The sequence below is a fragment of the Marmota flaviventris genome (assembly GCF_047511675.1).
Source record: "Marmota flaviventris isolate mMarFla1 chromosome X unlocalized genomic scaffold, mMarFla1.hap1 SUPER_X_unloc_3, whole genome shotgun sequence".
NCBI lineage: Eukaryota > Metazoa > Chordata > Mammalia > Rodentia > Sciuridae > Marmota > Marmota flaviventris.
Window position 1 is genome coordinate 273956 of NW_027287697.1, and position 72089 is coordinate 346044.

General features: G+C 34.8%; 2 pseudogenes; both read right to left on the reverse strand.

Annotated features, from left to right (window-relative positions):
- Positions 1–8450: 8450 nt before the first annotated feature.
- LOC114080114 (tubulin beta chain pseudogene) lies at positions 8451–9798 on the reverse strand (annotated as a pseudogene).
- Positions 9799–12101: 2303 nt separating this feature from the next.
- Positions 12102–59403, reverse strand: LOC114080115 (fatty-acid amide hydrolase 2-like; annotated as a pseudogene).
- Positions 59404–72089: the final 12686 nt, after the last annotated feature.

Below are 72089 nucleotides of genomic sequence, written 5' to 3' on the forward strand. Positions count from 1 at the left end.
GTGACTATCATGCAAAATGAAGTAAGCCAGACTCAGAAAGCCAAATGTTTTCCTATCTCATCCCCAGTAAGTCTCCAGACACCAGACCCAACGCGTGCAGTGCTAGCTCATGGACAGCTCACAAGCAACTTAACAGAATCACCTATCAGCATCTCTGCAGAACTCCAGACTGCACTCCGATGCCATGCAGGTCACTTGGATGCTACCTATTAACAGCGTAAGGCCATCACCCAGCTCCCCCTACTTCACCAAACCCTCCAGCGCTGGAAGCAAACTCCATCTTGAAAAACCTTCCTCGAGGAAGGGGGGTTGGGGGAAGAAAAAAAAAGAAAAAGAAAAACCTTCCTCGCCATTTTTTGGTGGGCGTGCCTATCAGATGTGATCTCCACTTGAGCAGGTACTTGATTTCCAATCCCCCCTAGTGGTGACAACTTGGCACAATAACCAAAACAGCTCTTAGTTGGACAGGAGTGCAGTGAGAACAGGGTACCGCCCACCTGGTGTGATCCTGGGGGTGAGAGGTCTTGCAGTTGGGACCTGATAAGAAAGATAGGGGAGAGTACTACAGTCTGAAGCATAACAGAGAGACCAGTATCTGAGAAATCTTTCAGGCAGTGGAGGGAGATGATACTGGGGGATCAAGTCAGACAAGTGGTTACAAAAACAGACCCGTGAGGCACAATTCCCCTGTTGGGATTGTTGGGTGGCACTCCCCGAATCCAGATGTCCAACAACAAGTTAAGTCTTCTCAACCTGGTTTAATACACCATCCTGAGGGCCAAGACACCAGCTTAATACAGACAACCCCACCTAGTGGATGAGAAGAGAAGCAGGAAAGAAATGGATCTCAAAGTGTGTTTTATTTTCTTCTTCTTCTTTCTCTTCTACCCTTCTACCTCTGGCCCTCACATCCCCAACATATGTAAAACCAAGAACTTTGCATGAAATAAGACTTTGAGGACTGAGTCAACTGAATAATATAATATAGAGGAGTTGCATAAGCCTGTTTTTAAATTTTTTTCTTTTTCTTTTTCTTCTTTCTTTCTTTTTATTTTTTCTCAGTGTTCTTCTTTCACCCTGCAAATTTTACTATTTTTACATCCTGTGTTTTTTAAATACATAGGTGTGTTTGTAGTAGTCTACTGTCTTCCCACATAATTGTCAACCCTAAATTATTTCCTCTCTAGACCCCTGCCACTAACATTCATCATTAGATTTCTCCTTCACATTTCCTACGATATGTTAACTCTATACTCTCACATCTTTTCCCCTCAGCATATTGTTCTACACCTTACCCCCATTTCATTGTCCACCAACAGAAATTGTAAACCTTTTTATGAAACTACTGATTATATTTTAAGTAATAATTGAATTCAAAATCTCTGCACATTTATAATAAACACTAAAGTTCTTAATAACAACAAGGATAATGTTAGCATTATTCTTCCCATAAAGGAGAGATCTTGGAGCACTACAAGAACACTACAAATCTATAGGGTAAAAACAATAATACAAGAGATCTACAGAGCTGGGAAGGAAGACATATGAGGAACATGAAGAGACAATGGAAGAAAGTACCACAAACAAATCAAGATGACACATCATTAAAAGCGTTTGCAGCTTCAGCAGAAAATATAACAGAGAAAGATTTCATGGTTAAAATGTTTTGGGAATTCAAAGAAGACATAAGAGAACAAATACAGGCAGTGAAAGATCACTTTGACAATGAACTACATAAAGAAATCTAAGAAGCAAAAGATCACCTCAAAAGGGAGATAAAGGTTCTAAAAAAATAAGTGAACAGAAATCCTTGAAATGAAAGAAATAATAAACGAAATTAAAAACTCAAATGAAAGCATCACCAACAAGTTACACCACTTAGAACATAGGACATCAGACAATGAAGATAAAATAAATCATCTTGAAAAAACATAGAACACAGTGATAATGGTAAGAAACCATGAGCAGAATATTGAAAAATATGGGATATCATCAAAAGGCAAAATTTAAGAGTTATTGGGATAGAGGAAGGCATAGAAGTCCAAACCAAAGGAATCAGCAATTTACTTAATGAAATAATATCAGAAAACTTTCCAAATATAAAGAATTATTTGGAAATCCGAATTCAAGAAGCCTACCAGACACTGAATGTACAAAATCACAAGAGATCTATACCAAGGCACATTATAAGGAATATGCCCAACATACAGAATAAAGAGAGATTTTATATATAGGGGAAAACAATTAGGATAATGGCAGATTATTCAACACAGACACTGAAAGCTAGAAGATACTGGAACAACATTTATTAAGCTCTGAAAAATAATGGTGCCAACAAAGAATCTGGTATCCAGCAAAATTAACCATTAGAATTGAAGATGAAATAAATCCTTCCATGATAAACAAAAGTTAAAAGAATTTATAGTTAGAAAACCAGCACTACAAACAATCATTGGCAAAATATTTCATGAAGAGGGAATGAAAAACAGCAATGAAATTCAGCAGAGGATACAGTAAAGGAAAACCTAATGAAAGAGAAAAGCCAATTTAAGTAAAATAACAAAAAAAATAAACAAATATGGCTGGAAATGCAAACCATATCTTAATAGTAACCCTAAAGGTTAGCGGCGAAAACTCACCAATCAAAAAACATAGGCTGGTAGATAGAATTTTATAAAGAACCCAAAATATGCTGCCTCCAGGAGACTCATCTGATAGAAAAAGACATACACAGACTGAAGGTGAAAGGTTGGGAAAAATCATACCACTCACATGAACTGCGGAAGCAAGCAGGGGTTCCCATACTCACATCAAATAAAGTAGACGTCAACCAAAGTTAATCAAAAAGGACAAAGATGGACCTTACATACTGCTCAAGTGAACCATATACCAACAAGACATAACAATCATAAATATATATGCCTCAAACAATGGTACAGCTATGTTCATCAAAATAACTCTGCTCAAGTTCAAGAGTCAAATTGACCACAACAGAATATTCGTGGGTGGCTTTAACACACCTCTCTCACCACTGGATATATTTTCCAAACAAAAGTTGAATAAAGAAAGTATAAAACTCAATAATACAATCAGTAACTTAGACTTTACTGGCATATATGGAATATTTCAACCTGCATCAAGCAGATATACTTTCTTCTCAGTAGCACATGGATCCTTCTCTAAAATAGACCATATATTATGCCTCAAAGCAACTCTTAGCAAATACAAAAATGTAGAAATACTACCCTGCATTTTTTCAGATCATAATGGAATGATATTGGAAATCAAAAACAAAATAAAAAATAAAAATTTCTCCATCACCTTGAGACTAAACAATATGCTACTGAATGAACAATGGGTTACAGAAGACATCAAGGAGGAGATTAAAAAATTCTTAGAGGTAAATGGGAATATAGACACAACATATTGAAATCTCTGGGACACCATGAAAACAGCATTAAGAGGAAAATCCATTGCATGGAGTTCATTCCTTAAGAGAAGAAAAAAGTCAACAAATAAATGACCTCACACTATATCTCAAAGCCCCAGAAAAAGAAGAACAAAGCAGCAGTAAAAGCAGTAGAAAGCAAGAAATAATTAAAATTACAGCTGAAATCAATGGAATTAAAACAAAAGAAATAATTGAAAAAATTGACAAAACTAAAAGTTGGTTCTTTGAAAAAATAAATAAAATTGACAGACTCTTAGACACATTAATGAAGAGAAGGAGAGAGAGAACTCAAATCATCAGCATATGTGATAAAAAAGCTAATATCACAACAGACACTACAGAAATACAGAGGATAGTTAGAAATTACTTTGAAATCTTATACTCCAATAAAATAGAAACCATTGAAGGCATCAACAAATTTCTTAAGTCATATGATTTTCCCAGATTGAGTCAGGATGATATACACAATTTAAACAGAGAATATCAATTGAAGAAATGGAAGAAACCATCAAATCTTACCAACAAAGAAGGACTGGATGAATACACAGCCGATTTCTTCAAGACCTTTAAAGAAAAACTAATACTAATACCCTTCAATTTATTTCAGGAAATAGAAAAAAAGGCAGTAAATTCAAACTCATTCTACGAGGCCACTAACGTCCTGATCTCAAAACCAGGAAAAGACACATAAAAGAAAGAAAACTTCAGACCAATATCTCTAATGATCATGGATGCAAAAATTCTCAATAAAATTCTGGCAAATTGAATACAAAAACATATCAAAAAGATTGCTCCCCATGATCAAGTGGGATTCATCCCAGGGATGCAAGGTTGTTTCAACATATGGAAATCAATAAATGTAATTCATCACATCAATAGACTTAAAGATAAGAATCATATGATCATCCCAATAGATACAAAAAAAAAAAAAAAAACATTTGACAAAATACAGCATGCCTTTATGTTCAAAACACTAGAAAAATTAGGGATAACAGGAACATATCTCAATATCATAAAGGCTATCTACACCAAGCTTCATGCCAACATCATTCTAAATGGAGAAAAATTGAAGGAATTCCCTATAAAAACTGTAACAAGACAGGGATGCCCTCTTTCACCACTTCTACTTAACATTGTTCTTGAAAAACTGCCCAGAGCAACTAGACAGATGAAAGAAATTAAAGGATATGTATAGGAAAAGAAGAACTTAAACTAGCACTATATGCTGATGGTATGATTCTGTACCTAGAAGACCCAAAAATCTCCACCAGAAAACTTCTAGAACTAGTAAATGAATTCAGCAAAGTAGCAGGATATAAAATCAACACCCATAAATCAATGGCATTTCTATATATCAGTGACAAAGCTTCTGAGAAAGAAATGAGGAATACTACCCCATTCACAATAATCTCAAAAAAAAGATACTTGGGAATCAACTTAACAAAAGAGATGAAAGATCTCTGCAATGAAAACTACAGAACCCTAAACAAACAAACAAAAAAAAAAATCAAAGAAGATGTTAGAAGATCTACCTTGCACTTGTATAGGCAGAATTAATATTATCAAAATGACCATACTACCAAAAGCACTATACAGATTTAGTGGAATTCCAATCAAAATCCCAATGGCATTCCTCATAGAAATAGGAATAGTAATCATGAAATTCATCTGGAAAAATAAGAGACCCAGAATAGCTAAAGCAATTTTCAACACAAAGAGTGAAGCAGAAGGCATCTCTATACCAGACCTTAAACTATACTATATTGCAATAGTAACAGAAACATCATGGTATTGACACCAATACAGACTGGTAGACCAATGGTACAGAATAGAGGATCCACAGAAACCCACAAGCCTACAGTCATTTTATATTAGACAAAGGTGCCAAAAACACACACTGGAGAAAAGATAGCATCTTCAATAAAGGGTGCTGGGAAACTGGAAATCCATATGTAACAAAATACAATTAAACCCCTTACTCTCACCATGCACAAAACTTAACTAAAAATGGATCAAAGACCTAGGAATTAAACCAGAGACTCTGTGTTTAATAGATGAAAAAGTAGGTCCTAATCTTCATCATGTGGGATTAGGCCCCAACTTCCTTAATACGACCCCTATAGTACAAGAATTAAAACCAAGAATCAATAAATGGAATGAAATCAAACTAAAAAGTTTCTTCTCAGCAAAAGAAACAATCTGAGGTGAACAGAGAGCCCATATCCTGGAAACAAATTTTTACCCCTCACAATCAGGTAGAGCACTGATCTATAGGGTTCATAAATAACTCAAAAAGCTAAGCACAAAAAAAACCCAAATAACCCAGTCAACAAATGGGCCAAGGACCTGAATAGACACTTCTCAGAAGAGAATATACAATCAGTCAACAAATATATGAAAAAATGCTCATCATCTCTAGCAATCAGATAAATGCAAATCAAAACTACTCTAAGATATCATCTCACTCCAATCAGAATTGCAGGTACTATAAAGACAAACAACAATAAGTTGGAGAGGATGGGCGGGAGGGGGAGACTCATACATTGCTGGTTGGACTGCAATTTGGTACAGCCAATATGGAAAGCAGTATGGAGATTCCTTGAAAATCTGGAAATGCAACCACCATTTGACCCAGCTATCTCTCTCCTCAAACTATACCCAAAGGACTTAAAAACAGCCTACTACAGAGACACAGCCACATTAATGTTTATAGCAGCACAATTCACAATAGCTAAATTGTGGAGCTAACCTAGATGCCCATCAGTGGATAAAGGAATAAAAAAAAATGTGGCATATATACACAATGGAATTTTACTCAGCATTGAAAGAGAATAAAATCATGACATTTGCAGGTAAATGGGTGGCATTGGGGAAGATAATGTTAAGTGAAATTAGCCAATCCCCCAAAACAAATACCAAATGTTTTCTCTGATATGAGGAGGCTGACTCATACTGGGGTAGGGAGGGGGAGCATGGGAGAATTAGATGAATTCTAGATATAGAAGAGGGGTGGGAGCAAAAGGGCGGGGGCAGGGAATCAGCAAGGGCTGTGGAAGGTGATGGACATCATTATCCAAAGTACATATATGAAGAGGCCATTTGGGTGTCAACATACACTCTATATAAACAGAGATATGAAAAATTATGATATATATGTGTAATAAGAATTGTAATGCAAAAAAACAAAAGAAAGTATATGTATAAAGGCATGAATTGACATGGACATACTATATATACAAAGATATGAATAAGTGTACTCTATATATGTAATAAGAATTGTAATGCATTCCACTGTCATGGATTTTTTAAAAAATAAAATCAATGAAACAAAAAAGTAAAATAAATAAATAAATAAATAAATGCTTTCACAAATGTCTTAAAAGTAAATAAAAGAAAAAAACAACTGTAAAAAATAATTAAAAATCCAGTAGAATAGACAGAAGTGAATGAGGGAGGGAGGGAGGAAGGGAATGTAAGGGGATGTACCAGTGACTGAATTAGACCAAATTATTTTCCATTATTTTATAATTATGTCAAAATTAATCTTATTGTTATGTTTAACTCAAAAGAACCAATAAAAAATAACAAAAGTGAATCATGGTATTATGTATAATTAGGATTCAATAAAAAAAGCTCAATATTGTATTAAAAATCTTCACTCACAAACCTCATAGCAATACTTCATAATAGAATTTTATTTGACATAATTGTATCCAATATATGTTCAAGTTTTTAGTTATTTCATAAAATTTCATACAGATACATGCGAATTAAGTACCCTGTAAGTGCATAATAAATGTTAAAATACTTAGCATTCAACATTAAATATTTCTGTTTTAAGATAAAGTTTAATATTTAAAATTTTTTTTCTCCATTATGAAAGGACAAATAAGTCACAGAAAATCAGATAAATTTCATATATAAAAACTCAAACAGAAATATAATTCTCAAGTGAAACATTTATAAGCATATTATTTCACTTCATGTAATAATTGTACTAAGTGCAATTATTAAATCTTTTTTTTTTCCAATTCCCATTTATTTTTGGCTCTTGGGGCAATGTCATCTTTTCAATATGAAAAAAATCAGCAAGTTCAACACAAATTAGAAATTTGAAGGGTAGGATAGGTCAAAATCAACAGTAGGAAGGAAAAAGCAATAGTAAAAGAAATGAGATGTTCTTTAAAAAAAGGGTTCTGTTGCCCCTCCTCTGGAGTGACTCACATTTAGGTGGTACATACCTTTCCACATATCAGACATGTTACTCTTTGGAGGGGGTTGAAAAATAGGGCTTTGTTGGGGAGGGCAATTCTGGAAGCTTCAGGACAAAGGCTGGTCTTCTCTTTTTTGAAATGCACTGTGAGAAAGGTGAAGCAGAAAGAGGAAGGATTCACCTCTCAGAATGGGGCAGATTCCTCCAAAGGGAGAGCACAACACGGGACAGCTGAGAGGGAGGCTGCAAATGGAAATAATTCTGTTAACAACTCTTCTGAAGCTGAGAGATGGAACATGGAAGTGACTAAAAATGACTGTAAAAGCATAGATTCCTCTCTTTAAAAAAACTGTCCTAAAATGAAAAATCCCATCCTCATCACAAGTGATTCCTACCTGCTGCTACCTTCTGCCTCGTACTATTTTTCCTTAGGATGGTGGCCACAAAAAGCACCTGGATAGTTCTAAATGGGATCTGGACAAGAACCAGCTTCTTGGGAGAATCATTTTGGAAATAGATGATATTAAATGGACAGATGGGAAAAATAGGTACCAGAAAGAAATGCAGGGTAATCCAGCATGGAAGAAACTTAAGTTTGCCAGAGTGGAAAGAGGAGACATTCAAGAAACAAATATTTATTGAGCACCTAATATGGGTCAGGCACTGTTCTGCATGCCTCCCAAAAGGAAAGAAAAGGAAAAAAAAAAGGCAGTTAACACAAATTCTGAAGAAAGGGGCAGCAGAAGGCTGGAGTTCTGAGAAGCCTGAGGTGATGGGGGAGCTGCCTTAGGCTTCCTCTTCAGCCTCCTCACCAAAATTCTCTTCCTCTTCTGCAGTGGTATCCTGGTACTGCTGGTACTCGGAGACAAGGTCGTTCATGTTGTTCTCAGCCTTGGTGAACTCCATCTCGTCCACACCCTCACCTGTGTACCAGTGGAGGAAGGTCTTTCAGTGGAACATGGCAGTGAACTGCTCTGAGATGCTCTTGAAGAGCTCCTGGATGGGTGTGCTGTTGCCAGTGAAGGTAACTGCCATCTTGAGGCCAAGAAGTGGGATGTCACAGACAGCTGTCTTGACATTGTGGGGATCCATTCCACGAAGTAGCTGCTATTCTTGTTCTGCACGTTCAGCATCTGCTCGTCTTCCTCCTTCATGGACATCTGTCCACGGAAGACTGCAGCCATGGTGAGGTACCGACCATGGCGGGGGTCACAGGCAGCCATCATATTCTTCACATCAAAGACCTGCTGGGTGAGTTCAGGCACAGTGAGGGCCCAATACTGCTGTCTTCCATGGCTGGTAAGAGGGGCACAGCTAAGCATTAAGAAGTGGAAACATGGGAAGGGCACCATGTTGACTGCCAACTTGCGGAGGTCAGAATTGAGCTGGCCAGGGAAGCAGAGGCAGGTAGTGACACCACTCATGGTGGCTGAGACAAGGTTGTTCAGGTCTCCGTAGGTTGGTGTGGTCAGCTTGAGGGTATGGAAGCAGATGCCATAAAGGGCCTCGTTGACAATGCAGTTGGTCTCATCAGTGTTCTCTACCAAATGATGGATGGAGAGGGTGGCATTTTAGGGCTCAACCACAGTATCGGACACTTTGGGTGAGGGTACTATACTGAAGGTGTTCATGATGCGGTCAGGATACTCTTCATGATGCGATCAGGATCTTGCTAATGAGCAGGGTGCCAGCTCATTCCGGAGCCTGTGCCCCCTCCCAGAGAGTGGGTGAGCTCGAAGCCCTGCAGGCAGTCATAGCTCTCTGCCTCCCTCCGCACCACAGCCAGGACTGAGTCAACCAGCTCAGCCCCTTCTGTATAGTGACCCTTGGCCCAGTTGTTACCTGCCCCATACTGACCAAAAACAAAGTTATCTGTTCTGAAGATCTAGCCAAAAGGACCTGAGCGAACAGAGTCCATAGTCCCAGGTTCTAGCTCCACCAGGATAGCACGAGGAACATATTTGCCACCTGTGGCTTCATTGTAGTACATGGAGATGCAGTCCAGCTGCAGGTCACTGTTCCCATGGTAGGTACCAGTGGGGTCCATGCGGTGTTCATCACTGATCACCTCCCAGAATTTGGCCCTGATCTGGTTGCCACACTGACCGGCCTGGATGTGCACGATTTCCCTCATGGCTAGAATTTATTTTAGTTTATTTTTGCTCGCCTCAATGTATGGTCGGGACAAGGAAATATGTAATTCGTTTTCTGTGCTGGTCGTGAGCTGAAAGAAGGAACATGCCCGGGAGGATAGAGCAGCGAGATTCGAACTCAACGGCAGGAAGATTCTCTATTAAATCTTATAATACAGTTCATACTATATGTGAAAAGTTTTACTTCTTCTACTCACCATTATAACATACAAAATCACCTTTGGTATTTATACACTTTCATAAACTTGGCTTTAAATGATTAAAAACAATTCTATCATATTCATTAAAGATAATTTATTTCCTATTCCTCTGTTATTACACCACTGGGTTGTTTCCAAATAACTTATTATAAATCTTGCTGTATTGTTCATCTTTATGAAAAAAAAATCATATATAGTGTATGATAGTTTTACTGTAGTCCAGCTTCAGTGCAAAATTGGTATGTACGATTTTCAGGCCAAACCATAAACAATTACAAAGGCTTTATCTGGCAAGCTTCACCAGACATGGTGCATAATTAATGCACTGCAGTATGTAAAATGATGTAGCAGTCAGTCTCAGACTCCTTTGGCAAGTTATGGTCTTACACATATTTTTATTACTAAGCAAAGGCACATGAATTTTTTGATCTATTTACATGAGGTCTTTGATATAGTCCTACTTCAGGACTTGCCAGCCCTGGGAAGGAGGGAGAAACCTTGATGACACTTTTACCCATTATGATACAATACTCAGAAGCTTTCTACCTGGAGCCCCCCTCTCTCACCCTATTTTATCATTGGAGTCCACAAACTGTTGAAGACATCTGTTCAGAGACCCCAGAATAGTGAGAAGACCCCCACATCTGAAGGTTTTATCTCTTGTTATAATACTAAAGTAAGTTATGAAAAATTCACTGTCGCTACCATTTTGCTTTGCTTTTATTTTCTTTCATGACAAATAATAGCCTGGATATGTCTCCATTGCAAAGGGCCCTTTATATTATTTACGGAGAGAAAACATGATTTTTTTTTTTGTTTCAATTAAGCTACCATAAGACAATTCAAGATTTATTTAAATACTTGATGTCTGTATACTACTTTCCCTCAAATGAATTGTCATGGCTACATATAAGGAAGAGAATATTAGTGACTACCATGCCATCAAGATTTTTTGGAAAAAACTTAACTCTTTCAAATAATATTTGAATATGTACTTTAAATTATCTTTTTATTAAAATTTCTTCTGTTTCTATCAAAATAACATAGCCATTAAAGGCACAATAGAAAACTTTCTGGTAATAGGGACTTCATAAGTAGAACTATGTGATTATAAAAATAATGAAGAGTTTCTATTTATTCTATATTTACTAGGTTCTCAGATCCATGTTTCCAACTTCCATAATAAATGAGAAAATTCTAGTACCTTCAGAATTGGGTATATCTCAGATTCTTTGTGTACACCATGTTATTTAACTGGGAACACATGAAATGAAAAGCATTTCGCTTAACCCACTCAATTACAAAGATAGCACATAATTTTATTAATCTTATTTTGTAGAGTAAAACAATAAAAAAACTGACAGTATAAATAACTTAATGAGAATAAAGCAAGCTACTCTTTGAAAAAGTTATGATTAAATGTCAGCTTGATGTAATTCAAATAATTTATATTCACTTCAGTTTTCTCAATATAAAGAATGAGCATACCTGCAATATCCAACTCCCTTGAATATTTAAAGGGATTGCATATATATATCATGCCAGAAGTACACATTTGGTACTCAAGGTACAATTTCTTGCAATAACAGCAATCATCAATTGTTCAACAAGTGTGCATTAACCATGCTAATTTGGTGAGCTTTTGAACTGAACTTATTGTACAAGAGCAGTGATTACTATTTTATAAGTTGATTCATCAAAATATCATTGAGTGGGATTATTTCTAGGGTCAAATATATTGTACAAATTTTACATTGAGATATTGAAATCCAAAATACAGAAAATTCTCACCAGATTTAGAAATTATTATACACGTGTTTGAAGAGCACTACTTAACTTGGTAGTGATGTAGGCTTATGCATTATGTATGGTTTCTAATCCAGTAAAATGGTCATCAGAACATCAGAATAAATTTGCAGCAAATGAATGGCATATAATACACAGGACAGTTTTTGGTACATAATGATATATTAGAATATGGTGAGTGTGGATAAAGTTATCCATATGTTGCATCTTTCCTCAAATATTGGGATTGGTTCTCATTAGGTTATTTTTGGTAGAATGAACTTCTCTTCCTTTATCTATCAAACAAGTAAATAAATGAAGATGATTTACATACCAATGGAAGTAACAGTGTATACTGACAAACCCAAGCACCATTTGATCAATTCCCAAAGAGGATTAATTTGTTTTCCATGGTCACCAAGGAGATCCACAAATTTTACAGGTTTCTGAGATTTAGGTAAGAAAGAAAACACAAGAATATTTTCTGAAAAAATAGAGTTAATGAAAAAATAGACTGTTAGAGTCTGTAAACAAGTCAGGATGGTGCCTGGCAAATGTTAGAGTCTGTAAACAAGTCTGGATGGCACCTGGCATTTTGCCAGAGGGAGTGGTTTGTGAAGTAACGCCAGTGAGCCATTAAGTGTGGAGATTCCTTATTGGTTGACTGCTGTATCTAGTTAATTAAGATAAGCTGTATGGAATGTATATATACCTCTCCTGTCCTACAATAAACGGCTCCCACTCCTGCTGTATCAATCTACACAAGTTGCTCGTCACCTCCTGCGGCAGATGGTGGCCCGTACCGGGAGCCCCGGGACACTCAGGGGTAAGTGACGGAAAAAAAAAAAAAGCTGCCTGTCCCTAGATAGGATGGGAACAAATCTGCTCATCCCTAGGCAGATAGGGCGAGAGGAAAAATGGCAAATTCGAGAAAATGGAGAAGATTGATACAGTATGTTTGTGTCTTGTTTTGTCTTAAAATGTTGTATTGTCTTTGTGATGAAAATATAGAAGGGGTGAGAAGTAAATTACTAAGGGAAGGAGGCACCCCAGTGGAACCAAGAATAGTTAGGGCATGTATTGATAAAAGCCCAGGAACTCTAGTCAGAAAGAAAAAGAAAGTTCAGAAGAAGGATTATCAGGAAAAAAGTTGCAGCAAAATGCTATTACTAAATACTTTTCGTTACCGGAGGGTGCATGAATGGGAATCGTCACGGTGGCTGCCATGTGTGTGAGCAGGTCATGACGCAGCAAGGACTTTCCAAGCAGCAACGGCCTGCTCTTCCCTGCTCCCCGCCCGGGGAGCGGGACGCCACTGCGAGAGCCCAAATCGAAACCTGACCCGGAGGCACAGTCTCGCAGGCTCTTGCTCCCTGTGCCCAGTGGCAGTTTGAGTCCAGAACACTCCCCGGACTCTCTCCGGGGCCATCTGGGGCTGCCCGGACGCTGCAGGCGGAAGATGGCCCTCGTCACTGAAGTTTGGTCATTTTCAATGCCAATAACTAAGGTACAATGGTTCTCCCACACCTGGAGGCTAATGAGTAATGAGCACTATTAAGGCTTATTTAAAATGTAAAAAAAAACTTGAGATAATGTATTAAATTGTTCAGAAGGTTGTTTTCTTAGTGGAATGCTACAGAATTTTCTTTAGCCAGCATCCGGAGTTCCTGCCTTCGTCCCAGTGCCGGTGAGGACCAGGGTGGAAGAATTTCCAGTGTTGCTGAGAACCAGAAGAGACTTCGGCTGAGAAACGGACAAAACTTCGGATCAAGCTAGCTGCCTGCAGAACTTACCTGGACTGTGATTTAAGCTAGCTGCCTGCAGAACATACCTGGACTGTGATTTACCTGGACTGTGAGTTAATCTATTGAGACACTTCTTTACCTGGACTGAGACAACAAACTGTAATCTACAACAAATTGTAACTCAGTATCTTTGCTAATGGTGTCATTGCTGGTATAATTTTTCCAAGGGCTCCTTGCATGAAGCCATCAATTGGCTTGGGATTGTGGCATTTTGTATCCTCCCCTTCTGTTTGTAGCAGATTATTTATGGTTTTTGTGTAAAAACCACTATGGTCATTATTTAAATTAAACAAAAGGGGGAAATGTTAGAGTCTGTAAACAAGTTTGGATTGCGCCTGGCATTTTGCCAGAGGGAGTGGTTTGTGAAGTAACGCCAGTGAGCCATTAAGTGTGGAGATTCCTTATTGGTTGACTGCTGTATCGAGTTTATGTTAATTAAGATAAGCTGTGTGGAATGTATAAATACCCCTCCTGTCCTGAATAAACGGCTCCCACTCCTGCTGTATCAGTCTATACAAGTTGCTTGTCACCCCCCGGTTATTTTGCTGCAGCCGGACTGCGGCAATAGACAATATCATTAGCCATCAGAGAAATGTGAATCAAAATTATAATGTGATATCATCTTTCCATAGTTATATTTTTATTACCAAACAACAACAACAACAAAAACAAATGCTAGCAAGTATGTAGGAAAAAAAGAATGCTCATACACTGTTGATGGGAATGTAAATTTATACAAGTATTATGGATGCTACTCAAAAAAAAAAAAAAACTAGCAATAGATGTACCACATTTATCCAGCTATCCCACTTGTGGATACATAATCAAAGTAAATAAAATCATCATATCAAGGGGATCACATGCCCTTGTTTATTTTGACAATATTCACAATAATTAAGATATGGAATCAACCTAGTAATCCATCAATGGATGAATCAATAAGTTTATACATATACATGTATATTCACACATGTATGTACACATAAATAGACTGAAATATTTTTCAGCATTAAAGAAGAAAAAAAATTCTGCTATTTGCAAGAAAAAGAATTGAACTGAAGGAAGTTATGTTATTTGAAGTAAGCAAGAAACAGGAAGACAAGTACTACATATTCTCTTTCCTATGTGGTAGTAATTAAAAAGATTTAATGAATGTATAGTAGTGATTATTAGAGATTGGGATGTATTGTGGGAAGGATGAATGAATGAAGGCTGGATTTTAACAATTCATACTATAAGCATGTATTTAGATATCACACTAAATCCCATTAATATGTATAATATTTACATATTACTCAAAATAGAACATAATTCTAAAATCATGTGATTAAGACAAAAATGTGTGCAGGAGACTAGCCCAGAAATCACAAACCTGATTCTGTGCACAAAGTAAAATATTTTGAAATCCTAGGATTTTGAAAGAAAGAAATGCATAAAAGAGAATAGTACTCCTAGTCACAGCATCATCATCTGATTTCTTTGTCAAGAACTTTATTACATAAAGTTTATACCTGGGATAGATAAACTGGAGAACAGAACCATGATTTTTTTGCATATGGTTAAATAGTATTTGACTTTGTCCTGAAGTGTTTGTGCTAAACAGGGGTCAGTGGCTTCTTGGAAAATGGTGGTGATAATGAGGATAGCAGAGGACACACATTGAGTTAAAGTACCTATACTTAGATATTCACCAAAGATGAGAAAACTGAAGATAAATAAGTACATGAAATACTCCATTTAAAAAGAAGAAGAAGAAGCAATAAGCATCCCAACAGATGGGTAGACATACAAGCAGCATGAAAAAGCAACAAAATGACCCAAATTGAGAAGAACACAGAGACAATTTACTCCAATGACACCGTAGTAGAGGAAATGTCAGATAAAGAATTTAGAAACTTCATAGATAAATTGTGCAATGAGCTAAAAATGATGTAAGGATAAAAATTAGAGAGAAAAGACAGGAAGTGAAACATTATTTCAATAAAGAGAGATGATGAAAAAGAACAAAAGAGAAAAACTTAAATGAAATCTCAATCAAATTGAAAAATCAATAAATAGCATCACCAATATATGAACCACTTTGAAGCTAGATTTTCAGGACTTGAAGAAAAAGAATATAATCCTGAAAATAAAGCTGACAATATAGAAAAGATGTTAAGAGACCATGAACAGAATATTCAAGAAATCTGTGATAATATCAAGAGATAAAATTTAAGAATCATTGATGTAGATATGGCTCTAAAATAGAAACTAAAGAAATGCACAACCTTTTCAATGAAATACTAGAATTTTTTCAAATTGTAGGAATGAGATTTGAATCCAAATATAATATCCATGTGGAACTCAAAATAGGCAAGATCAAAAAACATGGACTCTAAGACACATTTTAATGAAAATGCCTAATATACAGAATCAGGCTAGAATTTTAAAAGCCACAAGAGAAAAAACAGCAAGTCAAATTTAGAGGAAGATCAATTCAGATTTCAATTGATTTCTCAGCCCAGATCATAAAAGCTAGGAGGGTTGCAATAATAATGAAATCAGTAATGAAAGAAAATAGGTGCCAAGCAAGAATACTTCATCCAGAAAACTTGTCCTTCAGAATTAAAGATGAAAGAAAAACCTGTGAGAAACACAAATAAAAAAATTATAAACACTAAGTCTGCACTACAAAACATATACAATAAAATATTTCATGCAGAATAAAAAATAAAAATGAAAACAAGCACAGGGATGAATTGCACCAGAAGAGTTAATTAAAGAAAAATCAATTATGAATTGACCAATAGAAATAAATCAAAATGGAAGGAAATAAAACCTATCTATGTATAATAACACTGACTGTAAATGGTCTAAACTCTTCAATAAAAGGACATAGATTGGCATGTTGGATTAAAAAACAAAATCCAAAAATAGGTTGTTTGCAAGAGACTCACCTCAGAATGACATTGACAGATTAAATGCAAAAGATAACGTTTGCTGAAATTAAGCAGGGTAGCTACTCTCATGTCAGATAAAGTGAACTTCAAATGAAAATTAATCAAAAGAGACAAAGATGGTCACATCATAAAGGTTAAAGGAATCATCCAAAAAAACCAAAATTATTATAAATATTCATGCAACCCCCAAAGATGCATCTATGTACATAAACCCTCCCCAATATAAAGAATTTAATGGACCATATACTATAATACTGGGTAATTTAAATACACCCCTCATAACATGCAATAAGTCATCCAGACATAAACTAAGTAAAGATTCTTCATAACTGAAAATATTGTTAATCAAATGGACTTAACAGACATTTACAGAATATTTCATCCAACTATGACTAAATTCACCTTCTTCTCACCAGCTCATTTAATTTCTAAAATGGATCTTATTTTAGATCACAAATGCAAATCATAGGAAAAAACAAAGTAGAATTTATTCATTCAATGGAACAAAATTAAAAATAAAAAAACATGATAAAAATTAGAAAACATTCTAACATCTGGCAACTTAATAATACACTGTATTGAATGATGAATAAACAGTAGAAGAAATTAGGGGAGAAGTGAAAAATTCTTAGAAATATGTGGGAATAGTGATACAAAATTTTAAAATTTCTGGGACAGTATGAAAGTAATTATAAGAGGACAATTTGTAGAACTGACTTTCTACATCAAAAAATAAAAGATACCAAATAAATAATCTAATTTTAGACTTCAAGGCCATAGAAAAAGAGGAATAAACAAACCACCAGAATGAGCAGAAGACAGGGAATAATTAAAATCAGAGCTTTAATTAAAGAAATTGAGACTAAAAAATAATAAAAAGTATAAATAAAACAAAGAATTGTTTATTTGAAAGAATAAGCAAAATTGATAAACTCCTACCTATACTAACAAAAAGAAACAGAAGATGTACATAAAGGGATAGAAATAGGAAAAAAAGAAATCTATTTCTCTCTTTGCCCATGACATTATCTTATAAATCAGTGACGCAGGACACTTCATCAGAAGAATTCTAGAGTTAGAAGTACATTTGGTAAAGTAGAAGGATACAAGATCAACATGTATAATCAATCACTTTTCTATAAACTGAGAATGAATCTGCTGAAAAACATATTTTTAAAAACTATGCCATTTAAAATAACTCCAATTAAAATAAAATTAACTGGGTTTTGATTTGCATTTCTCTAATTGGGAGAGATGATGAACATTTTTTTAATATGTTTGTTGATCAATTGCATTTCTTCCTCTGTGAATTGTCCAGTTCCTTAGCCCATTTATTGATTGGGCTATTTGATTTCTTTGGTGTTAACTTTTTTGAGTTCTTTTTATATCCTATCTGAGGTGCATGTGGTTAATATTTTCTCCTCCTTTATACCCAAGGAAATTAAAATCATCATACTACAGTGACACAGCCTCATCAATGTTTATAGCAGCTCAATTTATAATAGCTAAACTATGGAACCAAACTAGATGCCCTTCAACAGATGAATGGATAAAGAAAATGTGGTACATATACACAGTGGAATATTACTCAGCCTCCAAGAAGAATGAAATTATGACATTTGCAGGTAAATGGATGAAGCTGGAGAATATCATGTTAAGCAAAATAAGCCAACCCCCTTCCCCAAAACAAAGGCCAAATATTTTCTGTGATAAGCAGATGCTAATCCATGGTTGGGGGCATGGGTTGGTATGATGAAGGAACTTTGGATTGTGCAGAGGGGAGTGAGGGGAGGGGAATGGTTGTGAGGATGGGAAGAATAGTGAAATGAGATGGACATTATTATCCTATATACATGTATGATTACATTACCAGTGTGACTCTGTATCATGTACAGCCAGAAGAATGAGAAGTTGTGCTCCATTTGTCTACATGTGTCAAAATGCATTCTACTGTTATGTAGAATGCATTACAATACATTTAAAAGTAAAAAAGGTAAACAAATGAAATACATGGGAATTAATCTAATTAAGTAGGTGAAAGACATATAGAGTGAAAACTATAGAACACTGAAAAAATTGAATAAGAACCTAGAAGATGGAAAGACCTCCAATGTTATTGGATACACAGAAATAATATTGTCAAAATGGCCATACTACCAAACAACTTATAGAGAATCAATGCAAACACACACACACACACAAAAAAAAAAAAAAAAAAAAAGACACAATGGCTTTTTTCACAGAGCTAGAAGAAATTATAATATTTATTTGGGGGCTGGGTTTGAGGCTCAGTGATACAGCCCTTGCCTCATATTTGTGGGGGCACTGGGTTTGATACTCCACACCACATAAATAAATAAAATAGAGGTATTGTTTTCATTTACGACCAAAATTTTTGAAAGGTTTAAAAATAATTTGGAATAATTAAAGATCCAGAATAATCAAAGCAATACTGAGAAAGAAGAGAAATGCTAGAGGCATCACAATACCATCACTCAGATTACATAACAGAGTTATAATAACAAAAATAGCATGGTACTGACCCCTAAACAAACATAAAGAACAACTGAATAGAAGACAGAGACAAACACACATAGATACAGGTAGATGATACCTTGGAATAAAGACTATGGATCATAAAATGTCCACATCCCTTTTACTTATTAAAAGCTTCATGTACCAACTATACCCTCTTCCTGTTCTGAGGAAATAACTTATTAGTGAGTGATTATGACTACTGGCTCTGTGTCAGGCATCATATTATAGTTAGGAAAATAACAGATTTTTATTCCCTTTAAGTCTTTTGAGGCTTTTAAATTTCAGAACAAATTTTAATAATCATCATGCATGTTAAGGGTCACTCCAAATGTAAAGATTGGAAGTGGACCCTGAATGGGTTTTTTGTTACTAATCTTTTCCTTTATTTATGATGCAACACTCTAATTATTGACCTATATCTCAGGCAAACATCCTCCACTTACAGATTTACATAAACTTTTAGGACATTTCCAAGATTTTTATATGAAGAAAAATGTCTATTTCTTTAAAACAAGTTACTTTTTATTTATATTTTAAAGTAGTAAGGGATGCATGAGTTCTTCTTATTGAGAGGCTGCTACATCTCACACAATTCACAAGTAATACTCTTAATCCATATAATAGTCCTGTAACATAAGTATCTACCTAATTTTATATCTCTATTGAGGAATAGGTAAATAACCTGCCTCCGATACCAAAACTAGGAAGTGGCCTGTGATTCAAATTTGGGCCTGACACAATCTATAAAAACACTCCTATTAGCCTATATAAAGTAAAATTAAAACATAAACCTTAACTGACTTCCATATTAGGGATGGGCCTACTCTTTGATCATACAATCATATATTCTTATACCAGAATAGCACTCAGAATAGCACTCACTAATCAAAGCTTTTCTTTAAATATTTCATTTTTTCTTACTTTTCCTATTATTTTCTCTATGTCTTCAAGTATATGACTTGCAAAAGAATATAAAAAATTACTTATAGAAAGAAAGAAGAAAGAAAAAAGTGAACATACCTTTCCATCATGTCCCTTTGTTGACCTCATTATAATCCACCATTGAAAATAATACTTCATTTCCTTCAGTTTAACATGTTGAACTGAGGCACCTAGAATATTTTCAAGGTGGGCCACTACCTTATAAAATAAATATAAAATAGACAAATATGATAAGAACTTATACCATTGGATACTGATGTTAGCAAAATGAAAGACTATGGAGGTTTAAGTTCTTGTTCCCCTACAAAAAATACCAAAAATGACATGTAGACTAATATAACATTTTGAGATAACCAGAACTAATTGAGAAACAATTGCAACAAGGAAAATACCTATAAAAGAACACAATGAAATTTCTAGGAAATATTATGGCATTTTTGCTCACCCTAGCCACCGCATTGCACGGGGAAAAGAGCAGTTGGGAAGAAGGTATTGGATTATTGATTACACCCTCTCTCAATTTGAAAGTAAAAGAGTAGAACTTGCTTGGAAACTTCTAGTTTGTCTTGGGGCAGCCCAAGGGACTGGTTGCTGTCTTCCCTGACTTGTAGCACTGACAGGAATAGTAGCATATTTTGCAAATTGAGTTAGAAATTGCTTAATTTAATGGAGTGGTGGGAGGTATATCATGTCTGATCTGCAAAGTTACTGTAGAACTGTGTATGCTTATAGACATAATATTACAGGAAGAGAAATCAAATACAACTAAATCCTTGAGAATAAGCAGGAGTAAGACACTGATGATTATCCTCAGGATCACATTATTGCTTCTAGATCTGTAACTACATCCAAGTCCTAGCAGGCCCATAATGGTGAGACACAAATTTTGACCCTTTAGGTGCAATAAACTCCTAAAAAAACTTCGTGGTTTTTCAATTTACATAGAAAAAAATACAAGGTATAGACATATAAATGGATAATAAATATATACAACAATGGTAAAAGGGACATAAAGTTGGAATGGGCCAAATGTATTGCTATGGTACTACAGCTCATGGGGTTACAAATGGCTCTAAAAAAGTTGAGAAAAATATTCTACAAAATGTAGCCTATGGTAAATGAAGTTAAAATTCCAGTCTGCTGGGTGCAGTGGCACATGCCTATAATCCCAGCAGCTCAGAAGGCTGAAGCAGGAGGATCATAAGTTAAAACACTCTCAGCAACTTAGCAGTCCCTAAGGAACTCAGTCAGTCCCTGTCTTTAAATAAAACACAAAAAGTGCTTGGGATGTGCTCAGTGGTTAACTGCCCCTGAATTAAATCCCTGGTATTAAAAAATCCAGTCCTGGATTGTTATTCTACAGAGTAAAATAACCAAAAACTTAGTAAAGATGGACTATTGATTAATATTTCTAAATGTTTGGATCTTTTATTCTATACTAATTGTGAGAAACAACTTTGAAATGCTCTGTGATCACATTTCTCGGAAAATCAGAAATTACAAGGGTAAGAGCCACTATTAAACTTAGAAAACTAAATTCCATAGGGATAACTATATCCCCAAGTGTCAGAGTTAAAGTGGCAGTACTTAATTGACAAAGATTTTGTGGGCATAATGCCCACCAAAAAGATTCTTAGAAGAAATCAAAGCAGAAATTAGAATACTTTGGCTTACAGGAACATATAGCACTGGCTAGTTGATCATGTTTTTAGCAGTGAAATAGATGAGAATTCCATTATGCAGAAGAGTCTGCATCAATTGAACAAAAATCTTAGTTGACCAAAATCCTGCATCCTCTACAATATGCTGTGAGACAAAAGTTGATCAGAGAGGAATGCACTGAGACACAATACTGGTCAGAGTTTTGGAGAGACTCAGAAACTCTGGTTGTTGGAACAGAAAACAAGTAAAAAAATGTAGACTCTGAAAGGGGAGGTTTGGGGGAAGTTTAGCAAAGGAAGGAAAATAAAAATACACACTGACAATTTTCAGAACTAATAGAAAAAAAAAGAAAGCCAGACCAAGTTAAGCTGTGGAAGAAACTGCAAAGCACTTAGCAAGAAGTAAACAGCTTATCTTAACTTGCTGGTGAAAAACCAGCAGGCAGCCATTTTTGTAGAGACCATACCTAAGCCTACTTTTCTATAAGGCATTAAATTTATGCCTTCACCCCAAATACAGATACCAAAGAATACTATCAAAGGGAATACCTTTGAAATGGGCTGTCTAAGTAATATGTTCATGGACAAGGGGAGTGGCATGGAGTGGAAGAGAGAGCAAGTTACGATCAGGGAGTATGGCATGGGGTGGCAGCAAGGGCCCCAGCTACTGCCGTAGGTGTATGAGCCACAACAGACTGCAGAAGACACCAGGTCTCCACAGTGCCACTTGAAGTGCAGATATCAGTCACCATAAAGTGCTCACCAGAAGTGAGCCCCAATAGCCAGTAGAAGACAAATGCAAACAAGCACCACAATGCATACCACAGAAACAGTTCACAGACATGTGTCTCACAGATCTTGGGCACCACAGAGTCTGCTCAGACACATCCACTGGCACAAAGGCCCCAGAAGCCAGCAGAAGCTGCATGTGGTCGAACACTGCCACATGCACCATGTAGGTAACCTGTAGATATGTGCTGCACAGATGCTGGTGACTGCATGCCCAGATGCAGACCCATCAACACAAGTGTTGAGAACAGCTGCCACATACCTCCAAATGGACACCCAACAACATTACCACTGGGCTACTGAACTGATGTGATGTTATCTGCCATTCCCCAAGCATCCCAAAATCTACACAGATGAGCTCACATCTGTTTTGACAACTCCAGGCATACAAAACATTTTTAGAGGTTCACCAAATCTGCAACATCAATGAAGAAGGGACATGAATGCTAACCCACAAACAACTTGTCATAGTTTCCTCTGACCCTCCAAAAAAGCTATGGTGCCTGTAAAAACCAAAAAATTGAGGGAGCCTCCTATATTTGCATCTGAAGTGGGCTGGTTAGGTTTCTATCTCCAGGAACTAAGAAACATAGAGATAAAGATAGAAGATGTGGGCATTTAATAATCTTCCCCAAAGCTGATGAAATACAAATCTGGAAGGTCTCCCAAAATGTCTCCATCTCAAATGTTCAGCATGATATGACTTAAAACTCTAATGCCAGGATTTGATTTCATAGCAATATTTTCTGTATTGATTTGATAGATATCCCTCTATCATTTAATATCAAAAGCCTTAATCTAATTCTATGTTTCTTTTAATGTTTTAAAACATTAATCATATTTAGTCTTTCTATGTTTATTATCTGTGTTCATATTTATACTCTTTCATCTGTGATATGTCTTTTTCTTCTTGCATTATCTTTTTCTGTTTATCCATCCCCCTATTTTTTTTCTTTTCCCCCTGTTCTTTATGGTTTTTCCTTATCATGGACTACATAGTTCAATAGCAATTGAACTTTAATTAGTACCTAATTTATCAGCTATTTCTAGAGCATTAATTTCCTTTTCCACTGTTGGATTACTGGAGTTGTGCAGAAACTTTTAAATACCTTTCTAAGTAGATGGTATTAGTCAGCTTTTTGTCATTATGGCCAAAATCCTTTCAAAGAACAACTAGAGGAGAAAAGATTTATTTGAGCTCATGTTTTCAGAGAAGTCAGTAAATGGTCAGCTGGCTTCAAGGTAGAATCATTATGGTGATAGGGCATGGTGGAATATGACAGCCCGAAATCAGAGTAAAAGACAGGAACAGGAAGGGGAGGGGAGATATATATATATATATATATATATATATATATATATATATATATATATATATATAGTCTCCAAATATATACCTCCACTGGCCTCCCTCTTAAAGTCATGAGCCACCTGCCTACAGTTACCATTCAATAGTCCATTCAGATATCAATGGTTTATGGATTAATCTGTCAATGGGTTCAGAGCCCTAATAATTGCCTAAAAGCCTCACTTATCAAACTTGCTGCATTGAGGATCATACTTTTGATACATGACTATTGTGGCAACAGTCCAAATCAAAATCATGAGAGGTATATTAGTTTGTGTGTTTGTTCTGATATGATTTCGGGGATTATTATCTCCACTAAAACATTGATGGTGATGGAACATAGTAGTATGATCATGTGGAGTGGGATTTTTTACATTTAGACATATATCCAACATGGAAAAAATAAAGCAGCACATTAAAAACTTCATACGAGAATATGATGTAATCATTCCATCCAGTGTGTAAAAATCAATATAGAAATACAGGAAATATGAGAAAAACAAGGTAAAAACCTGCCCCCCAAAGTACATAACATTTCAATAACAGATTCCATAGTTATCAAAGCATAGGAAAAAACAGATAAAGAAATAAAAAAGTTGATTGTGATAATAATCAATGTACTAAAAAAAGATCTAAGAAATAAACTAAGGATATAAAGAGCATTATAATAAGGAGATACAGATAATGAAAAAGAAACACACAGAAAATCTGTAAATGAAAAATGCAATTTATCAAATAAAAACCTCAGATGAAAGGCACATTAATAGACTAGATTATGTAGAAGACAGTTTTTCAGGCCTTGAAGAAAATGTATGAACTTGAATGCTCAGAAAAGGAAAGAAAAAAAGACCAGAACATAAAATAAATATGAGACATTAAGGGACCAAACTTAAAAATTATTGGCATTGATAAAATTGTAGAGATACAGGATAATGGCATTCTTAAGCTACTCAGTAAAATAATTGAAAAAAATTCCAAGTCTTGGCAATGAGATGGTCATCAAGGTACAGGAAGCTTTGAAAATCCCCAAATAAATAAGACCAAAAATATTACTCCACGTCATATTATAATTAAACTGCAAAATAAACAGAATTAATATAAAATTTTAAAATTCTCCAGAAGGAAACATCATGTCCATTGTATAGGCAAGAATAATATTCTATTTCTTAGAAGAAACTCTAAATCCAAATCCAAATAGAAATAAAACAACATGTTTCAATCGCTGAAAGAAAATGTCTACTAACCAAAACTGCTAAACCCAGCAAAGTTATCCTTCAGAATTGAAAAAGAAAGAAAAACTTTTCAGGATACGCATAAACTAAAAGAATTCATACCTATTAAGTCAGCATTGTTTAAGATACTTTAAAAAATCCTACAAAGAGAAGAGAAAAAAATGGTATATCTTATAAACCCACAAGTAGCAGTTCCCTGAGAGTAAATTAAAAAATATATATATATTTTTCTAGCAACAGATGAATGTAGGAAGACAGTGGGAAAATGCCAGTAAGAAATTCAGTGAGCTAGCAACCAGTTGAAAACAAAACAAAACAAAACAAAATGACGTTTAGAATAGAAAGACAATAAAGTCAACAGATGGTTGCAGCACTGGGAATTCTGCAGTGTGGGAAGGGAACTGACTCTCAAACAAGCTGAAAGTATTGAGCAACATATTCATAAAATGAGCAGAAAAGAAGTTCAGAACAGTGAAGTGAGATTAATACAACTAAAAGTTCTGGCACTCTTGAGTGGAAAAACTCCCAGTGTTATGGGCCAGGCTATATGGGGAATGACTAAACAGACTCCATTTTACCTGAGACTCCATGTCACGTAAGAAATGCTTCTCCCATGGGAACACTCCACCTCTGCACCTATCAATAGTTGCTTAATATAGCATGTTTGGCAACATAAAATGGCAATTCTTATAAAATGTAAAATTGTTCTTTCTTTGGTTCCCATTTTTCTTGGGCAATGTACCCAGTCAGAGACTGATTGTCTAGATGTTAGTAACCATTTTCTAATTTCTATTCAACTAGGGTCATTTTGACCCACTTCCTTTCTGCTTGCTTGCTGCTATGCCAACCTGGAAACTCCTATGGGATATACAAATTTATCCATTCCATTGTTTCACTAACTGCTCATTTCAGCTCTTGTATACCTGGTTGCTTGAAGCAACATCAACCTGGATGTGGTTTTTGTAGGTTTTGCCTTTAAAGACCCTGAAATGCTCAGGCTCAAGGCTGTTCCTTGCAGAGATAGTTATGGGTCCTGTTGGGAGCAGTTGCCAGCCAGTTGGCTGGCTAAATAAAGACTATCCAATTCAGACAAAATGGATTAGTACATTTTCTGAGTGGTCTGCCCCATAACATCAGAACTCATTAGTTGTTTGTAATATAGAAGCAATAAAAGCTTGAAATGACTATTTTTTCTGACTTCTAGAATGACAGACTATGACTATCTGTGATTTGCCTTTTTCTTTCATATTTCACTCTCTATGTTTGTTTTCTTTTGTATTTTGTTTACTCCTTTCTTGGAATAATTGTTTTGAATATCTGAGACCAAATCTCCACATAGGCTCTACTTTTCACAGGATCAATGCAAACTCACAGCATAAGAGTGTATGGACTAAGAGTGCAACATAGACTAGGGAGAAATGCACAGGACCAGTTGATAGGTCTGCAGACGAGAGAAGGGCATTTTTCATTTGAAATTCAAGGTCTGGTATCTGCAATAACCTGGATGGAGATTGGATGATGGGAGATAATTGAGATATATCATGGTAATAGAGAATCAGAGAACCCCTGCATTATTTCACAAATTAACGAAGGAGATAAAGGATAGATTGATATATCCCATTTAACCCTCTTTGGCACAGAGACTGAAGCTCTTCAAACAAGGGATGTGATGCAAACCAGATCAGTCTACACATGTAGCTGGTGAAGTAGGTGTTCACCCTTACAAGACTTTCAATCCCACCAATGAACAAAATAACTAAGTTATTTTGAGAGTGAAGTATGTTCTGAAACAAAGTTCCAACAATGGAGATGGCCAGGGAATGAGGAAGTAGAGGCAAACATACAGACTTCCCTAATGAGGTTAGACAAGAGTCACAGACAGAAAACAGCAAAACATTTGTGTTGCACAAATACCCTCACAGTTGGGAGATTGTAAAATCGAAATTAAGAAAATAATTCCTGTATTTCAAAAACCTCAGCAGAAAGAAAGCTGAAACTCTGATAGATATTAATTCCTTGGTATTAACGATTCATAGATTCTCTCCACAATGAGTTTTGTCAGAGTTCTATATGATCTTATATATTTTTTCATTAATTATTAATCTCTTAGCATGTCTTTTCTTCCCTTCCATCTCCATTCACATTTCTCGTTCTTACAACACCCTGTTCTCGTTTTATTCCTCTTATTATTTTGGAGCCCATATTCAAATTAATTCAGTATACTATATTCAATGTGTACTATTTTCAACCTTTTCTACATTATTTCTCACAACATTTGTCCTTGGCTAATAGAGTTGTAGAGATAATTAGTAATAACATTCATAGCATATATTAATAGATGGTTTATTCTTAAATTACAACTATATCTGGAGATTATTCTTTTCTTTTAAAGAAATACCGGAGGTTTAAATTACCATTTTGTGTGCACAGATCAGATTATTGAGGCTACAATAAAACACTAGCCTAAGATATATCATAAAGAGATAAAGGAAACTCACAAAATACTGGAACAAAATGCATCTCAGTAGATGTACATATTAGGACCTCAGAATGTATAAACAGGCCAAGATGCCTCAAAAAATTTACAACCCAAAAATTAAGTCAATAGATATTGACATGGATAAAATTCCAGTTAAACAAGGAAAAAGTTTGATTACTAAAATGACCAAAGAATTAAAAGATGGCAGGAGATGAAAAATATATCTTGATAGAAACACTGAATAAATGTTTTCATCTACAATTAAAAGACAGATTGCCACAATGAATTAAATATACATGAAAAAGCCATTTTATTTGCAAGAGATTCATTTCAAAGGCAAAGATATACACAGGACAAAAATGTTCCGTGCTAATGGAACCTAAAAGTAATCAGGCATAATGACTGTGATATACACCCAATCAGATATCAACTCAAAATTAAGCAGAAAACACAAAAATGGTCATTTCTTACTGGCAAATGAAACAATATGAAAATCTACAATTGTTGTAAATATTTGTTCCCCAAATTTTGGTGCACTAACTACATATGAAACAAACACCATTCATTAAGACTAAGACCAATTGAAATACAAAAATATTGGGTGATTTCAACATTCATCTTTCATCAATATATCCATCATCCAGATATAAATTCAGCAAATAATTGGCAGTCTTAAATATTTTATAAACCAAATGAACAAACAAATGATCTGTATTATATTTCATCCAATGAATGATATTAATCTCTTCTTAGCTGATCATAGAACTTTTTCCAAAGTTGAGAGTATATTAGGTCACAAAGAAAGTCTTATCAAAAATAAAATGAATAAAATGCCCTGAAACTTCTCTAATGATTGTAGAATAAAATTAGAAATAAGTTACTAGAAAAATTATAGATACTTCATAAACAAAGAAAAATATAACAACACAATTTTGAACGATTAATGGATGATAGAAGAAATGGGCAGAATGTTTAAAAATCCTAGAATCAAATGAGAATACAGATACAACATATATAAATATTTTGGATGTTATAAAGATTTATCTAAGAGGAATGTTTGTATAAACAATGCCTAAATCAAATTTGAGATGAAAAAGAAGATACCATCACACATATTATTGAATCCAGAGGGCATTAGAGATGATTTTGAAAATATATATTCTACTATATTACAAAATATAGAAGAAATACACACTTTTCTAGACACATACAACCTAACAGAATTGGATAAAGAAAATACAGCACATATAATCGATCAATAACAGGCAACAAGATTAAAGAAATAGTAAAAAGCCCTCCAACAAACAAAACATGGGACGAGATGGACTCAACCAAGTTCCATCATACCTTAAGGATTAAATTCCAATGTCCCTCAAATTATTCTTTGAAATACAAATGGAAGCAAGTCTCAAATTCAATCTATTAATCCAGTATCACCCTGATAACAAAACCAGACAAGAACACATCACAGAAATCAAACTATGAATAAATATATCTGATAAAAACTAATACACGGGCTGTGTTTGTGGCTCAGTGGTAGAGCATTTGCCTTGCATGTGTGAGGCACTGGGTTCAATTCTCAGCACTGCATATAAACAAATGAATAAAAAAAATCATCATGATAAAGACAGCAATTTAAAAATATATATAAAAATCCTTAATAAAATATTAGCTAGCAATCTGTACTGGAAAATACTTTAAGAAGACAGTACATTATAGTCAAGTTGTCTTAATTACAAAACGGCAAGTATGTTTCAATATACATAAATAAACATAATGCATCACTTAAATAGAATTTAGGACAAAATCGCATGATTAACTCAATAGGTCCAGAGAAAGATTGACAAAATTAACACTCCTATTCATATTAAAAAACACTGAAGAAATTTGGGATAGAAGGAACTTATTCAACTTCATAAAGGCTATATGTAACAAACTCAAAGCCAACATCAAACTGAAAAATTAAAAGCTTCCTATTTCATATTATACTTCAAATTTTAGAGAGAGCAGTTAATCAAGAGAATAAAATAAAATAGATACAAATAGAAATATAAGAATTCAAATTTTCACTGTTAACACTTGATATGATGATATTCTTAGAAAATTTGAAAATCTCAACCAGAAAACTTCTGAAGCCAATTAGTAAATTCATCAGAATAATTGAATATAAAATTAACATACAAAAATCAACAACTTTTCTTTACAGCAATAATGAATGTGATGAAAAAAGAAATCAGGAAAACAATTCCACCTAAAATTAATATTGTGATAAAGAAATCAGAGAAACAATACCACCTACAAAAACCTTAAAAAATGAAACACCTGGGAATACATTTAACAAGAGGAGAGATACTTCTACAATGAAATAACAGAACACTCACAAACATATTCCATGAAGAGGAAATAAAATACAACAATGAAAATCAGCAGAAGGATGTATTACACAAAATGAAAAACTAATCAAAGCAGAACCAAGTCAAATTAAATAACAAAAAAATAAACAAAAATGGCAGGAAATACAAATCATGTCTCAATAATAATCCTGAATGTTAATGGCCTAGACTCACTAATCAAAAGAAATAGACTGGCAGATTGGATTGTTTTTAAAAAAGACCCAGCAATACGTTATCTCCAAGAGACTCATCTCATAGGAAATGACATTCATAGATTGAAGGTGACAGGTTGGGAAAAATCATACAACTCACATGGACTGTGGAAACAAGCAGGGGTCTCCATCCTCAAATGAATTAAAGTATACTATAAGTCTATGTTAATGAAAAGGGATAAAGAGGGACCTTTCATACTATTTGAGGGAACCATATATCAATAAAATATAACAATTATAAATATACATGCCCCAAACAATGGAGCATCTACATTCATCAAACATACTCTTCTCAAGTTCAAGAGTCAAATAGAAAACAACACAATAATTATTACACCTATTTCACTACTGGATAGATCTTTCAAACAAAAGCTCAACAAAAAACTACAGAACTCAATTACACAATCAATAACTTAGGCTAAACTGACATATATAGAATATTTCAACCCACACCAAGTGGATACACTTTCTTCTCAGCAGCACATGGATCATTCAATAAAATAGACTGTATATTATGCTTCAAAGCAACTCTTACAAAATACAGAGAACTGGAGATAATGCCCTGTATTCTATCAGATTATAATGGAATGAAATTAGAAATCAATGATAAAATAAAAGCTACTCCAACCCCTAGAGACTAAATAACATGTGACTGAATGAACAATGGGTTGCAAAAGACATCAAAGTGGAGACTAAAAAATTCTTAGAGGTAAATGAGAACACTGATACAACATATCAAAATCTCGGGGATACTATGCAGGCAGTTCTAAGAGGAAAGTTCATTGCGTGGAATTCATTCCTTAAAAGAAGAAAAAAGTCAACAAATAAATGACCTAACATTACATCTCAAAGCCTTAGAAAAAGAAGAACAAATTTACTCCCAAAGCAGTAGGAGACAGGAAAAAATTTAAATCAGAGATAAAATGAATAGAATTAAAACAAAAGAAACAATTGAAAAAAATGGCAAAACACAAAATAAATCTTGAAGAAAATAAATAAAATGGATAAACTGTTAGCCATGCTAATGAAGAGAAGCAGGCAGAGGATTCAAATTACTAACAGCTGTGAGAAAAAACAAATATCACGACAGATACAAAAAAATGCAGAGATAATTATAAATTATTTTGAAAATTTGTACTCCAATACAATAGAACATATTGAAGGTAATCAACAAATTTCTTGAGTCATATGATTTGCCCAAACTGAATCAGAATGATATACACAAGTTAAACATATCAATTTCAAGCACTGAAATAGAAGATACCTGCCAACCAAGAAAAGCTTAGGACCTACAAGAAATTCAAAGAAGAATAGCAATACACCTGAAATTATTTCATAAATTAGAAAATGAGGGAACACTTCCAAACTCATTTTATGAAGCCAATGTCATCTGGATTCCAAAACCAGACGAAGACACATCAAAGAAAGAAAATATCAGACCATATTGTCTAATGAACATGGGTGCAAAAATTCTCAATCAAATTCTGGCAAATCAAATACAAAAGGTAGTGCACCACAATCAAAAGGATTCATCCCAGAGATGCAAGGTTGGTTCAACATATGGAAATCAATAAAATCAATAAATATAGTTAATCATATCAATGAACTTAAAGATAAGAAAAATATGATCATCTCAGTAGACTCAGAACAAGCATTCAAAAAGTACAACACCCATTAATTTTCAAAACACTACAAAACTAGGATAACAGGAGCATATCTCAACATCATAAAAGCTACCACTGCTAAGTCCCAGGCCAATATCATTATAAATGGTGAAAACTTGAAAACATTCTCTCTAAAAACAGAATAGATGAAAAAGAAATCAGGAAAACAATTCCACCTAAATTGATATTGTGGTAAAGAAATCAGAGAAACAATACCACCTACAAAAACCTTAAAAAAAAACACCTGGGAATACATTTCACAAAATGAAATTAAAGACAATGATGCCCTCTTTCATCTCCTCTAATAAACATAGTTCTTGAAACACTAGACAGAGAAATTAGACAGACTAAAGAAATAAAAGGGATACAGATAGGAAAACAAGAACTCAACGCTATTTGTCAATGATATGATTTTATACCTAGAAGACCCAAAAAACTTCCACCAGAAAACTTCTAGAACTAATAAATGAATTCATCAAAATAGCAGAATATAAAATCAACACCCATAAATCAAAGGTATTTCTGTACATCCATGACAAATCCTCAGAAAGAGAATAGCCTCAAATAAAAATACTTGGGAATCAACAAACAAAAAAGGAGAAAGACCTCTACAAGAAAAACTATAGAATTCCAAAGAAAGAAATTAAATAAAACCTTAGAAGATGTAAAGATCTCAGTTGTGCTTGGATAGGCAGAATTAATATTGTCAAAATGGCCATACTACCAAAAGCACTATACAAGTTTAATGCAATTCCAATAAAATTCCCAATGACATTCCTCATAGAAATAGAAAAAGCAGTCATGAAATTCATCTGTAAAAATGAGAGACCCAGAATAGGTGAAGCAATCCTTAACAGGAAGAGCAAAGCAGGTGGAATCACTATACCAGACCCTAAAATATACTACAGAGCAATAGTAACAAAACCATCATGTATTGGCACCAAAACAGACTTGTAGACCAATATTACAGAATAGAGGACACAGAGACTAACCCACATATTTACAGTTATCTTATATTAGACGATGGTGCCAAAAACATACGTTGGAGAAAAGATAGCCTCTTCAACAAATGGTGCTGGGGAAACTGGAAATCCATATGCAACAAAATGAAATTAAACCCCGTCTCTCACCATGCACAAAACTCAACTCAAGGTGGACCAAGGACCTAGGAATTAAACATGAGACACTGTGCCTATTAGAAGAAAAAGTAGGCCCAAATCTCCATCATGATAGATTAGGTCCCAACTTCCTTAGTAAGACTCCTATATGGCAAAAATTAAAACCAAGAATCAAAAAATGGGTTGGATTCAAACTAAAAATCTTCTTCTCAGCAAAAGAACTAATCAGTGATGTGAATAGAATGCCTAAATTTTGGAAACAAATTTTTACCACACGAACATCAGATAGAACACTAATCTCTAGATACATAAAAGAACTCAAAAATCATAACACCAAACAACCCAACAAATAATTGGGCCAAGAAACTGAACAGACACTTCTCAAAAGAAGATATACAATCAATCAACAAATATGTGAAAAAAAAAAGTTCAAAATCTAGAGCAATTAGAGAAATGCAAATCAAAACTAAAATTTTATCTCAATCCATTCAGAAAGGCAGCTCTTAGGAATACAACAAAAATAGGTGCTAGTGAGGATGTGGGGGAAAAGGCACACTCATACATTGCTGGTGAGATTGCAAATCAATGCAGCCAATATAGAAAGCATGGAGAATACTTGAAAAACTGGGAATGGATCCACCATTTGACCCAGATATCCCACTCATCGGTCTATACCCAAAGGATTTAAAACCAGCACATTATAGAGACACAGCCACATCAATGGTTTTAGCAACACAATTTACAATAGCTAAACTGTGGAACCAACCTGGATGCCGTTCTGTAGCTGAATGGATAAAGAAAATGTGGTATATATACACAATGCAATATTACTCAGCATTAAAAGAGAATAAAATCATGACATTTGCAGGTAAATGGATCGCGTTGGAGTATATAATGGTAAGTGAAGTTTGCCAATCCCTAAAGCCAAATGCTGAATGCTTCCTCTGATTTAAGGATGCTGATTCATAACATGGTTGGGGGCATGCATGGGAGGATCAGATGAACTCTAGATAGGGCAAAGGGGAGGGAGGGGAAGAGAGGGGACATTGGGGAAGGAAAGACCATGGAATGAGATGGACATCATTACCCTAAGTTCACATATGAAGGCACAAATGGTGTGACTCTACTTTGTGTACAACCAGAGATATAAAACTTTGTGTTCTATATGTGTAATATGAATTTTAATGCATTCTGCTGTCATATATAACAAATTTAAATTTTAAAAAAGAGTGGAAAATGAACACTTTGGAAAACATGTTGTTTGAAAAAGTGTATACAAATTTTAGGCCAATTTTCTTTGCCACAACATTCACTGCTGATTTCAATCTTAATAATCTAAGCAATAAAAGAATCATATTTAATTTTTCTATAGCTTTTATTTAACTACTTTTTAAATTTTTTTTGTATTTTTGGTTCAAGGTATTGAACCAAGGATCACTTAACCAATGAGCTACATTACCATCCCAGTTTTAATTTTAATTTTAATTTTAAGACTGGATCTTGCTAAGTTGCTTAGGGCCTCACTAAGTTGTTGAGCCTGGCTTTCAACTTGTGATCCTCCTGCCTCAGCCTCCCAAGATAATGGGATTATAGGAGTGTAACACCACACCCCACTTATTTAATTATTTGTAAGGTCTAACCTTTTTCAAATTTCACATATATCTTCTTTAATTTGCCTTTCTCTTTTTCTTAGGGCTTTGGTGTTATATTTCTTCTTGTGGGTTATGGACTATATAAGATTATTAACTATTATATTTTTCTTTTTCATAGTGCTGAAGATTGAAATTAAGGCTTTGCTCACACCAGACAAAAACTCTACCACTGAGTTACACCCCCAAACTGAAACTTGTATCATTATTACTGCCAATTTTATGTAATTCATTCATTTTAAATGGTATTAATGCAGACTTGTGAAGCTGTCTTAATATATATGAAAAGTTAATGCAAGAAAAATGCCTATTTCTGGGTATATATTATACAGATTATAATTTTCTTTTTTTCCCATTAAACATTAAAAAATCCTCTCAATTATTATTTGAGTTACATTACATTTGGATAGGTTATAATTATAAATTTATGGTAATATTTAACTTCATAACATGGTCTTCAAATCCAGCAACATGGTAATGAATACACATGCCATGATTTGAATATGTCACCTGAAAAATTCAGGTGTTGACAGTGTGCCAGACTTAAGACATGGGACTTGTAAGAGGTGAGTAGGCCATTAGATCTGCACCCTCATTACTGGTAGTTAAGCCTTTAAAATGGGGATTTCTGATAAATATATGGAACTGGAGAACATCTTTCTAAGTAAAATAAGCAAGACTCAGAAAATCAAGGGTCAAATTTTTTTTTTATATGCAAAAGCTTGAGCAAGTAAGGTGGACAAAGGAGGGATCATATATAAAAACAGAGGGAATATCACTGGAGTACAAGAAGGAGATTGATGGGGGAGGGAGTAAGAATAGAAAATGTAGAATGAATTTTACAAAAATATACCAAGTGCATGTATAAATAAAGTGCAGTGAATTCCACCTTTAGGTATATCTATAAAAAAACAACAATTAAAATATGTAAATGAGTATAAGGTGGATAATTAGAGTAGAGGAAGGCAAATGGAATGAGAGAGAAGGGGAAGTAATGGTGGGTCATTGAAATGCCACCATTTCACTGACTGAAATGTTGTAAATTTAATTCCATGCATATATGATTTTGTCAAAATGAACCCAAATATTATGTAGCATGACTATAATGCACTAATAAAAGCAAAAAAAAATAAAAAGAGGTTTTCTAAAATTTAGTTATCTTGCTCTTCTGCTTTTTTCTTATGGGAAAGTACAGCATTTAACCCCTCTGAAGGGCACAGAAAGAGGGTCCTCAATACACATAAAACTGACCTGTGCCTTGCTCTTGGATTTCCTCAATTCCAATATTGTGAGAAATTTCTATTCTTTATAAATTACTCAGTCTCATGTATTTTTATAGAATCAAAAAATGAACAAAGCATAAATATAAGGCCATTTTTGTAGTACTCAAGCTTATAATTTTCTTAATTTAGCCTTCATATATATTTCAGCTAATGCATAAGTATGGCAAAATCAGATTTTAGTGATTATTTCCAAGTAGATTGAGATGTTTCTAATTTGTAGATATTTGGATTTTTGGCTAACTCTTACTGTATTATTGCATGGATTCTCTTGAGGATTGAAATACAAAATTGCATTGTTTTGAAATAATGATACATATTATTTTAAAATGATGACATATGTTATTTTACTGTTGTTTGTTTAAGTGTTTTTAAATTTTGAGAGAACTCTTCCCCTTCATACTATTATTTGGAGTAAGTTTTACTTTTAGAAAGACAAATTTGTTCCATTATTTCATCTGATTATGAAAGTATTTTTTGAAAAACTAAAATCAGAATAAAATTATAAATGTACAATGCTATTATAATCATGTAAAATTTACACCTATACATAGATATACAAGAACCACTGATTAGAAACATATTAAACAAATAATGATGATTATCTCTAAGCTTTATCTTACTTTACTTTCAAAATAACTTTCTTTGGTATTAAAAACAAATATCTAAAATAAATATAAAAATCACACCGCAAATTACTTAGAACTACTCTGATCATATTAATTCTATATGTTGACAGAGAAATATTCAACACAGTTAACTCATGATGTTATAATGTTGTCTTTTATTGAATATAAATTCTATTAAATGAATCTATTAAAAATTACATTTCTCAGGCTGAGATTGTGGTTCAATGGTAGAGCACTTGCTAGCATGTGTGAGGCACTGAGATCAATGCTCAGCACCACATAAAAATAAATAAAATAAAATCCATTGACAAATAATAAAATACTGTTTAAAACTTACCTTTCTCTGAGCAAGAATAAGATCTTGGTCTACCTTGGAGATTAAAATTGAGCCTCCATCATGTTCCATCCAGTAAAATTTCAAGTGCTGTAAATGTACTTTTGCATCCAGTTTTAACTTGTGTATAATTAAAAAGAAACTAATGTCAATATATTATTTATATGTGCTTATTATAGTTATACTTATTAGTTTAATTTTAACAACTGAACTTCAGTTATAATGAAAAAGTTCCCCTTAAAATTTTGTGACAGAGGGCTGGGGCTTTAGCTCACTGATAGAGTGCTTGTCTCACACATGTGAGGCACTGGGTTTGATCCTCAGAACCACATAAAAATAAATAAAATAAAGATATTGCATCCATAAAAATTTTTAATTGTGTGACAGAAGCAGTGCATGCCTTCAGAAATCAGATTTACATTTAAGACTATTATTTCAGTTTATAATGTGTCAAGACTAGAGTTGGAGTGACAGATAAAAAGCTTGCTGCAGTAGTCCAGTTGAGAAATGGCTGTACCTAAACTATAACTGCAACCATGGTGATGGGGAGAAGTGTCAAGGCGTAATAAACAATTAGTCCCAAAAAACCAAATGCTGAATGTTTTCTTTGATATAAGGAGGCTAATTCATATTGGGATAGGGAGTGGGAGCATGGGAGGAATAGACAAACTCTAGATGGGGCAGAGGGGTTGGAGGGGAAGGGAGGGGGCATAGGGTAATTAATGACTGTGGAATGTGATGATCATTAATATCCAAATTTCATGTATGAAGACACAAATTGATGTGGATATACTATGTATACAAACATAGGTATGAAAAATTGGGATCTATATAAGTAATAAGAATTATAATGCATTCTGCTCTCATATAAATACAATTGGAAGGTAGTTTTAATAGTATGGAACTACTTAGATGTAAGGAGTGAAATAGGGAATCAGTCTTTAGTAACTACTTTTATTGTGATCCAGTCAATGAAATTTTATAATAATATAGGTAGCAGATTAGTTTCTTAAAACTTACAAGAATGAGATTATTTTTAGGCATATTGAGTTTCAGCTATCTGAAATGACTATTATACCAGTGAATACAGTCATAAATAATAGGTGAGAAAACTGAGCTAGACATATGCATTTGGGAGTCATCCACATATGGGAAATAGGTGAAGTTACAGGTGTAGATGGAGTCATCCTGGGAAAGTAAGTAGAGAGAAATAAGCTGTGAATATCTAGAGTATATGAGATTAGCAGAAGGAAAAAAGCCAGCAAGGGAGATGGAAAGGGAAAACCATAGATAAATGAGCTATATCAGAAGAGTGGGAATCATGAAATCCAGAGATACAGATTATTGCAAGATGGAGACAGTAATTAATAGTGTCAACAGTTATAATGAGATGATGTATGGTAAGTATTAAGTTGATAGTGTATTTAGCAGAAAGGAAAAAAAACTGAAACTTTGGATTTGAAGACTAATTTCAGTGTTGAAATGATTATGTAGTGTATTGAGAAATAATTGGGCAATGTGAGGTTTTAGATTTAATGAATATAAATGATTAATATAATAAATTTGTCCACAAAGGCAAAATATAACATAGGGTAGTAGCAAGCAGTATGTGAGACTGAGAAAGTTTAATTTGTTTTTAAGATGAGATACACTTCTCAGTGATAATGAGGAAGGAGTGAGAAAGGGAATCAGTCTTTAGCAACTGTGTTACTATGTATATATGCATATGTATGTATGTGTGTATATATATATATTATGTGTGTGTGTGTATGTGACAGAGGCTGAAGTTAGTAAAGTGAGGTAGTAATTGGGCAGAGATCTAAGAGTAAGAACACATGAAATTCAGAACATAAGTGAAGGTACTTATATAACAAAACAAAAAGGAAAGACATTTTTACTATTTTAAGAGAAGAAACAAGGAATGAATGACTGGAGACCTAGGAAATTGTGATGGTAAGAAACTGAAACAAATTCGACACTGCAGGCATTTTTTAGTGAGATAAGATATGGGATTATTTATTTGAATATAATGGGATAAGAACATCACATGCAGGCTGGAAATTAATATACATTTAAGTCACTGCAATAGAGAAATGTGATTAAGAGCTGTCTACGGAAACATTTCTAGGCAGAAGTGATGGTCCAGTGATGCTGGAAAATATGAGTGTGCTGATAGATGGCAGAAACAGAAAACACCAATTTAAATTAAGTCATTATACCCAAATTGCCAAGTGAACAAATGATTCACTGTCTCTATCCCAGAATAAAATCTTTGCTTGTATTTTATCATTAAAATATTCTACATAGTACCTTCCCAATGTGTGGAACATGTTATCCACTTATATAAAACCTCTCTCATTTAAAATATGATAATTCTTTGTTGGAGGACTGGGAGTGTACCTCCATGTCACTAATAAGCAAAGGAAGAAAGAATGTCAGAATAGGACACAGGAAATATGTGAACATACCTTTTAATCCCAGGTCCTGCCATGACTCTCAGCATAGGGATCAGATCTTCGGCATAGCGGCACATTGGAACACTGCACTGAAAAAGCTCCTGGGCTTCTCCAGCCATGGGAAACTGACTCTGGTTGGAAACTACACCTGAAAGATTACATCTCAAAAAACAAACAAACAAAAAAAGAAATGATCTCTGCCTGGTGTATTTTACCATAATGTTTAATATATCTAAAAAAAAAATATTCTCCTGCTGTACTTCCAACCCCATTTATATTTTCATGTTAGTATAAATTGTTTATTATTAATATACACATACATACTTATGGGGTACAATTTGGTGTGGAGTGACATGTATATATTGTATAATATTTAAATAATATTAAACAGATCTATGTTCTCAAATATTTATCATTTTTTAATAGTTTATTTTTAGTTGTAGTTGGACACAATATCTATTTATTTATTTATATGTGGTGCTGAGTATCGAACCCAGGGCCTCCCACATGCTAGGAAAGTCATCTATCACTGAGCCACAACCCCAGCGCCAAACATTTATCATTTCTTTATGGAGAAAACATTTAGAATGAAGATGGCAAAGTGGAAGTAGGCCAAAAATCTCAAATCCTTCACAATCTGGAAATGAAGCTGATCAGAGAGGTGATTGACAGGTAGACAGGTTTATAGCAGCACAATCCACAATAGCTAACCTATGGAACCAAACTAGATGCCCGTCAACAGATGAATGGATAAAGAAATTCTGGTACATATACACAATGAAATAGTACTCAGTCATAAAAAAGAATGACTTTACAATATGTGCCAGTAAATGAATGGATCCAAAGGTTATCATGCTAAGTGAAATAAGCCAATCCCCCTGCTTTAAAAAGTCAAATGTTCTTTCTTATACATGGATGCTAATAAACAAAAAGGGGAAGAGAAAGAATAGAAGTTTGGTGGATTAGACAAATGTAAATAAAGGGAAGGGGAGAGGGTATAGTAATAGAAAAGATAATAGAAAAGACAGTGGAATGAATCTGACATAATTTTCCTTTGTACACATATGAATCCACCGCAATAAATCTCTACATCATGTACAACCACAAGACTTGATCCTAATTAGAATAAGTTATATTCTATGTATGTATAAATAAGTCAAAATATACCCTATTTTCATGTATATCTAAAAAGAACAAATAAAATTTTAAAAAAGAATACAAACCATAATAAATGCTGGGGAAGATGTGGGAAAAAAGTTTCAACAACTGCCCTAATTGAGTCCATAGCAAGAAGAAAAAAAAATCAATAAACCAAGCATATATTAAAGGATAGAACACAACAATAATTGTCATTTAAATACTTTAAGTGCCAAGAACTTTACATTTATTATATAATTAAATCCCCCTAGTAACACATGTCATATTATCCCCATTTTATAGCTAAAGCCACTGAAGCTCAATGAACTTAAGTGCTTCAAGTACTATATTGAATAGAGTGGTAAGAGTAGACATCCTTATCTTATTCCTGATTTTTGAAGAAATGCTTTTTTCCCTTGGTTATGATGTTGTCTTTGGGTTTCTCATATTCCTTATCATGTTAAGGTAAGTTCCTTATTTTCCTAGTTACTTCAGTGTTTTAACATGAATAGGTTAAGTGAACAGAGATCTTCACAGAGCCATGTGATGTTCACAGAGATCACATGGCTGAGCCAGGATATATATGTTTGCTTGATTCAATAAACCATGCTGCCATAGAGAAATTAAGATGGTGTGCGTGATTAGAAAATTCATTCCCTAAAATACAAATGAAAAGTAAAAACATATTTCTCTCTCTTTTCCTTCCTTATTTCCTTCCTTTCTCTGTAGCTTTTTTTCTCCTCCCTCCACAAGATTAATTATAGTGTACTAATTGTTCTATCCCTTATTTTTTTACCAGTTGCTATATTTCAAGTACTATTTATATATCAGCTCCTTTAGATCTACTTCATGCTTACTAATAGGTTCATCATATCCCCTTGTATGGCCAGACTAAAGGAGAGATCACTGATATTTTTATTAGTTACATAAAAAGTGAAAACTAATTTTCAAATTTTCCTCATTGGTTACTAATTATATATAATATAAGTTGGTAGCATGAGCACAATGGTCCAACAATCTAAAAATAAAATTTCATAGGATATATTATTCAATATATTTACTCTAATTAATTGAACACCAGCAATACTTCATCCTAACCTTTGTACCTATTGCTAAATTCTTACCAGTCCTCTCTGCCCTCACACTATGCACATCAAATGTGTACAATTGTTATGTATTGCTTATAAATAAAATTTTAAACTATACAATGGAAAAGTTCCCTTATACTTCTGAATCCTGACACTCTCTTTAACAACTAATGTTATCAGTCTTTTTGCATCTTTTCAGAGACATAGGTATATCTATGAAAGACAGATACTAAATAGAGATGGATCAAAGATTTTTTCAAAAAAGTAACAATATATTAGAAATTATTTTTTTCATTCAAAATACAAGTGGAAACTCATTCCATATCCTATACATAATGTGCTGCCTTATTTATTATTTGTTGTAGACATAACGTACCACACTAAATTGAGATCTAGATTTGCCTTTATGAACATTCACTTTGACAACATATGAGGATATCATCATATATGTCATTAGGTGATCTGTCAACTGTGAAATCACTAACAAAAACAAATTTCCAAATATGCAGGAATAATGCCCAGGCTATGGCTGGAAGTGAACATAGTAATTTGATATTCTTTTTTTTTAAGGCTCAGTCTTGGAAGTCAACTGAAGCTATAGAATTTCAGATGAAATAGAGGTAGCCTGAATTCTGAGTGCTGAAAGAGTGCTCATATAGGGAATGAAAGGCAAGCATAAAGACAATAGAAGCTGAATTAGAAGGAACTGATAGTTCAATCAGAGAGTTGGTGATCAGGAAGCATTACTCTTTCATAAAGAGCCACGAAAATATGCAATCAGATTGACCTGGCTCTATCACTTCATAACTATATGACAAGTTATTGGACAGTTTTAAACCTTCTCTTCTCATCTATAAGATGATGATAATGGTACCAACCTCAAAATGCGGTTATGAGGATTCAGTTTACAAAAGTCTAAGTTAACCATTGCCTCAAGTGGCATATGGTAGCTGCTTAATAAAATTTAGTTGTTTTCTGAAGAACATTTCTATGTATTAAGAAGGCAGGGACTAAGGGAGAGCTAGGACAAATAAGATTTTGTATGTTCTTCACTTCTCCTCTTCAGAACATTTTTATATATCCTGATAAATTATATACAGCATATAATCTTCTATCATGAGCAAGCATGAATATATTGATATCTCACCTAATAATAATAAAAATAATACAATTAATGCTTATATAGTGCTATTATATCAGGCATTATTTTAAAAGCTTTACATACACGAATTCATTTAATTCTCACAACAATCCTATAAATAGATCATGTCATCAGTACATGTTCTTATCTCCTCATTAGGAGAATTAAGATCTACTTACTTACTGTCCCTGACCCCTAACTACATATTTTATAGTGTTTGGTTATGAAGAAAATAAATAAAATTTCAAAAAGAAATAATAAATATATCATAGTTATTTTTCTTCATTTTGCAGAGTTTTCTGTAAACTTGTAAACTACAGAATTTATGGGGTTCACTGCATCAAAATTACATTATAAGAATATGTATGTATATATGTGTGTACTTGTAGGTATTTGTGTAACTGTAGATCATGAGAGAATGTTTGAGTAAACTAAGAGTAAGTAGCAGGAACCAAGATACCCAACCAAAATTCCCCAGTATGTGCTAGTATTCATGATTGTATTCCTATTTTCTACAGAAAGATAAGACTACAATCTATAATATTAAAGTTAACATTCACTGAGAATGTGCTGAGTATTTTAGAGCTGTTATCTCATTCAAGTATCCCAATAACTTTATGAAATAGGTACAATTATATTTAAGGAAACTGTCACTCAATTACTGATATTTAAGAGAAATACAAAAGGCAATACTTTGACCTTTTGAGGGATAAGGAAAACAGACTAAATGGTCTTGTTAATCCTGTAATAGATAAATACGATAAAATACAGGTGCCATTCTGATAGCACAGTCAAAGGAAAACGGAAAATACTTGATTTTGCTGTAAATGATCTTAAGGCAAAATGAATATATCAGCAGTTTAGAATTTTCTTGCATCTGGAGTATAAAATTTACTCATCCATGTATTCAGGCACCAAAAGTTAGCTAGAATTCAAATGCATGTGTGTGACAGAATATGAGTCAGTATATACACTCTATTGGAGTTAGGTATCAGCATCAATTCCTCCTCCATCTTGATCTTAAATAATTTTTTGGTATTTAATATGCAAATTGGAGATAAAATTCACAAAGTTACTAGTATGCAATAGGTACTCTATAAATGATAACTGTTATTATGACAACTAGAGTCCTAGATTTGACCAAAAATTTAACTGGTATCAACCCAGTCTTACATAAAAAATAGGTCAAGTTACCAATTTATTTTATAATGGCTTTCTCTCAGGCCTTATCAAGTAAGACTGGAAAGAAACCAGTTTGCTCAAATAATGCTTGAGTAGAATTTCTCAATTTTGCCACTATTGAAAGATTGAGCCAAATAACTCTACTATGGAGAGGGCTGTCCTGTTCATTGGAGTGTGTTTAGCAGCATCCCTGATACTCATTCAATTGTGAAACCCAAAATGTTTCCATACATTGTCACATGTCACAGGATGGCCAATCCCTCTCACCCCCCAACCATTTCTCTATATAAAGGAAGAAAGTTTTAAAATATATATAACAAAAGTTAAGGTCTAATGGTGTATATATCAACATCACTAGAGACACAACCTTGGTGGGACTGAAGGAAAACTCATACAAATAAGATTTTATATCTACTTCACTTCTCTTCAGAACACTTTTATATAAAATATATCTAGATAAGCTCTTATCATGGGCAAGCATGAACATATAAATAACAGCTATCAAAAACTTTATGGTAGTAATTTTAGCCAGGACTATTATGCCAGGAAGTGTTTTAAAAGCTTCATGTGTAGGAACTCATTTAATCTTCACAACTCCATACAGTAGATTCCATTATCTAGTCCATTTTTCTTACAGGATATTTAGAGACACAAAAGTTTAAAGGATTTTTCCAAGATCACACATCCAGATAGCAAGATAGTTAGGATTTCTGAACCCCAGTAATCCAGCTCCAGTGTTCATTCTTGTAATTTCTATGCTACAGAACTTATTGTGTGCCAGAGACTTGACTTGCATTATCTGCAATTGTCCTGGCAACCCTTGCACAGGGTCATAAAGCTATGAATATACACACCAACATTTTAATCTACTATCTTTATACTACATCCCACTATCTGCCTATTAGCAAAACCATGTATGATTAGTGGATGTTGGGGAGTGAATTGAGGAATAAGAAAAATATGTTGTTTAAAGGTAACCAGGAGTTAAATGAAACAATAGAGAGATAAAGATAAAAAAATGAAAAACAATACTAGGAAATAGCCCAGCATCTCTAGGGAATCCACCAATCATATGACAAGGAGATTACTAGTCCTGCCAGAACAACTGTAGAGAAAAATGATTGCTTAAGCTGCTTAAAATTAAAATTAATAATTTTAAATAAATAATTTATAAATTTTCATGCATTTGTATAAATCATTTTACTCCAATTATTTTACATGGATATTACCTGTAGAACCGCATCAGTTAGATAAAATATGTTTAATTATTACTGGTATCCACAGTAATCACTATTTTAGATCAAGTACTACTGTTCTTCTAAATTTAAAAAAAACACCCTGGACAGAAAGCAAAAGTCTCTCAGACAGGTAGATCTGAGGAGGAAGAGGGAAAGGAAGAGGGAGAGAAACCCCATTGTTGAGAATCAGTTTCAAAAACCACTCCTGGTTTTTCTTCTGCACAATTATTTTGCACAAACAGGAAAAATGGACATAATGGCTGAAGGATGCCGAAATAATCCAACCAGTGCTTACAGCAAATGTATAAACATGCACACTATGACTACCAGAAGTTTCCTTTTAATCCCCATTTGAAAGCCTCTCCCAAGTCTCATAGTAGAGGGTGGAAAGGAAATTGATTTCCCCAACTCACTCATGTACCACAACCACTACCACCACTAAAATTCCAGGAGTCTGAGACTAAAATATGTCCCCTGCACTTCTAAATCTACTCCCTTTGTGCTCTCACCTTCCTCTGTCTAATCAGCTTAGCCAGCTGTATTGCAGAAAGCAGAAGCAAGGGTTCTTTCACTGGACCTGTGGTTCTTGAGCCAAATTTTGGGCCCCCAAATGCTCCAGCCGCTTGGCCTATTAGGCCTATGAGAAAACATACTGCTCACAAGAGAAGCAGCTGGGTGCGGGCACTGAATGGAGGTGCCATAGAGGCCTGGATTCCTCTGGGTCCTAGCGCTGGAGGGTTTCGTACACCCTGGGAAAGCAGGAGAAAAGACTAAGCAAAGAGCTAAAAAAGGATTCCTTTGGCTTACAAATCCAGTGTCTACCCACAATTCCACAGGAGCTTATTTGTCATCACCTGCTGGGATCCTGGCCAGAGATGGGAGTGGAGATGACCGTTTTCAGCAGCTTACTGTATGACTGCAACCTGTGGTTAGTGTTGGCATAAATCCAACCTGGAAAATGAGATGTAGGAAAGAATAATGGCTTTGAAGCTCTCCAGTTCTGCTACTGTATTGCCTTGTCCAATTTATACTAATCTCAAATTCAATTTGTTCATATAAAAAAGGGCATAATTACTTTGACATGAAATAGTTATGATAAAAACCAAAAAATAAATCACAACACAGTACAACTCATAGCAAATTGTATAAGTAGTAGCTAAGATTTATTTCAGCTCTATCTGTGAAAAAAGTGTTAGTTTACATTTTTATATAAAATAGTATGATCAGAAAAAGTTAACTTGAAAGCATATACATTTTATCCACATGCATGTTACCTAATCCTTATAAGCCCATTGTCAGGTAGTACTATTTAACATTAAATCTCCAGCCCATATCACTCTTCTAAACTCCAGACACTTGAAATTCAATGTCTATTTGACATCTCCATGTGAATGTCTCACCAATTCATCAAACTAAACATGTTCAAAAGTTATCATTTTCTCACCAAACTTGCTTTTCCTCCAAGTTCACAAGTGGCATTTTCATGTACCCAGTGAGTCATGCAAAAATCTGAGAATCCTCTCAGCTTCTTCTTTTACTCACATCATCATGAACAATAACCAAACCCACACAATACCTTTCCCTTCCAACTCAACCTCATTCTGATATTATTGATGTTTACATGAACTTCTATAAATACTCTAGTTGATCACCCTGCCTTTATTTATGAATCCATATTTTTAATATACAAATTGGACCATGTTCCTCCCTTGCCAATGACTCTGCAATAATTATACATTGTCCACAGGTTAAAGCCACATCTACTTTGGCATTCAGAGGTTTCACGATTGATGTATGCAAAACTCTGTACTCTTCATCCCTCAAGTCTATGCTACAGCCAACTGGAACTGAAAGTCCTCTTTCCTCTTCTTATTTGGTTAAGGACAAATACTTCAACTTTTTCCCGAGCTCCCAAATGCCTTTAATGGCACTCTTTAATTACCCTACACACTACAGATCAACAATATTATAATACTTCTCTATTTAAACATAAATATTTTTATAGCTACTTACTATCTAGAAACGAACTCCTTGAAGAATAAGGGCATTAAAAATAATTGTTGTATTGTCAAAACTCAACATAGTACTTAGCATGCAGTTGACACTACTTTGTAAGTTAAAGTTAAGAACTTATGAAAGAATGAATGTTGACTTGATCTTGATATTTAGGGCCTTGGGTTGGTGCAATATTTTCATCTACAAAAGTCAGGTGAATAATCAAGGTGTCATCACAAAATTTCTAGCTTAATTGGAAGCACCTGGTAGAATACAGGTTAATCAAGATAGGCACATCTGGCAGATCCAGTGAGCATAGCATTTAAAGTAGGTTATCATAATCTAGACACCATTATAATTTCAAGCAAAATCATTGGTGAGTGAACTATTTTTAATACCTTTATTTTATTTATTCATTTATTTGTTTTTATGTGGTTCTGAGGATCGAAACTAGTGCCTCACACGTGCTACATGAGCACTCTACTGCTTAGCCACAACCACAGCCCCATGGGTGAACCATATTTACCAGAAAGAATCTTTGTCAAAATGGAAGTCTATCCTTGGCCTGACTTCTGTTACATTATCTAAATTATAAATGACCAATATATGAGTCTCTGGTATGAAGAATGTTCACTGATTGGGGACTGAATACAAAGAACTGGATTTAAATCTTAGGCTCGCCTCACATGTTTCTGACATTGTACAAATGGCATAATATCTCTGAATGTGTTTCTTTATCTGTAAAGTAGGATAACTGTTAACTTATGGTGTTAAGAAAATTAAATGAGATATACATGTAAAGCTCCTGATGATGACTTTCTGGTACATATTCACTTGTAGTGGGCAAAGAAAAGAAATATGCACAGTCTTGAGAATAAGTAAAATGTGTAAGAGAAATTCATTTTGTCTCAAAAGAAAAAAAAAATTCTATATGAGACTGCATGTGTGTATGTGTGTGTGTGTGTGTGTGTGTGTGAGAGAGGGAGAGAGAGAGAGAGAGAGAGAAATCTTCCCATCAAACTTAAGATGGATTTATGTAAACTCATCATTCATTAACAATCAAAGGTGAGACATGGGACTAATCTTTGATTCCTTACTAAATCTCATTTATCATTATATATCTTAAGTCTAGTATATCTGCCACATGTTTTTTTTACTCACACTTCCAGAACTATTAGCTAAATTTTATACTGGCTTACTTACTGGTCTTATGTTCCTTTCAATCTGTTCTGTTTCAAAACAATTCACTATGCTTAATTTTTATTTTTTTTCAGGCAAGTAAGGTATCTATTTATATGACATATATTTGTCCTTTAACAAATCCTCATGAAACTGAGTATTGTGGTCTATACCAACTTCATAAGTATAAGTATTTTTTCATATTATTCAAATTTATATTTATTTGATTTAGAGAGATAATGATGGATAATCATTTTTAAATGATTATAGATTGTTTCTATATCTTTTTGTGTGTAAGATTTTCTTCTTTCTTTTTATTTGTTTATTTATTTAAATTTTTATGTATATATGACATTGAAATGCATTACAATTCTTATTACACATATACAGCACAATTTTTCATACCTCTGGTTGTATACAAAGTATATTCACACCAATTCATTTCTTCATACATATACTTTGGATAATAATGATCATCACATTCCACCATTATTCTAACCCCATGCCCCCTCCCTTCCCCTCCAAACCCTCTGTACTATCTAGAGTTCATCTATTCCTCCCATGTTCCCTCTCCCTATTACACTATATATCAGCCTCCTTATATCAGAGAAAACATTTGACATTTGCTTTTTGGGGATTGGCTAACTTCACTTAGCATTATCTTCTCCAACACTATCCATTTATCTGCAAATGCCAAGATTATATATATATATATATATATATATATATATATATATATATATATATATATACACTACATTTTTAAAATCCATTCATATACTGAAGGGCATCTAGGCTGGTTCCACAATTTAGCTATTGTGAATCATGCTGCTGTAAACATTGATGTGGCTGTGTCCATGTAGTATGCTATTTTTAAGTCCTTTGGGTATAGACCCAGGAGAGGGATAGCTGGGTCAAATGGTGGTTCTGTTCCAAATTTTCCAAGAAATCTCCATACTGTTTTCCATATTGACTTCACCAATTTGCAGTCCCACCAGCAGTGTATGAATGCACCTTTTTCCCTACATCCTCGCCAACACTTACTGTTGTTTGTTTTCACAATAGCTGCCATTCTGACTAGAGTGAGATGAAATCTTAGAGTGATTTTGATTTGCATTTCTCTAATTGCTAGTGATGATGAACATTTTTTCATATATTTTAATTGTATATCATCTTCTGAGAAGTGTCTGTTCAGGCCCTTGGCCCATTTATTTATTGGGTTATTTATTTTCTTGGTGCTTAGTATTTGAGTTCTTTATATACCCTAGAGAGTTTTCTATCTGATGTTTGAGGGGTAAATATTTGTTCCCAAGATATAGGCTCTCTGTTTACCTCACAGTCTTTTTCTTTTTCTGATAAAAAAAAAAACCTTTTCAGTTTGATTCTATCCCATTTATTGTTTTTTCATTTTAATTCTTGCACCAAAGGAGTCTTATTAGAAGTTGGGCCCTAATCCCACATGTTGGAGATTAGGGCCTACTTTTTCTTCTATTAAATGCAGGATCTCTGGTTTTATTCCTAAGTCCTTGATCCATTTTGAGTTTCATTTTGAGAATGGTGAGAGATAGGGGTCTAATTTCATTTTGTTGCATATGGATTTCCACTTTTCCCAGCACCATTTGTTGAAGAGGATATCTTTTCTCCAATGCATGCTTTTGGCACCTTTTTCTAATATGAGATAATTGTAATTTTGTGGGTTAGTCTCTGAGTCCTCTATTCTGTACCTTTGGTCTACTAATATGTTTTGATGCCAATACCATGCTGTTTTTGTTACTATTTCTCTGTAGTATAGTTTAAGGACTGGTATATTGATGTCACCTGCTTCACTCTTCCTGCTAAGGACTGCTTTAGCTATTCTGGGTACCTTATATTTCCAGATGAATTTCATGACTGCTTTTTCTATTTCTATGAGGAATGTCATTGGGATTTTGACTGTATAGTGCTTTTGGAAGTATGGTCATTTTGATAATATTAATTCTGCCTATCCAAGAGCAAGGTAGATGTTTCCATCTTCTAAGGACTTCTTTGACTTTTTCCTTTAGGGTTCTTTAATTTTAATTATATAGATCTTTCACTTCTTTCATTAAGTTGATTCCCAGATATTTTATTTATTTATTTATTTTGGGGGATGCTATTGTAAATGGAGTAGTTTTCCTCTTTTCCCTTTCTGAGGATTTGTCCCTGATATATAGAAATGTCTTTGATTTATGGGTATTGATTTTTTAATCCTGCTACTTTGCTAAATTCATTTAATAATTCTAGAAGTTTTCTGGTAGTAAACTGTAGGGACTTCTACGTATAGAAACATATCACCAGCAAATGGTGACAATTTGAGTTATTCTTTTCCTATGTATATCCCTTTAATTTCTTTCATTTTTGTGCAAAAAGCTAACAAAAAAACTATTTTATGTTCTTATCAACTGGCAATATTTTTTTTTTGTATTTTAGCTACTGTGGCTGATATATAGTAAAGTGAGTTGAATTTCTATTTCTCCAGTGACTAATAATGTAGTACAACTAGTGCTTATTTGCCATATGCATATCTTCTTTTTTTAGTTTTATTGATTGTATTTCCTTTAATTTCTTTCATGTGTCTTATTGCTCTGGCCAGTGTTTTAAAAACTATGTTAAATAGAAGTGTTGAAGTATGGCATCCCTATCTTGTTCCACATTTTAGATGGAATGCCTTCAATTTTTCTCCATTTAGAATGATTTTTGCCTGAGGCTTAGCATAGATAGCCTTTATGATGTTGAAATATGTTCCTATTATCCCTCATTTTTTATGTCTTTCATGTTCTTTCTCAAATGTTTGTCAGTTAATAATTCACTGCATTATCTGTCTTCTAATGAATTTTTTCTTCATTTTGCAGATTTTTTTTACTGTAAAGGCAAATTTTAGTATAAAGCCAAGGCCATAAAGGACATAGTGATTAATGGCTTTCTCATATTTAACTATCACCTGCCACCTCTTTACATATTCATGCTCTGCTCCAAACTTACTAAACTATTTGCAATTCCATAAAACAGTTGTCTTCAAATTGCAACTACCATTTAAATAATTAGCATGCATACTGGTATATTTCAATTTCTTTATAGACTGTATTGTACTATGATAATACAAATATTAAGATTATATGTGCTATGGCTTAATTGCAATTTGAGCATCCCCCAAAAGTGCATATGAAAAAGTTTTGTTCCCAGAGCGACAGTATTGGAAAATGCTGAAGACCTTTAGAAGTTGGGACCTAGTACAAAGTCCTTAGGAAATTGAGAGAATGCCCTTGAAAGGCTCTGGTTAAAGATGTGGCCAGTTTCCTCCTATTTGCATTCCCACTATAATTTGCCATACTAACCAAAGGATAAACCAATGGAGTTTCCCATTTTGAACAGAAATGCCACAGTCTGGCTGACTGTGCAAAGTAACCGGGTGGTGACAAGCAACTTGTGAAGGTTGATACAGTGGGAGCTGCTTTATTGTGAGATAGCAGAGGTAAATATACATAACTGAATACACAGCTTGTTTCAATTTAGCATCATCCAGTTACAGCAATCAGTCATTAAGGAATCCTCATCATCTTAATAATTACACACAGCTTAACTCAATTAACATAAAGTAGATACAGCAGTCAGTCATTAAGGAATCTCCATCATCTTAATGGCTCGCTGGCATTATTTCACAAATCACTCCCTCTGGCAAAATGCCAGGCGCTATCTTGACTTGGTTGTGACTCTCAACACAGAAAAATCTAAAACTGTGAGCTAAATAAACCTTTTGTCATTATAATTCATCATCTCTGGTATTTTGTTTTAATTACATTAAGCTATTTGATACAGTATGCTATGGCACTAATATAAAATTTAAATTAAATTGTAAAAAAAAATAACAAACTGAAAGATGAGGGTTTTTTTCCTAGTGACTTCAGATGTAATATTAGATTATTTATTTGGTGTCTTTCTATTCTTTTAATGAATGAGTTTAATGCTATAAACTTTCCTCTTAGAACTGTCTTTGTAGTGACCCAGAGATTTTGATATGTTGTATCACTATTCTTTTTTTTTTTTTCTGATCAAGCTGCAAATTTTTATTGTTCACACAGGGGTATTTATATGCTGGGGATGGGGAAGCTCTCTTATTGGCAGTTGCTGAATGTGGGTGGTAAAACTGCCAGCTGCAGGATGTCTGATGATCCTGATAACCTCAGGATGTTTCAGGAAGATAGGTAGCTGCAGGATGTCTCAGGGAGATAGATGGCTGCAGGATGTCTCCCAGGGGGCTGTTTCTTGTAAATGTCAGGCTATTCTTTGAAGGAGAATTTCCTTCTAGCCCCTGACACTTCTCTACCAACACAAGTTAAATTTCATATTTCATGGTCTCTTCTGATCTCAGAGCAACTTCCTTCCCCTCTCTCCTTCCCATATACCCACCTGGCTAAGTCGCAGGGCCCATTAAGCCCAATTCCACAGCCCTTCACCTTGCACCTGAGCTGAAGGAAATGCACAACCATGCAAACCTGCTTCCCACTGAGTTCATACTTCCTAACCTCAGAAGGGCCTGTGCCCAGCTACCTTTATTTTGTTGGTCTGCTCACTGCCACATTTGCATAGATAGTTATTTCCTGCCTTCTTTGTCCTCAAATCTCCAAAGCCATCTCCTTTCAGTGATGATCTTGACTCCTGTTTTGCTGAAGACTCAAGGGAAAATTTTCAAACTCCCACCTTTCTTTTTCCTACTAAAATCTGACTCATGCTCCCAAGTTGAACCTTCCTCTTTTTTATTTTTATTTTTATTTTTTTAGTTGTTAATGGACATTTATTTTTATGTGGTGCTGAGAATTGAACCAGTGCCTCACCTATGCAAGGCAAGTGCTCTACCACTGAGCCAGGACCCCAGCCCTCCAACCTTCCTCTTGCCCTCAATGCTTATCCCTTGTTCCTTTTAACATTATAAATTTTCCTCTTTCTTAGATTATTTCCATTGCATTAGAGCAGATTATGCTAAGTGAAGCTAGCCAATCCCTAAAAAAACAAATGCCAAATGTCTTCTTTGATATAAGGAGAGTAACTAAGAACAGAGTAGGGAAGAAGAGCATGAGAAGAAGATTAACATTAAACAGGGATGAGAGGTGGGAGGGAAAGGGAGAGAGAAGGGAAATTGCATGGAAATGGAAGGAGACCCTCAGGGTTATACAAAATTACTTATAAGAGGATGTGAGGTGAAAGGGAAAAAAAAAACAAGGGGGAGAAATGAATTACAGTAGATGGGGTAGAGAGAGAAGAGGGGAGGGGTGGGGAGGGGAGAGGGGATAGTAGAGGATAGGAAAGGCAGCAGAATAAAACAGACACTAGTATGGCAATATGTATCACTATTCTTATTTGAACCTATTTTTTTTATTTCACCCCTGATTTCTTCTGTTATCAATTCATCAATGAAAAGTCTATTATTTAGTCACCAGGTGCTAGAGTAGCATCTATTTTTATCTTATCATTGATTTCTAATTTTATTTCATTATGTTCTGGTAGAATGCAAGGTATGGATCAAAGACACAGGTATTAGACCAGAAACCCTGCACCTACAAGAGGAAAATGTAGACCCATCACTCCAACAAATAAGCTTAGGAATCACCGTCCTCAACAAGGATTTTTTTTTCCTAAAACTTTTTTATTTATTTAATTTTATATGGTGCTGAGGATCAAGTACAGTGTTTCACATGTTCTAGGCAAGTGCTCTACCACTGAGCTATAACCCAGTCCCTCAACAAGACTTCTAAAGCATAAGAATTAATCTCAAAAATCAATAACTGGGTTGGTATCAAACTAAAAAAAAACTTCACAGCAAAAGAAAGAATCCAGAGCATGAAAAGAGATCCTACAGAATGCGAAAAAAATATTTGCCACCCACACCTCATGTAAGGCATTAATTTTCAGAATATACAAAGAACTCCAAAAGCTCAACACCATAAATAAATAAATATATAAACAGACAAAGAAACTAAACAGACACTCCTGAGGAGGAGAATTACAAATGGCGAAAAAATATATGAAAAATGTTCAACATCTCTAGCAATTAGAGAAATGCAAATTAAAATGACACTGACATTTCATCTCACTCCACTCAGAATGACAATTATCAAGAAAGAAGTCACAATAAATAAACAAATGTTGTCAAAGAGGTAGGAAAAAGGGTACAATCATATGTTGTTATTGGGACTGCCAATTGGTGCACTATGGAAAATAATAAGATATTTCTCATAAAACTAAGAATGGAACCACCATTTGACACCCAGTCATCCAACTTCTCTATATATTCAAAGGAGTTAGAATCAATTTACTATAGTTACATAACTACATTAATGGTTATAGCAGCACAATCCACAGTAGCTAAGCTATAGAACCAACCAAGATGCCTGTGAACATATGAATGGATAACAAAATTGTGGTTCATACATACAATGGAACATTACTCAGTCATGAAGAATGACTTTACAACATTTTCTGGTAAATGGATGGATACAGAGACAATCATGGAAAGTGAAATAAGCAAATCCAAAAAAACAAATAAAGGTCAAACGTTCATTCTGACATAAGGATACTGATACATAACAAGATGGTAAGAGGTGAAATAGATGTTTGGTGAATTAGACAAAGAAAAATAAAGCAAAGGAGGTGGATATGAAGAAAAAATACAGTGTAATAAATCTGACATAACATTCTTATGCACATATATGAATACACAATACTGAATATATACTGGCTATTAAAACTTTAAGATTTAACCCAGAAACTGAACCTTTCAGGCAGCCTTTTCTAATCACTACCATTCCCAAATGGATTAGATATGCTTACTTGTGTTTCCACAGAACAACAAAAAGTTTGCCCTTGATGACATTCAGCACACTGCTCTAATAATCTTCCTCTTCAAAAGAGTGTAAATCTTATAAGGCCAAAAACCTATATTAGTCTTCTCAATACCACCAGGGCCTGAAGAAATGTAGGCACTAAAATATTGTTAATTTAACTACTGAATTAATATGTGAAAACATCTTAATTTTATGCAAGAACTAACCACAGATTATATGTTTTCTTCACACATACAATAATCACACAACATACTACCACCCATGTAGATAACCATAGTCATAGATAAATAAAGGAATGCACACCCTTACCAAAAAACATATATTCATAATACAAATGTTAATATGTACAAACATATATTCATAACACAAATAAAAATATGTACTTTTACTCAGTGAAACACCTGTACTCATCCTCAACTATGGAAAAAAATGTTCTTTTTGCTACACACTGATTTGGTTAAAGCTCTAATAATCCAATTACTTTACCTCTAAACTTTCTTGCATTGTGTCATACAGGAACTTTTGTGGAACACCTCATACCTAAACCACAACATATTTTTTTAATAATTAATGCCTTGTAGATATACAGAAAGGTGAGATTCACTGTGGAATATTTATATGTGTACATAGGAAAATTTGATCTAATATATTTTCCCATTCTTCTCTTTTTCCTTCCCTGTTTTCTCCTTTTCAATTCTATTCCTCTACTCCATTTATCAGAATTAACCCACTACCACCATTAACTTTCTTCCTCCTTGTTTTGGTCTACTTCTGCTTATCAGAGAAAATAATTGACCTTTGTCTTCTTAGGTCTGGCTTATTTCACTTACAATGTTGGACTCCAGTTCCATTAATTCACTGGAAAATGACATAATATCTCTCTTCCTTATGGTTAATACCTTTTCTTTATCCATTCATCTATCAACAGATACCTATGTTGGTTTCAGAGTTTGGATACTGTGAACCCCTCTACTATAAACATGGATGTGCCTGAATTCCAATGATATGTTGATTTTATAGCATAGGGGTGTCTACTGAAAAGTAGGAAAGTTGGGTCATATGGTGGTTGCATTCCATGTTTTCTGAGGAATCACCATACTGCTTTCTAGGGTGGTTGCACTAATTTGCAGTACCACCAAAAATGTATGGGTGTATTTTTTTCCCCTCATCCTGGCTAACACTATTATTTGCATTCTTGATAATTGCCATTCCATATAGAGTGAGATGAGATCTTAAGGTAGTTTTTATTTGCATATATATGATTGTTAGATATGTTGAACATTTTACAAATACTTATTGGCTATTTTTATTTCCTCTTCTGAGAAGTGTCTTTAATTATTTTGCAGATTTATTAATTTTGGGGGTGTTAAGTTTTTTAAGTTCTTCATATATTCTTTTTTAATATTTTTTTTTGTTTTTTAGTTGTAAATGGACCCAATATCTTTATTTGATTTATTTATTTATTTATTTTTATGTGGCACTGAAGATTGAACCCGATGCCTCACACATGCTAGCAAGCATTCTACCACTAAGCTACAACCCCAATCCATCTTCATATATTCTTGATATTAATTCCCTATCATAGAGCAGGTGGCAAAGAACTTCCATTTCCTATTCTCTATTATCACATTCTTGTCTCTTTGATGCAAAGAAGCTTCTAATTTGATGCCTTTCTACTTACTGATTCTTGGTTTTATTTCTTATGCTTTATGAGTATTGTTAAGAAAGGGAGTGGCTGTGGCAATATGCTGAAGTATTGGGTCTATACAGTCTTGTAACCATCACAGAGATACTGGAATATCAGTCCTTTCCCCCAGTTCCAATCCATTAATGAAGACAGGTATTAAGAAAATGAAAAAAGAAGTTTTATTGTTTTGCTAGTAAAGGATAAACACAGGGGAATCCTGTTTCACAGGCTATAATTCTAACTGTTCATCACAACAAAGGACTTTTTTTTAGTTCTTTTTAGATATACATGACAGTAAAGTGTATTTTGACCCTATTATAAATACATGTAGTATAACTTCTTCTAATTAGGATCCTATTTTGTGGTTATACATGGTTGGATTTATTCTGGTCATGTATACATATGTAAGGATACGAAAGTTATGTCCAGTTCATTCTACTGTCTTTCTATTCCATCCCCTCTTGCTTCTCTTCATTCCCCTCTGTGTAATCCAATGAACTTCTATTCTTCCTCTCCCTGCCTCCCTTGTTGGGGTTTAGAATCCACATATCAGACAGAGCAGAGGGCTTTTAAAGAGGTGATTCAAAGGCTACATTCACTTGTGCCCTGTTAGGGGTGATAATGTGATAATTTACTTGTAACCTCAAGATGTAAACATTTCATAATTTTTTGGAAACAGTCTTGAAGTCTGAATTACTTTAACTGTGGTATGTGAGCTAGAGGACAGATAACTTGACCTAGGATAAGAAGAAGGCTATTCTTGCTTCCCCAACATGAGAAGGGGAGAGGGAAAAGATAAAGGGGGAAATGTCAGATTTAAAATAAGGCACAATGGCAGAGCAGCAAGTTATATTTAAAGCATGAAGTGGACCAATTACATTTGCTTATTGTCAATTCTACCTTGAATTTCGACTGAAAATGAGATGACAAATATCTCCAAGATGCTTTCTACTGAAACTGGGTGATGGAGAGAGTCTTAAAATAAATGTTTTCATCTCTTACCATTTTTTCTGTTTTGTACTTTTATGAGTAAGAATGGTGAAATGATTCCAACCTTGGTGGTGACCTGGAAGAAGCACACTCATTTACAGCAATTATTATTTGACTGGTTTTTGTACATACAAATTTAATCTAATTTCATTTGTTATAAACACATTTCACCCTTTACCCCCAGGGTAACATAAAGGGTGTACAATATACCATTTCTTTCTGGGTCCAGTTTAAACCTGTGTCATGTGATACCTTTACTGAGCAGAAACTGGCAACACCTTACTCCATTGCAGGTCAGTTACTCGGCATAATTTAGCCACCACCTTTTCTAAGGTGTGCTTTACCTTTTCTGTTCACCTGTAGATTGAAGTCTCCAGGATGCATTTAACTGTCATTGATTATCAAACACTATGCTCATTTCTTCAATGAAAGATTGTCTATTCTCACTTTGCCTTGAGGAGGGTATCTCTTACCTCAGAACCAGCTCTTTCAAGACAACTTTAGTTATTTCTAAAACCTTTTCTGTTCTGGTAGGATAAATCTTGACTCACGCAGAGATAGCATCTACCAGTATACACAAATATCTGAAGTTTTCCATGGCAGAGGGCATTTGGGTAAAATTTGTTATTCAGTAAATGGCTATAATTTTACATATTCTATTTTTTTATGCTAGACTGTTTTTTATTCCTCAAATGGTTTGGGGCACAGAAATCACACTGCCAAATAATTTGCTAAAGAGTATGTTGGAGATGTGGTCCTCAGAAATTTGGCTTCATGAAATTCACCAAGGCACCCTCCCATTGTGAGCACATTTCATTTTTCCCAAGGGATAGACCAATATTTTAAAAGGATGATGAGCCCAGGGGCATTTGTCTCCACTTGGCAGTGCTATCTCAGACATCAAAGCTCCATTCTTTGGCTATTTTTTTGTCCTTCTTGGTATAAAAGGGTTTGCATTGGTCCAATTCAAGCTGTGGTATTAGGGCCCCAATAAGTGGTTGACATTTGGATTGTCTGATAGGATGGCCTTCTATCTCCTCATCATCCCAGTAGTTGACCAGTATTCTTCTTTTTCTGTGTAGTCAGGCTGTTTTTAACAAATATGCTACTGGACACAGTATGTTCCCCAATCTCTATAAGATAACTTTTATGTGTTGTACTTTGTTTCTCATGCACATATAGTCTGAACTCATTTTGTAAATCAGGCAAGTCTATGACAGGGGCTATCATGGGGTGATTTTTAATTATTTTTATAGACCTTTATCATGTATATGTGGTGCTGAGGATCAAACCCAGTGCCTCACACATACTAGGCAAGCACTCCACCATTGAGCCACAACCCCAGCCCTGTCATGAGTTTTTCATTTAAATTCTTAAAGGAATTTTGGCATTCTGGGGTCGGTCCAAGTCAAGTTCTATTTATGGTCCATTTAAAGCCTCATACAGAGGTTTAGTTATTTGTCAAAAATTGGGGATCCAAATCTTGCAGAATCCTGACATTCCCAGGAAACCACATAACTGTCTCTGGTTCTTGCCTTCTCTAAGGCTCAAGGTAGCTTTCTTTTAATCTGACATCAAACTCCTGTTTTGTTGGCTTACCTGAATCCCAGATGGTGACTTGTTTACAAAAGTGATCCATTTTTATAGTGGATACCACATATCCATGAGAGGCAAGGCAATTTAGTGCAGCAATAGTGTTTGAAAGGCAGTGTTTATACTCAGAGCTATATATAAGCAAACCATCCACATATTTAAAAAGAATTCCTTGATCCAGCTGTAAATTTCACAGATCTTTAGCTAGACTCTCATTTAACAGAGTAGGAGGTTTTTAATCCCTAAGGTAGGACAGTTCATCAATTCTGGGTAGTTACTATGGTATCAGAGGCTTTCAACTCAAAAGTAAATAGTAATTGGGACTTTCTTTCCAAAGGGATGCAAAAGAATGCATACTTTAAATGTAACACTGTGAATCAGCCATAGTTACCTGGCATCACAGAGAGTAGGACGTATGGATTTAGTACTGTGGATTGATTATTCTTAACAATATTATTTACAGCTCTCAAAACTTGCACAAATCAGTATTCATAAGTGTAAAGTTTCTTTTGTTTCATAGTTTAATCTTTTTTGATATTTTAGCTTCTTTGTAACTACATCAAAAATCCAAATGAAGTTTGAAGTATTTTATTTAAGATATTTTAAGCCAATACGAATATTTAGAGTGCTGACAAAATTGAATATTTATAAAGGTATGGTTCATTTTCCTTTTTTATAATAATGACAATTATTATTCTTTCATAAATTTTATTAGATTCTTTTTATTATTCCACGTCATGATCATATTCTTCATATCTTCCTCTAATAATATTCTCCCATGGTAGCACTGATACATTTTTAAATATTCTCCAGGGTTTAATCAATGGCAATTTTCTTCCTTCAAACTTGGTACATTCAAAAGCTATCAGTGTCACTAAAATAGTACTCAATATTTAATCCAATTTTCTATGTCAAATATTCTTTAAGATTTTACAGTTGGTTGTTTTAATTTACTTGACTCTTTGATAGATATATTCAGTTCTAAAATGGTTATATAGGTTTTTTGTTAATGTCCTCAATTATAGTGTCTTTAATCTACAGGGTGCTTCTGGAATTAAGGGACTTCTGAAATCCTTAACCCATCATTATGGTTATATACCAAAGACCAAAGGGCAATTTTTTTTCTGATATGTGGAAGCTAACACACAATAAGGGGGGGGGGGGAAGGAATGATAGAAATTCTGTGGATCATAAAAAGAGGAATGAAGAGAAGGCAGGGGAGTTTGTAATAGGAAAAACAGGAAATAATCTCACATAATTTTCTTATGTACCTACAAAAATACAACACAGTGAATCCTGCTATTGTGTACATGCACAAGACTGAGGTGCTAATTAGAATATGATATATTCCATGCAGTATAATTTTATCAAAACAGATTCTAATGTCATGAATTAAAAGAACCAATAAAAAAACTTGATTCACATTTTCTGATCATTGTAGTAATTACACTCCAATGCCAGAAACTGAAAAGCAATAGTTCCATAGATTTAGTGCTTGAGTTATAACCTTATAAAGTGTTTATTTATATTGGTTTGTATTTTTTCTTTCAATGCATGTGCTATGACACCTCAATGAGTAGGCTGCTAAAACCTTCTCTTGTTTTGCTATAAAAGTGTGAAGTTTCTTAACAGAAAAAAAATAGGTGTATTGTAGAGTATAAGGCAAAATGGACTTAATCCATATTTAAAAATTTGTCCAGAAAAGGTTATATCATGATCAATGCATCTAATTACCTGCTCCTTAAACAAAATATTGATTGGGATAATATTGATTTCTCTTTTCAGGTTCCTTTAGTAGAACTCCAGCAGAACAGGCTTAATCCCTATTTCTGGATAGCAAGTGAAAGTGGAACCACAGGTGTATTCTGATGTAACTTGTAAATGGAGTCATCGCTTTTTGTGTGCAAATGTTTTCTTAGTATTTAAATTACATAACACATCTAATCAAAGGAAAATGATCAGACAACCTGATGTTTTCAAAAAATAAACACACAAAAAAAATTCTGCTTTTTCTTCTTCCCAGGTTGCATACAAAGGGTTGAAGCACAGGATATTGTTGAGACTGACTTTCCACTCTTACCATTATCACAATGCCATAAACTTCAAGTTACCCCTATTAATTGCACCCAGAGGTTCTTGTTGGAACATCTACATGCAGTAAGCACGTTGATATTCATTGTAGAAATGCCCTTTCCATCCTTTTTCTCCAGCTTCTTTGAAGATCCCTTTTCAGAGCCTGCTAAGAAAACACAAGTTGGTTTACGTTTCTGTTCTTCCAAGACATTATATACCTTAAGTAAAAATATCAACTAGCCATGAAGGATTATGTCAGTTTCCCCGCTCTGTTCACTGAAACTTTTTTTTTTATGTCCAGGGCATTTTATCCAATGAAGGTCACATTGACCATACAGAGTTTTTTTTTAGAGACCTGTCCCTGAAGAAAGCAGAATGGCCCAGAGACAGATATCTGCATATGTAGGACTCTGGGAGTCATCCATCAGGGTTTCATCCAAATATTTCCACAGCTCAAGGAAGGAGATCAGAAATTGATTAAGGACACACATGATTGAAAAGCATCCAAAGAAGGCCTTGACTCTCCTAGGCTGCTTTTAAAAATAATCTTTATATTTGTTCTTTTTAGATATACATGATACTAAAGTGTATTTTGACATATTGTACATACATGAAGTATAACTTATCCTAATTAGGATCCTATTACTGTGGTTGAAGGGAGGTTTGGGATCTAGAAGTCCTAGGATACTTTGCTTTAGTTACTGTTGAGGCCTGAAAAGTTTTGTTTCTGATGCTGAGGCCACAAAGATGGTTCAGTTTATCTCCATATGAAGATAACCTCTGCTGCTTGTGGTGTAGCTATAGTATAGTCCAAGCAGTTTAAGGCCTTTAGCTTTTTGAGCCAGACCATAGCACTGGGCAGTTATTCAGCTCAAGTTTTACAGCTGTTGCTTTTGTCCACAAAGGCTAGGGTGTTGCAGAATTTACTCTACTCTAGCAACATGCTTTCAAGCCATCGCTGGTTTTATTTTCTGTTTGCAGGTGTTTATCCTGCCAATCTCCCTGTGTATTTAGGTTGATGGGTTATAGTAATAGCAAAAATCATTCTGCCCTAGTATTGGATATCCCCTGCCCAAATGGGATGCCCTGTCAATCTTAAGTGGGGAAACCATTCCTGTCCCCAAGTCATAATCTAGCAGTTCAGACACCCACAACCACACACTTTTTGACCAGAAGCCACAATCTCATTTGAGCAAAAGGGGCTGGAGGGCATGTCTGATGTCAGGTCCTCTTTTCCAATTTCCCTATAGCTCAGGCAGCTTTTCTGGGATTTTTCTTTCATCTCAGCATTCCTGGTCCACAATAAGACGATCTGCTGTTTCTTGGAGATAGACTCAGAAGCAGTGCTAGGACAGCCAGCCCTAGGTTGAATAAATTTAAATCTTTAAAACGTTTCTTCTGGTGTCCTGCCATCCTTGCACACAAGAGTCAGTGCCTTTTCTGCACCACTAACTCAGTTTCTGACTACTCAGACTCCTTATCATGCAATTGAATAAATGCCAGCACATTCAGAATTTCTTTCATTCATTTTATCTCTGATAGACCAATGTCAACTGAAAGATTGTATAATTCAGAGAACCATCCAATGAACAGATTGTGTTTCAAAAACCATCAAACTTTTCTTAGGTAGGTTTATAATTACAGGTGGCTCATTCAGTCAAGATCTTTCCCAAGTGATTACTGGTAAGATCAATGTAGCATTTATCAAGTATGAAAGGGCCAGTAAGAGATACAAATAAAAACACAGAGACATACAACCAGAGGTATTCCACAAAACCAGGAACAACATATGGTGATCTTTAAAATAGGCAGATCAGAAAAGAAATATATTATTCCCTAGATTCCCTGCTCCAATTTAACCATGACTGCTATATCAATGTTGCTATAGATGTTCCCCAAAAGAATAAGATGTTACCATGAAGGGGAACTAGAAGTCCTCATGAAGGGGAACCAGATGTGTGGAATAAAGCCTCTTGGCATGTACACCATGGCAGCTTACCAGCTAGAGCTATGTGTTGAGATATAATGTATTCATTTTCCCTTTTCTCAAATTAGATCATTTGGTAAAGCAACCGAAACTGTTCAGAGAGAGAAGACAGTTGATCCCTAAAGCAAAAGGAACCTTAACAACTGCTTGTACAGTCCTTCGTCACTCTCTCTCTTTACTTACAGAATCTATTCCTGGGTTTTAACACAAGGTTAAAACACCAGACTCCAAATTATCCAGTGGTACTTTCTCAACAAGCTCACCAGTGACCTTACATTTTTCTGGATGGAAGGGGGGAATGCTTGGACTGTCTAACTAGCCCAAGAAGTCCAGAGCAAAAGCCACTCTCAGGACCAATACTTCTGTCTACTGATAATTCAATAATGAGGACAAAATTTGAAGAAAAAGTAAAATGAAGTTTTATTACTTTGTTTGTAAAGGAGAAACACAAGGGACTTCTGTTCCAGAAGCTGTATTTCTGTTAGGGGGAAGAGATGGCTTTTAAAGAGATATTTCAAAGTCCGCATTCCAGCTGTGTCATGTCAGCAGTAAAAATTCACTTGTAGCCTTCAGAGTTAGTCATATCATAGATCATCTGGCACCAGTCCTGAATTCTGAATTTCTTTATTCCCGTGGTGAATGAGCTCAAGGATAGGTAACTTATCTAGGATGGGGAGAATTTATTCTTGCTTCCTTCATCCTTACGAATGGGGGAAAGGAATAAAGTAATACAAGCAGGCCAGTTTTAAAATAAGCCATAGTTACAGAACAATAAGTGTTATGTTCAAAGCATGAACTGCACCCCTGTTACAAGTTTAGGGCAGTTTTTGAAAAGGAAAGCTGAGGTAGAGATGAAAAACTAATAAACATTTTACCAAACTTTACAGTGTTGGCTGCTGTGGTCATTTGCCCTATCTCCAGAAACACTTATGGGGCAACATAGCTGAAGCTTGGGCATTGCCATGCCTCACAATACCTAGCATAATCTAAAGCTGGAAGGCCCAACAAGAAATTTCTCCATCTCCAATGTCTCAGCCAGGAGAAGTTTTAGGCACTGTAATGTTAGTGTTTTGATTTTACTGCTATGGTCTTCTGTGTTGGTTTAAAGGATGCCAAACTATTTGACATTGCATATGTTATCTCAATAGATGGATCTGAGGACTCTTATGCTAAGCTAAATAAGCCGATCCCCCTAAAAACAAAGGTTGGATATTCTTTCTGATATGTGGGCACTAACACACAACAAGTAGGGGTAAGGGAAGTGTTGCAAGCCATCCATGTGCTGTGTGTGTGAGCTGTGTGCATCATAACCATATGAGTGGACAGGTCTGTCACTGCATGCTGACTGAGTTGTGTGATACAAGTGTGCCTCTCTTCTTGCTCTCCCTGTGATCCCACACAGCACCTGAGATGGGTATGACTTGCCGAGATGTCAATCAATCTGCTGACCACAAGACATCAAGGAGCAAGATTCGACCTTTGAACCCTTATCCCCTGCCTTATTTGGTGAAGAACATTCTATCAAAACTCTTTTGTCAACCCCCCAATAAAAATAAAGAGATTCTGGGTGCATGCTCTCTTTTCCAGTGTTGAGCATGGAAGCTGACCCTTAAGGTTGTAAGCAGTCCCACCCTTGATCTGAAAAACTCAGATTCATGTGTTGCGTGATTTCTTCACTGTTTTCTAAGTTTAATGTTGAAGCCAGGCTTTTGAACCCATTTCATCTCGTCAGCTCAGGTCACTGGTGAAAGGGAAGAGTAGAAGTTCAGTAGATAAGATAAAGGTGAATGAAGGGAATGGGGAGGGAACAGTAATAAGAAAGACACTGGAATGAATCTGACATAATTTTCCTATGTACATATATGAATAAACCACAGTGAATCTTTACATCATGTACAACCACAAGGATAGAATAAGATGTGCTTCCTATTTGTATAAATATGTCAAAATATACTTTACTGTAATTTCTAACTAAAAAGAACAAATAAAGAATGAATAAGTTCCCTTATTCATGCACTGGAAGCAATAATATGAAAGTTAACATACTATACAAATCAATATAAAGATTCAATACAATATTCAGCAAAATACCAATGACATTCTTCACAGAAATAGAAAAACAATTCTAAAATTCAAATGGAAGTGCAAAAAGCCCAAATATCCAAAAAGAATGTAGAATAAGAATACAGACAGAGGCATCACAATACCTTTCTTCAAGTCATACCACAAAGCCATAGTAATTAAAGCAGCATGCATTAGAATAAATGCAAATATATAGAAAGATGCAAGAAATAGAGATACCAGAAATAAACCCCTATATCTCATCCATATAATTACCCAAAAAATCACAAATTACATTGAAGAAAGAATAATCTCTTCAAAATGAGCTGGAAAAACTGGATGCAATATGCAGAAAATGACCCATATCTCTCACCCCATAAAAACCAACTGAAAATGAATCAAATATATTAATATAAGTTTTAACACTATGAAATTATTGGAAAAATACCAAGGGGCAACACTTTAATACACTGGTATAGACATTATATTTTTTTTCTGGATAGAAACCCAAACACACAAGAAACATAAACAAACCCTACAAATAGAATAAAATCAAACTAAACAGCTTTTGCATAGAAAAAGAAATAATCAACACTCTGAAAAAGCCAAATGTAGAAATAGAGAAAATATTTGCAAATTTATAACTGAAAAGGGTTAATATACAGAATATATTTGTAAAACTAAAAATCTTAACAATTAAAAATATGCTATCAACCCAACTTAAAACTAGAAAAGCATCTGAATAGATACTTATCAAAAGAGGAAATACAAAGTGGCAATAAACACTTACAAAAATGCTTAATATCAACTCAATAATCAAAACTATTGAAACACCATCTCATCACATATGTATGGTTGTTAGAAGAAAAATAAAGAAAAAGAGGAAAGAAAACAAAGAATGATACACGCATCTGGGAGTGATGCCCAGAAAAGCTAATTGTTAAACACTGTTGGTGGGAATTCCTAAAACACAAATGAACAAACAAACAAATAAAAACATGTAATACAGTTTTCCTCCTTCTGGGTATACATATCCAAAGGAAATTAAATCATACACAAAAGTGATTCTTGCATTCCCATATTTATTGTGACACTATTTGCAATAACTAGTGTATGGAATAAGCCTATATGTTTGTTAGCAGATAAATGGATAAAGACAATATGGTAGTTATACATAATGGAGTATTAATCAGACATAAAAAGATTGAGCTGGTCAATATCATATTAAATCAAATGAGCCAGGCACACAAAGTGCTATGTTTGTTTGTTTGTTTTTCTCTCACTTGTGGAAAGTAAAAAATAAAAAGTCAAAATGAAATTAGAATGGTGAGTACTAAGGAATAGGAAGGGTGTTTGTGGAGGGGGGAATAGAGGGCAAGGGAGGAAGAGTGGAGATTGGATATGATCAATGTACTCTATGAATGTGTGTTACAGTTAGTGTTAGGGTTTTGTTTAGGTTTAGGTTTAGGTTTAGTGTAAGAGTTAGCATTTAGGTTACATTTAGGGTTACAATTAGGGTTAGGGTTTGTGTTAGTTTTAGGGTTAGGTTTAGGTTTAGGATTAGGGTTATGTTTAGTGTAAGGGAAAAGGTTAAATTAACGTCAGGGGTAGGTTTAGGGTTAGTGTTAGGGTTGGGGTTACTGTTAAGGTTAGTGTTAGTGTTAGGTATACAGGTCGTGTTAGAATTAGGGTTAGGCTTAGGATTAGGTTAGGTTTAGAGTTACGGTTTGGTTTAGATTTTGTGTTAGGGTTAGGGTTAGAGGTAGGGTTACAGTTAGGGTTAGGTTTAGTGTTAGGGTTAGTGTTAGGGTTAGGGTTAAGTTTAGTGTTAGGTTTAGGGTTGGTCTTAGGGTTAGGTTTAGGGTAAGGTTTATGGATAGGGTCAGTGTTAGGGATAGGGTTAAGATTAGCGTTATGATTCGTATTAGAGTTAGGGTTAGTGTTAGGTTTAGGGTTAGGGTTATTGTTAACATTAGGATCAGGGTTAGTCTGTGTGTTAGGGTTCTGGTTAGAGTTAGGGTTAGGGTTAGCGTTAGGGTTAGTGTAAGGGTTAAGGTTAGGTTTAGGCCTAGGTTTAGTGTTAGGGTTAGGGTTAGTTTAGGGTTAGGGTTTGTGTTAGAATTAGGGTTAGAGTTGAAGTTATGGTTATGGTTAGCGTTAGGGTTAGGTTTAGGATTTGAGTTTGGGTTAGTGTTGGTATCAGAGTTAGGGTTAGTTTTAGGGTTAGTGTTAGTTTTAGGGTTAGGTTTAGGGTTTGTGTAAGGATTAGGGTTAGTTTTAGAGTTAAGGTTAGGGTTAGGGTTAGGCTTGGGATTTTGGTTAGTGTTAGGGTTAGGGTTAGAGTTAGTGTTAGGTTTAAGGTTAGAGTTTGTGTTATGTTAGGGTTAGAGTTAAATTTAGGGTTAGCGTTAGAGTTAGGGTTGGTGTTAGGATAATGGTTAGGGTTAGGGTTAGGGCTATTTTAGGGTTAGGGTTAGGTTTAGGGTTAGGGTTTCTCTTATGGTTTAGCTTTAGGGTTAGGGTTGTGGTTTGAGTTAGTGTTAGTGTTAGGGTTAGGGTTAGGGTTAATGTTAAGGTTAGGATTAGGGTTTGTGTAAAGGTTAGGGTTAGGGTTAGTGTTTGGTAAGGTTTAGGGTTAGGGTTAGTTTAGGTATAGGGTTAAAGTTCGGGTTAGAGTTTTTGTTAGGGTTACGTTTAGTGTTACAGTTAGGATTACAGTTCAAGTTTGGGTTGAGGTAAGATTTAGGGTTAGTTATAGGTTTATTGTCAGGTTAGTGTTAGAGTTAGGTTTAGGGTTAGAGTTAGATTTAGGGTTAATTTAGGTTTAGGTTTAGTCCAAGGGTTAGGGTTAGAATTAGGGTTTGTTTGAGGGTTAGGGTTATGGTTAGGGTTAGTGTTAGTGATAGGGTTGGGGTTAGGCTTATGTTTCATGTTAGGTGTGGTGTTAGGGTTAGGGTTAGTGTTAGGTTTAGGGTTCAGTTTAGGGTTACGGTAAGTGTTAGCTTTAGGGTTAGGTTTGCAGTTAGAGGTATTGTTAGGGTTAGGGTTATTGTTAGGGTTAGTGTAAGGATTAGTTTCAGGGTTAGGTTTAGGTTTACTGTTAAGTTTAGGATTACGGTTTGTGTTAATGTTCGGGTTAGGTTTAGGTTTAGGATTATGGTTATGGTTAGGATTCTGGTTAGGGTTAGGGAAAAGTTTAAGGTTAGATTTGGTTTAGGGTTAGGTTTATGGGTTGTGTTAGGGTTAGATTTTGTGTAAGGAGTGGGATTAGTGTTAGGGTGAGTGTTAGATCTTGGTTTCAGGTAAGTTTTAGAGTTAGTGTTAGGTTTAGGATAAGGATTAACGTTAGGTTAGGCTTCGGTTTAGGGTTAGATTAGAGTTACTGTTATGATTAGTTTTAGGGTTTCTGTTAGGTTTAGGGTTAGGGTTAGGGTGAGGGTTAGAGTTAAAGTTTTTGTTATGGTTAGGGTTGGGTTTAGGTTTAGGTTTTTTTGAGGGTTAGGGTTAGGTTTAGGGTCAAGGTTAGGATTACAATTAGTATTAGCATTAGGGTTAGGGTTGAGGTTTGGGTTAGTGTTAAAGTTAGGGTTAGGGATAAGGTTAATGTTAGGGTTAGGGTAAAGGTTAGTGTAAGTGTTATGGTTAGAGTTAGTGTTATGGTTACGGTTTAAATTAGTTTAGGGTTAGGTTTAGGGTTAGGGTTAGTGTTAAAACTAGGTTTAGGGTTAGGTTTATGGTAAGTTTTGGGATAGTTTTAGGATTAATCTTAGAGTTAGGGTTACGGAAAGGGTTTGTGTCATGGTTAGGGTTAGGGTTAGATTAAGAGGTAGGGTTAGGCTAGGTTTAGTGTTAATGTTTGGCTTAGGTCTTCTATTAGGGTTAGGGATAGGGTTGGGATTAGGGTTAGGGTTAGGGTTAGTGTTAGTGTTAGGGTTAGTGTTAAGGTTAGTGTTAGGGTAAGGGGTAGGTCTAGTGTTAGGGTTAGGGTTAGGTATAGTTTTAGTGTTAGGGTTAGGATTAGTGTTAGGGATAGGGTTACTGTCAGGGTTAGTTTTAGGGTTAGGAATAGTGTTAGGGTTATGATTCGTGTTAGGGTTAAGGTTAAGGTAAGTGTTCAGGTTAGTGTTAGTGTTAAGGTGAGGGTTAAGATTAGGCTATGTGTTAGTGTTCTGGTTAGGGTTATGGTTAGAGTTAGTGTTAGGGTTAGGGTTAGGTTTAGGTTTATTGCAAAAGTAAATGTTAGGGTTAGCTTTAGGGTTAATATTTGGTTTAGGGTTAAGGTTTGTATTAGAGTTAGGTTTTGGCTTAGGTTTGGGATTAGAGTTTACTGATAGGGATGAGTATAGGTTTACTGATAGGGATAATTATAGGTTTATGGTTAGGGCTAGGTTTAGGGTAATGTTTAGTGTTAGTGTTAGGTGTTAGTGTTATGCTTAGTGTTAGTTTTAGGGTTAGTGTAAGGGTTTGTGTTAATGTTAGGGTTAGTGTTAGGGTTAGTGTTAGTGTTATGGTTAGGAATAGGTTTAGGTTTAGGGTTGGGGTTTGGGTTAGTGTTGGGGTTAGTTTTATTGTTAGGGTTTCTGTTAGGGTTAGGTTTAGGGTTAGTTTAGGTTTAGTGTTAGAGTTAGGGTTAGGGTAGGTGTTAGGGTTAGTTTTAGGGTAAGTGTGTTAGGGTTAGAGTTAGGCTAAGTGTTAGGGGTTAGGGTTAAGTTTACAGTTAGAGTTAGTATAAGGGTGAAGGTTAGGTTTAGGATTAGGGTCAGTTTTAGGGTGAGGGTTAGGTTTGGTTTTAGCATTAGGGTTAGGCTTACGGTGAGAATTAGTGTTAGAGTTAAGGTTAGTATAAGGGATAGGGTTAGGATTAGGTTTAGGGTTAGTGTTAGGATTAGTGTTAGGGTTTGTGTCAGGGGTAGGGTTAGGGTTTGGGTTACGGTTTCAGTTAGGATTCGTGTTAGGGTTAGGTTTAATGTTAGGTTAGGGTCAGAATTATTGTTAAGGTTTGTGATACAGTTAGATTTACGGTTAGGGTTAGGGTTAGTATTAGGTTTAGGGTTAGTGGTAGGGATAGGGTTAGGGATAGTGTTATGGTGGGGTTATGTTTAATATTAGATTTAGGTTTAGGGTTAGGGTTAGTTTTAATTTTAGGCATAGTGTTAGGCTTAGTGTTAGGTTTAGGATTAGGTTTAGGGTTAATGTTAGGTTTAGGGTTACGATTAGGGTTAGTGTTAGTGATAGGTTTAGGGATGGGGTTATGTTTAGTGTTAGGGTTAGGTTAAAGATAGTGTTATGGTTAGTTTCAGTGCAATGTTTAGGGTTAGTGTTAGCGTTAGGTAAGGGTTAGGATTAGGGTTAGGTTAGGTTTAGGGTTTAGGTTTGTGTTAGGGTTTTTGTTAAGGTTAGGTTTAGTGTCAAGATTAGGGTTATGGTTCAAGTTTGGGTTAGGGTTAGGTTTTGGGCTAGGGTTAGGATTAGAATTAGGGGTAGTGTGAGAGTTAGGGTTAGGGTTAGAGTTAGTGTTAGTGTTAGGGTTAGGGTTAGGGTTAAGTTTCCTTTCAGGGTTAGTGTTAGGGTTAGGCTTAGGTTTAGGGTTAGTGTTAGGGTTAGGGTTAAGTATAGGGTTAGTGTAAGTGTGAGGGTTAGGGTTACGATTACAGTTAGAATTAGTGTTAAGTTTAGGTTTAGGGTTAGTTTAAGGTTAAGGTTAGGGTTAGGTTTAGGGATAGTGTTAGGCTAAGAGTTAACGTTTGTGGTAATGTTAGGGTTACGGTTAAGGATACAGTTAGGATTACAGTTAGGATTCAGGTTAGGGTTAGTGATAGGGTTAGGGTTAGGTTAGAGATAGGGTTAGGGTTTGTGTTAGTATTAGATTTTGGGTTAGGATTAGGTTAGTGTTACTGTTATGGTTAAGTTTTAAGGATAGTTTTAGTGTTAGGGTTAGGGGTAGGGTAAGGGTTAGCATTAGGTTATGGTTGCATTTAGGGTTACATTAGGGTTACTGTTAAGGTTAGAGTTTGGTTTGTGTTAGGTTTAGGGTTAGTGTTAGTGTTCGGTTTAGTGTTAGAATTTGTGTTAGGGTTAGGTTTAGGTTTAGGGTTATTGTTAAAGTTTGGGTTAGGATTAGGGCTAGCTTTAGGTTTAGTCTTTCTTCTAGATTTAGGGTTAGGTTTAGAGTTATGATTAGTATTAGTGTTAGGGATAGGGTTGGGGTTTGGTTGAATGTACAGGTTAGTGTTAGTGTTAGGGTTAATGTTAGGGTTAGGGTTAACATTTGTGTAAGGGTTAGGGTTAGGATTAGTGTTATGGTTACTGTTTGGATTAGTTTAGGTTTAGGGTTAGGGTTAGGGTTAGGGATACAGTTAGGTTTATGTTTAGGGTTCGGGTTAATATTAGCTTTAGTGTTATGCTGAATGTTAGAGTTAGGGTTAGTGTTAGGTAATGGGTTAAGGTTAGGTTTAGTGTTAGGGTTTGTGTTAGGTTTAGGGTTATGGTTAGGGTTAATGTTAGGTTTAGGGTTAGGATTAGTTTTAGGTTTAGGGTTAGGGTTAGGGTTAATGTTAGGTTTATGTTTGGGATTAGTGTTAGGTTTAGTATTGTGGTTTGGGTTCATGTTT